Raw genomic sequence first — 72,089 nt, 5'->3', positions numbered from 1 at the left:
AGAGTTTGTTTTTTTAATAAATGCTCCAAACTTCCAAACTTCAGACATGTCACTCTGATACATGCAGGTATAACTGCTCTAAAATGCTAAAGATAGGCTGTGTTGATGTGCATTCAAACCAGAATTTGACATATATATAATTTATATTGCTCAGATAGTCAATTGCCAATGTTGTAAAAGTGTAATGATGCTGCTTTCTTCAGGCTGAGTGTCAAACCCCTGTATAACACACACAAACACAAATGCACAAATTCATGTTTGGTCTTTGTTTTCTCAAGAAGTACTTTTTGCCTTTGCAATTATTGATAAAGACAGTCATTGAAAGAATACAAATAACAGGACAGCTATAGTCAAAAATGTGGAGTCAGTTGTTTTAGGTTAGCATGCTCCAGGATGACAATTACTGGTATACTGTAAATACCTCTCAATCAAGAATGCATTAAAAATGACATTAAATGTGCAGCAGTCACAATATGGCAATATGGTTGATAGCCAATTACTATCCACACAGCGTGACAATTACAGAAAATTATTAAATATATTTGCATTTCCTGTACCAGTGCAACACTCCTGTAAATGTTTGAGCTGGTTATAAACTCAGGTGACTCTGCTATTCTTACACACATGAACTACTTTGAGACTTTTTTCCAACCAGGATAAAAAAAATAAGAACAAGAGAGAACCACAGCTACAGCCAGAACAAAGCAAACTCCTCATGCAGTACTGCATGTACCTGCTGAAAATGTCTACAATCTAAGAAAAAATATTTCATGCAAATGCAGAGCAAATGCAAAGAGCAAACCAGGCCAAAATACCTGACAAGTCCAGTTACAGTTCCACTATAAACATAAGAAACACTGAGCACTGCCATTCTGACCTTCACATTACACTGAAGACAGCAACACTGAGGAGAGAACACTTCCTGCTGCTGTCACTGAATCTTTCTTTGACCAAGCTGTCAATCCACCACATCATCTACAAAATGATTTACTTATGGGTAAAGGTAAATCTAAATAACAGCAACACTGTAAAGTCCAACCCACCACTGACTTATTGCATGGGTGTCTGCTGGGGGTTGCACATAACTGGCAGACACTAGCTCAGTGGGACAAGAGAAGTGATTGTAACATATAGAGGGCAGGTGGTGCCAGTCATGTGGAGTACATGTGCATCGTCCCAATCTGTAGTGTCTTAGCTCCATAATGAGTTTTTTTCTTTAGCAATCTCTAAAATTATGTCATCAGACCTTACAGAGTACTCATTATTGACTGCAACAAACAAGCTGGAAATAACACTCAATCCTATGGAGACATGAGACATGCATTCCAGGGAGGGACTTGAGTCGCCGTGTGAAACCAACAAGAACCAACATGACACCTGGCATTTTACAGCTAAAGTGGGTTGATGCACACTGCTGAGCACAGTAGCGAAATGGCGAGACATTCTTCTTAATTGAGCAGGTTTGAGTATACTGTTTAAAAAAAAAAAAAAAATCCCACATATGGTTGTCCACAGAAGGCTTTAAAACCCGAAGCCTTTTTTGGTTTTGCAGATACCTAAAGTTTAAAGAAGAAACTAAATCTTGATATTAGTGTTTACTTGCAGTCACTCGTATTACACATTATGAAAGAAAGAGAACAAAAAATTTTTTTTGGTTTGTTTTTGTGGATTTTTTTTTTTAACAGTATGAAATGTATCGACAAAGTAAAGAATTAAATTTAAGGAAAATTCATGCACTTAGTCCGCAGTGGGGGGGGGTTCCTACAATGTTTTTCACATCAGATACCATAAATTATAAAGTACAAGTAACAATGCAGTTTTGCTTTTAAAGGCAACAACTGTGATGTTGGAGGTGTGTAAGAAATCTAAAACATGTACAGACACTCCATGCAATCTGCAAGGTGAATAAAAGTACAAGGCAGGCAGAACTTAATGTTTAAATCGGACGTTCTGTGACTGAACAGAGCTTCAAAGTATTTTTAATAAAATTCTCATACACTAAACAGTAACATAAGTAAAGCTTTTGCAGAAATCTCATCAAATGTTCCTCAAAATCTCGCTGATCTTTACTCCATAGTTTTAACAACAAATACGCATCAAATTCCCCCTGAATGCCTGTTGTCAATCAAAGTGTATGTAAAACAACAGATTTTTGTGCAGCCAGTTTGTATAGATACAAGGGAATACAAATGATACAGTTCTGGAAAATATCTAATGTAATAATCAATTTCTCAAATGTACATACAGATGATTTTCTAATTTACAAACATGGACCATGACTTCTAGTTCCTATTGTGAATAAAGATAAACTATAACAAGCAATGCAAAAGATTATATTTGAAGTATTTTTAGAGTTGGAATAGGACAAATGGAATTTAAAAAACTGATGTTACTAGTATAGTATTATATAAGATTAAAGTCAGAGAAACAAACCCTGGGGAGCAGATAGCGCCTGCATTTCTGAAGTCTTGCAGTGTCTGTGCTTTCATAAAAGTGACACGTACCTTGACTTAAAGACTGCTCAAACATTTTAAAGAGGGTAATTAGTAAATAGTTAAAGGAAGCAATCACCTAGCGATGGAGATAAAAGGACTCAAAGGAAAACAAACTGGAAATGGGCTGGTACCATTCACATCACAGTCGGATTCCAGAGGTTATATGCTAAGTCCTGTTAAGAGCCTCAAAGGGCAAACACAGAACACTGAGGACTTCTGCATGAGTGTTCATAAAACCCAGCCTGACTTTAAGCACACAAACATGAAAAATATCAATTTCACATTTGGTTTAACGCTTTCACACTTTGTGTCACTGACACCCAGAGAGAAGGGCTGTGGAAGACAAAACACAGCTCCTGGATAAGGATCATGTTAATGCCTATCAATTAGGATCAAAAAGGGATTAACCGGCATGGTTGCAGCAGTGGGATGGGAGCCCATGCAAAGTCACTGAATACTGGGGGTCAAACCCCCAACTTCATTAGGCCTGACCTTTCCACACCATTGTGTGACAGAGAGATCCTGCAGTCTGTGGGTGCAGTCTTACCCGTCTTTTAAGGTTTGGGAGTCAGATATGAGACATGCAGAAAAGCTGTTGAAGATAAGTGAAATATGAAATATTCACTTTCAAAGTCCAGGGAGACTTATTAGGTTACTGCAACTTAGTGCAGGTGGGTATTTACTCATCAACCCCCACACTCTGCAAAGGAAATCAGTTTTTCACCTTAGAGAGAAGTGAGATTTACTAATTAGTCATGGTGCAGCCTTCCCTCAGTATGATGTACCGCAGGGTTGATGAGCTCCAACTCTGGCTTGCTGTCTTAATTCACAAAAGGTCAAATGGCAGAATGAAAGCAGGTATTCCAGGTGTGTTAAAATAAGCCCCAATTAGGGAAAAATGCAAGTACACCCTCAAGTCTTAGATATCCAGCTTTGGGAGAAAGTTTTACCAAAGCCACTGCACTTGTGAAATTTTAATGCTTTGTATGTTAACAGCACAGTATTTGTTAGATATGAAATAAATGACGATATAAAGAAATAACATAAACACAAATCTGTTGTAAATACTATTTACACCAAACTACTGACTACCTAAATTCTGTTTAGTAGGCCACAAGTGTATTTTCTGCTTAACATGTTGTAACAATATTATTATTTTGCAATATTATTCTTACACCGACGCTTAAGCCATTTGTCAGCTTAGATATCAGAGTTTGAGTTTATGCAACAAGTTAGACATTATCCCAAGTATCTTTCTGGTTAAAATAAGCAAAATATATTATAGATGAAGATGTTTACTATAGTACACAGAGGCAAGGATGGCTCTCAGACAGCCTTATTATAGTCTTACCAGATGTTTGTACTCACTCTGCTGAGAACTGCTTTATTGATCAACTACTATCAATTTTAGAGGATATATTAATTAAAAACATGCACAAAACAAACAAATATGTACTAATTCTTCACAATCAGAATGTCTTTTCCTAAACACGAACATTAGCCCTTTAAATAAGATACTAGTCAAGCTCTATAGTGACTACTGGATAGGGTTACACAGACATTATTTACTTTAAGTTCAAACCTTCATTAAAAAGCTGAACACTGTGCAGGACATATAAATCTGTGCCGTGTTAATACAAAGCATTGTGCAGTATGTTTAAATACTACTGTATAAGGGTATCTGTGTTTTGTAGTTTTGTCACAAAAAAATTAGACAGTATAACTAGGGTCATTTTCAAAGCCTCAGTGCAGGGAGTGATGTATTTGTTTTCTATGTGTTGAGATCTCAGTGAAAGAGTACATAAGCAGAAGTTCATCTCAACCCAAAAGTTTCTTCCCAGAAGGTAAGTACTTATTGAGGCTGCTGCTCTCTTTAAGCAAGCATACAGCCTTTCAGTTCAGTCAAACAGCGATCACCCAGCCCTATGGCCTTGTTTGTATCGTTTATGAAGGTGTTATAGATGAGCACACTCCATTTAAAAGTCAGTGGTGGATTTGCAGTCAAATGAAACCAGGAAGTACTGCTGAAGCTGTCAATGCTACGCAGCTGAGTGGGAACAGACGTGCTGCGTGTGCACATCTTAAGACTGGCTGGATCACTAGTTGTAACAAATGCAGGCAAACACACTCCAGTCAACAAAAACAGGTTATTTACTTACCTTCACAACACCCAGAAATAACTGTGACATTTACATTATAGTCAATGTGGAATTTCAGGCAGGCTTCTTCTAATGAGGATCTAATATTCATGTGATACTAATGTTGTGACTGCAGCTTACATTCGCAGCCTCAGCCAGCGTGCGCTGGCTGTGATTCTTTTAATGATTAAAAGAGATCTGCTATCTTCAAGCAAGGATCCCACTGTTGACCCAAGATCAATTTTATACTTCAAAAATTTTATTTTAGCGCAAAACAGGAAAATTCACCTGATAAACAAATGTTATTTTTCAATACACTATTAAAAACATTTAAAGAGTAACTGATCAACATAAATAAGATATTAGCTCAAAACAACAAAACAATTTAGGTTTATTAACAAAATCATCTGCGGTCAGATGAATTATAAATTGCATGCATAAGCTTAACTGAATCTCTTTTGTTGTTGTTTTTAAGTAAAGCCTACAGCTCTGGCATTAATCTATAGGTTTGGCAATTCTGACCTGCCTCCTGTCCTCATGACACTAAACACATGCATAAATCCAAAGGTGCCTTTCCTCTCTCTATTTTAATGGCAACAAAGCAGAGAACCAGCTTAATGTTACTGACAGCCACTGTTGTGTTACATGGCATCAGAATACAGTGTGACTTTATATAAGTGAAGGAAAACAAGAATTCAACGGGTGGGTAAAGGTCACTTAAACGGTTTTTGACAAACTAGCAATTCTACATCCCATTAGTCAGAACATTTAAAAAAAAAAATGTTGCAATAGATGGACTTTAAAGTGCAGTCATAGACCATGCAACTTCGTTAAAAAGATGCATCACTTTAAAGAGCCTGAATGAAAACTAACACACACACAAAATACAGCACTATAACCGCTCTAATATAATTTAATCTCAATAAGCATAATATACGTACAATATTTTATTACATTCATTACGTTTTAAAGATTTATAGAGTCTGCCTTATACAACAAAAATGAACTATGTTTAAACGATTCAAAAGCATTTCAAAATATACAAAAAAAAATGTGATCGCACAAATCAGAAATATATTTGCTATCAAACTGTTAACGCTGCTAAAACTTAACTGCATACAAAAATAAACGTTTAAGATGCATAACACGCTGAAAATAAAACAGCATTTATTTATCGTGTAAATGTATTATTTTAATGGGAGTTTTTAATAATGCTGAATGCCAATAATTTTTCTGCAATTTACAGAATAACTCAAATTAAAAATAAGACCAAACCAAACGAGACAAAAAGTGCAATTATTCCTTTAGAATCATCTGTCAAAAATCATTTACACTGCATGACTTACTGATCATCATTTATGTCAGATGGATTTGTAGCCTCGATTATTTTTGTAAAGAAATAAATAACGAAACGCATGCATCGCACATTCTATTTCAAAGCATATATTCCATGCCGTACTGTTAATAATACGTTATTATAATATATTATGTCTGCCTTTAATTAATACTTTTTATTCAAATATCCATTGATGAGCATTTTTCGTAAATCATCTTAAATGTCGCATCAAAGACATTTAAAAGTTTGTTTAAAAAAATATGAAAATAAAAAAGAAACCATTACGTTAATAAAAAAAAAAACACGCTGTACTAAACAAAAGTTAAAACTATAAATCACAAACTAAAATTTCCACTAAATCTCTGTCACTGCAAAGTTTTAGTCCACAAAAGTTGGGCCATTTTCTAACAGGATTTATGCCGAGAGTTCGGATTTCCTTCTCTACAAGCTGCAGTACACTTCTTCTCTTTTGCCAGAGCCTACACCTAAAATGGACGCTGATGGCTTTGAGATATCGATGGCTAAGACTGGCTGAGGGTCACAGCTGTGCAGCTGTGCTGTTAGAGGAGAAAAAGGGAAATGGATCCATGTTTTGGCAGACTGCCAGGAGACATCTTAAATACAGAGAAGGCCTTGATTTAAAATATGTCACACCATTGTCAAAGGAAACTGCGTCATTACGTAGCAAAGGCTGGTGAGTTAAACATCCCACCATTTACAGCAGACAATGGCAGATGCTGCTGCTGTACAGAGGAATGCTTTGAAACACGCTCAGGTTTTAGTCTGTATGTGTACAGAAATAACCCAAGAAAAGCCAGGTTTTTTTTTTTCCAGACATCATCATGATGTTAGACCTCGTGACTGCGCTGTGGGTGGAGACAATCATCCAATAGAAAAGCAGGATGAAGATTCAGAGCGCCTCTTGCATCAGCATTTTCCGGTCTAAGCCTCAAGTAAAACTTATAAGATCCATATCCATGATTATATTATGAAGAGATCAAAAAATATGTGTTGGTTAAAAAAAAACAAAAAAAAACATATGATTGCTGCTGAAGACTGAATGACAGCAGTGAATTTGATTAGCCAGTTCTCAGCATCATATCATGCAGAACTGGCATTGCAGGCAAGAGCTCAACCTCTGGAAATGCTGGTGTGCAGTGGACTGATATTTCCCTCAGGCAATCGCATTCACTCACTGCAGCTACCTTAAAGCATTCCTTGAATTGCTTTTCTCAACTTTAAACGTGCCCAAATGTGCTTTAATGAACAGGTCAACACAGATCTTACCATTTGGGCAGATACACTCCAGGGTCAAAGACATGAAGGCATGACAGGCTTCAAGAAGCCATAGGTCTCCTGTGAAAATGAAAGGAAAAAAAAAAAAGCATTACAGGACAACTGTGTGTCTCAGTCAACATTCACATTATATATCGTAGCAGACACAGAACACACAGTAGGAATTTGAAATGAAAAGGATTCGATTAAACACTTTGGTTTTTTTCTTTGTTTTGCACGACTGGCTCCAAACTGTTCCAATTAAGAAAATTAAAAAGTCACAGCACATAAATGCTACCTACGTTAGCTTGGCTGTCAAGCATCGGTGAAACTGTTTAAAAAAATGTTTACTGCTCTACAAAATGCTTAAGATGTAGCTGTTTACTTCTTTATTCACGCTACGGTAGCTGACATTATTTCAGATATAATATTTAGGAATGATTTTATTTGAAGTTAGGTTTAAATAAATCCTCATCTAATTATTACTGTGGTCACAGTCACAAATAAGAACAAGTAACACGTTACTAAAACTGATTTCATGCATTACTAAAAATAAAAATAAACTTGAAAATGAATCACTAATTTTCGTGTATAGTTTTGTGTAGCATACACCCCAAAAACAGTCTGTGCTATTCTGCCAATTACGTAAACTATGTATACAAAAGTTATCACAAGAGAAATATAAGACCGCAAAAATCTGCTTTGCATGTATTTCTTACCTTTCTAATTGCATTTCCAATCATTTTTTGTCAGACACTGGATCAGGTTTGGGACAGGCCTGCAAAAATACTGCATGTTTTATATGTGGCTGTGTATTCCAATGAAACATAATCAACAAGCTCACAAAAACCCTGAAAAGGACGAGACTAAAGAAGCCGTCAGACATCAGAAGAGTCTGCACTAAGTAGGTGTTAATGAAGTGATCTGTCCAGGCTAGTCGCTGATATGGCAAACAGATAAACATCACAGACTTAAAGAGTGGAAGTAACTTGTAATGTCAGAGCTTGGAGCGTTTTTACGAGCCAAAGTTAATACTGCCTGCCTCGTTCACTGAAAAACCACACTACAGCTGCTATGAGGTTTTTTCCAATAGCATAATGGCACTGTTACAAGTTAATATCCACTTTAAGTGACGTAATGTATCCTCCAGATACATCGCACAATATACTGTCATTTTTAAAAAATAGAGTTCCTCTGAAAAGAATCCATTTTTTTTCTATTATCTTTCATACCACATTACAACAGTACCTGTAGAATCAACACACTGGCTATTATTATGGGACTGATTCGAGTCTAAAGCAACAACTTTTTTTTTTAAGTCATAAAATCTAAAACATAATCTTTTACAGATTGCACTGCTATTCAAAGTTATGATTTCTCCTTGGTTATGTTACCGTTTAGTGACATAAAGTTATTAATCCAAAACCCACTGGATATTTTTTCACACAAAAATCTAAACTAAAACATACACATTTCAAATTTCATTTTAACAACACTGAAACATGGATGCATTTTGTACTTCATGTGTGCTCAGACTGCAGCCTTCTGAAGGTGCTGGGCCAAACGCTGAGAAATGCTGAGTAGTTACACGACAACTTTTGGAATACCCTGCAAGCCTTTGGCAGTGATGAATCAGACAAAATGGCTACCAAGCCTCTCTATAAAAGACAGACAAGCAGCAGAAGAGAAAGAAGTGGGGAGGAAATCTGCCAAATAGTCAAGAACTGCTCCAAACCATTGTAACTATCTAGTAACTGGATTGCGTTGATCCAAGGATGGAAGCTAGTAACAATCACTTATTGACCAAAGAAATAACTGAGCCAGCAAACACAAAAAATTTAGGCTTGAAAAAAATCAGTGAAAACAGTTAATATTCATTACCCCTTCTGTGCTGGTATCATTTTAATAAAGTGTGCTGTGTTTTTTTTTTTTTTCTCCTTTACATTAATTCATATACGTCACAGGTTGCAACAATACTTTAGCAGCCATCTTGCCCTAAAAGAGCAGACACTGGAAGGAGGGAGGAATTCTCCACAAGTCATATGACCGCACTGTCTGCAGACAACTGCAGTGAAGGAGGAAAAGCGTCTAGACGAGTCTGTGGCAGCAGCACATCAGGTACACAGGCACAGTCGCACACAGCTTACTTTGATCATGTTGTTAAAGCCTTGGAAATATTTTTATGTTTTCAGTAAAGCCTCGGCTTTCAGGGTAGGAAATTGCTTGACGAAGACATCTTGCACTGTTCAGACCAAATTCATTAACGTGTTACAAGTAGTCCAGGCTGGACTACAAAAGATGTATGAAAACATATGTAGGGATTTCCATTTGGTGCAGTGTTGCAGCCAGATTTGTTAAAATATTTGTGTTTTGTGTCCATTTTGAATATAGTGTAATATGCTACATGTTTTTTTTTAATTCACATAGAAAATGTTTTATTGTGCTTTGAAGCTATGAAAAGGGAGAAGCGTAAGAAGGACGCTGAAAACGTTTAGAATTCAAATGACACAAAAAAAAATATAAAAATTGTGTTTTGGGGGATATATTCGGTTAATTAATAAACCCCACAACATCCTGCATAACCTTAGCCCACACTAAAAAACCCTATCTTAGCCCGCAATGTGCACAGCAACCAACCTTTCTGTACTTTTGTAGGCTGCCTTCTGGATGGTGCACTCCTCTTGAACTCCAGGGCTGAAGGGTGATCCCCTGCAGAGCACAAGCAAAGACAGGAACAGAAAAAATATTTCATATAGGGTTCATTTTACATTACCGTGTGATCGCATGTGTGAGTTGCAAGCAGATTGAGCGTCTGCTTGCAAAAGATATGCTCTGTAATCAAAATAGTTTTTTTTGTTTACAAAGCAGTGTAGGTGAAAGGGTTAAACAGAGAATAGAGGAGTCCACCGAAGGCAGAATTTCCCCTCAGGCGTCTGCTGACTAACAGGTAACCTAAGCGCGCGTGGGGTTAATCAACAACCTCACGTCAGCAAAGGTGCACCACCTGCGCGTCTTCCTGAAGTAGTGAATGATGTGAAGCCCCCACAACAAAAGAAGCTACTGCTTGGAATTAATACAAGTAAATAAAATATCACACTGTGCGTTATTTCTTTACAGTTACTACGCAAAACAAACTCTCTTAAATTATAAGGTATGCAATTTAACAGTTTTTTTTTTCTTTTCCTTTTTTTCTTATTGGTCAAAAACACATAGCTAACATTCAGAAATAATCAGCCTTCCCAGGTTAAAAAATAAAAAAATAATAATAAATAAACAATGGTGTAATGCTGCAGTGCACAGGGCAACTCTCACTCTGACGCTTGCCTTACCTACCTGTGCATAAAGAGCTGTCTCCTGATAGACTGCAGAAGAAAAAACTTTCACAACGTTTATCTAGGAAAAAAAAATATTTTGCCTGAGCGTGGCGACTGGTGGGCGAAGGCGCTCGAGGAGGAGAGCAAAGATCCCATTTTCCAACAGGCGGCCTCCTTGTAAATGAACACAGATATCTAAAACTCCATTTTCAATTTTATCTATTTCAGACAGACTCCAGACAGTCTCCAAACGGTTACGTGCCTGGTCCTCATGCGCGTGCACGCCAAATGGCGCGGGAAGCGGCGATAACAGATCGAGAGCGACAGCGCGAGCGGCCAATGGCGAAGACGGGTCGAATCTATCGTCCTATAGTAATGGCCGATAACTGTAAGCCCCGCCCCTCATCCTCCTCCTCACCCGTCTGTTGACAGTGCACTGAATAAAACAACAGTCTGAGTTAAGCAGTTCATTGCGCTGAGATGTGGGTCACTGACTGCAGCCTATTCACTCTGGGAAAAGAGCAGAGATGCATGGTGTTGTGTATTAAAGAAAAATCAAATAACATAAAACAGGACATGCACTTAACTATACAGTGTTATGACACTTCTATTCGTTCACAGCCTTTTTAAAATATGTAACATATTCATAAAGATGGATAGATAGATGTTTAAATATATATAAAGGCTAGACAGATATTCACAGTGTGAATAATTTTAGAGTTATGGATTTTTTGCATGCTGATGAAAATGTGTTGGACCGCTCTCCCGGTGGAATATATTAATCTAATAGTTTCCATGTTGCCAAGGACTTTCCCCTCATTGAGAAAACTGTACCAATTCAAGCTTCCAAATCAGCATTGGTAAATCTTGGCTGATTTTTTTCTTTTTTTGAATCAAACTTTCTTTCATTCACAAAAATATTCCTACAGACCATTACACCCCACCCATCCCACAGCCTTAGCATCACTTTCTCCAGACAGCTGCTGATCCTTATGAACTGACATCTAAAACTTATTGTGTGACACAAAACAACTTCCAAGTTGCCATTTATATTCTGTCAAAGTCTACACAAGGCATACAGGCCAGTTTGTTGTAAAGAACCTCTGTCCTTTGGATGGAGAATAACAAGTCTTGTCTCCTTCGGCTTTGCACCCTGTAATTTGCATTGTTATGGAAAACCTCTGGATTTGGACAGAGCACAGAATCATTGAGGTCAGCATAATAGAGTGTGACAGGTCCCCTTTTCAAATCTATTTGGAAGTAAAATCAAAATTCCTGGGAAAGCAGATCCATGGAGCATAGAAATATCTTATACAGCTTTGGAAACAGATGTTCTGAGTGAACATGTAATGAGATGTGGAATATATATTGATATAGATTGCAACTGCAGAGGTTGTGAGGCTGAAACATCAGGCCTTTATAATGCTAGAAAGCATGTTGTAGGGTACAAAAGTACCTGCAACGGGTCTTGGTGTGTACATTTTTTGTTTCAACTTGTAAAATATTATAAATATTGGCTTGCCAAATTTCAGTGCAGTGCAGGGTATGTCTGCAAGTTTGCAATGCTGTGAATAAACAGCTTTTCATATTACTTCAAAAGAAAAAAGGAAACTCCACATTTTGTCTATCAGTAGTTGCAGTCTATTAGAATTCACAGACTGTATTTCACTAGCAAAGTCCCTTTACACTTACTCAAATTAAAAATCTCATGGCTGATCCCCTCCATCGCCCTGGCTTTCAGATATTGACCTTGTGGTGCTACAAAATAGCTTCTTCCTCACTGCGGGACCCCATAATGAGCCAATACAATGAGGCTTCAGTTCACTGCTCACCTCTCTTTGGTGTCTCTCGGGGTCTTTGTTGACGTTTGTCAGCCCAAGAGGAATTTGGGGGTTAGAATTCTGCTGTAGTCTAACAGCCAGACTCAGACGAAACTTTGACTCACAGACTTACAAAAGAGTAAAAAAATTGCTCAGAGATAAGCAGGCTTTGACCTTACAGGGAAGAAAAATCAAAGGAGTGAAATGAATAAAGATAAGGCCAGATTTTGAATTTCAGCTAAAGTGACCATTTGAAAAGGACAAGCATTTATATGCCAGCTGTACTCTCTTACACTAAAACTGAAAACCAAGCATTTTGTTTTTTTGTTTTGTTAAACTTTGACAGCTTTTCAGGAAATAATCGAGATGATGAGTCATGATACCTGTCTGCAGTGGGAAATAAAGGCAGGACTAATGGCTGTGAGAGAAGTTCTGCACATTCAGATGCCACCTCCAGATATCACAACATAAAATTTGACTGCAAAGCAAATCAGAGACCCCCAATGGATAAATTCAAGAAACATAACCATCTGTGAACCCTAACAGACTTTGGCACCACAGTCTTTAATTACAGCAGGGTTGTAATTAGAGGAGGTAGATGGTGGATAGTGGCATATACGTCCATAAGGGAAATGTAGTATTGGACCCCTCCACTATTTACAGTCTAAAAACTAATGTAATATTTAACAGCACAGGAGAAACAGCATGCACTAGGACCATGTGGAAGAAGTGCATTCAAATTCCCCTTCCCCATCCTTTCTCATTCATATCAATTGAAACAGCCAAGCAGCAGCTTTGCAGAAATGCCCAAACCCTAAATGTTAAAAAAAAAAAGGGGGGGGGGGGGGGGGGGGGCACCTTCAAATGCAATGTATTTACTTTGCTAATGTTAAAAATATTCACAATAAGAACATGCTGGAATATGAATATCAATGTAAACAGTTAATTTAGCAACTTATTAGCTATAGTCAATGGCATTGCTGAATTTCTGTGTTATTTTTTACGTTATCCCAAACAACCACAATCAATCCACCCTTGTTGTTCATAGATATGAATTCAACATGCCATTTTTTAAAATTTCCATCTTGCAGTCCTCATGTCCAGCTACCTAGCTGACCTCATGTAACAGTATTGTAACAGTACAGTCTTCCTGTAACAGGGCAGTTCATTTCAGGGCAGTTTTACTCATTTTCAGTAGTTTTAATCTGCACTTGATTGTTCATGAGACCAGTCAATATAGAGTCAAATGTCATTTTGCTACACTTTGCTTTAAAAAGGTTTTTGTTACAACTCCTGAAGACATATTTAAAAATATGTAATACATTTTCTTTTTTTTTACAAAGAGGTAAGGTTAACTGAAAGAAACTAAAGTGAGTTTGAGGGTTTATACCTGCGCCCCCCCCCCTTCCCCCATGATGCTCTATATAGGAATGTGAAGAATGCACAAAGAAGTTAGGTCATGATATTGCTTTAATAATATTTTAGTATCTGCAAGGTCTTTTATCCATATGACCTACCTTCTCAATTTCAGTCCCTTGTGATTCTGTAAAGCTTTTTGTATTTTTAAATGCAGTACATTATATGCACATTTTTAGAAATGATATTATCTATAACAATATAATCTGAAAATTTTACATGTGTTAGGTTCGGACCACTGTTAAATAAAGAAAGACGCAGAAACCCGTAGTTGATCTTTTAACCTGCAGGGAGAGTCTCAGTCAGCCAACACGCGTGTGTGTATGTCTGAGGGAGAGTCTGAACCTTCTTCCTGCTTGGCTCTTTTATTTTAGCATCATGTGAGTTTACACAAAGCTCAGGTAACATGATGTAATCATGTATGTGTATGTGGGGGTGTGTGTGTGTGTGTGTGTGTGTGTGTGTGTGTGTGTGTGTGTCCTCAGGAAACAGGCGTTACCTGCTTTCCATGTGCATGTTTATGATAAACACATTGTGATACATAGAAAAACAGTTAAGCGTTTATCTATTCTAACAACATGAATGTATTATTATCACTGTATAGTCTGTAGCTTTAATGACAGAATGCACATTTGTGTAAAATATGACAACCCACGTTATCCCAACATGAGCTTCTTGGTTTTCTCAGTTTTCAAGTGGCCCCATATACTAAATGCTCACTGGAGCAGGTGGTCAAATGGTTGTGGAGGAACATAAATGATATTCAGCCCTACCAGAAGGTTTTGCATAGATTTTTGGGTGCAAATCCTGCTTCTCCATAAAGACGCAAACCAGATGCTGTGGCATGTCTCTGAAGAATGAGGCACTTCTCTCTGGTTAAAGTGAGTCAGTAATTCATTGCAGGTGTCCAAGGCCAGAGAAGAAGAAACACCCACAGACTTGAATATTCCTACAGTGTTTCAGGCTGCTTTCTCTCTCTTGTTCGTCTCCTTACACCCTTCTGATACTGATATTCTAATCTCTAATGTAATTGATCGGTAAATAGAAATTTTTCAATTCATGCACTTTGAAATACTGTATTTTTGCCCACTCATTCATCTGGCCTTGTTTTCCCTTTTTGGTTTATAGACCACTACCGAGATAACCACAGCAAAAATAGTGACAGTGCCTTTTCTGACTGCAGTCTTGCATTCTTTATCAAATTCTCCATTGGAATAATTTTTTTCTTCTTTTTTTAATCTCAGCTTTCGTCAAGCTGATTTCACTTTGGATATGATAAATCCAGTTCTCACAAAGCATTTCTGTAAAATAGAGACATTTATATTTATAACAAGTGAATAACGGCTACTTAAACAAGCCTCTGATGAGCAGATGAAATCTGAGTGTCACTGAAATGCTTCAATGGAAAGGATACAATTCAAGGAACTCTGACCTTGTTTGTTGTTTGCTTGATCACTGGTATAGATACTTTACAGAATCTTAAATATGCCATAAGTTGAGGTTTTTTTTTTTTATGTTTTCAAATGAAAAGATGAAGAAGAAAAAATAGTACTTTGGTTAATCATTGCACATCCTCTTTCACTGACCAAACACACATATTCTGTGTTATAGCTTAACATGACCAAGCAGATTGACGTTCAGTAGTTTCCCCTTCCTGGTAAATAAAGGTTAATAGAAAAAAATGAGTGAGCCTTACAGAAGAGGTTGTAGAGAAGTCATGTGAAGAACCTTTAGGAACTCAAAGAGTAGTTTCCTGTCTATGTTCTGTAATATAAATTTAGCTTCCTATCACACATTTTGAAAAGTTCCTACCTGCTGCACCATGCAACCATGCAAAGCTGTTTGCCTTTAAGACTTTCTACAGATAGACACATAGTTAATGTTGTGGAGGTACTTTTGCTACCCACTGCACCAGGGTTAGTTTGAACTCAAATCACGATTTTTTTTCCTTTGTTGTTTAAACTCAAACGCATAGGCCAGTGCCCAGAAAATAGGAAGGATTTGTGGAGTGTTATCAATAACTTTTCTGACCATAAAGATGAAGTTCTGATGAGTGAGTAGTTTGTCTGGTTTTGTTTTTTTGTGTATAAAAGTGAGTACACCCCTAAGAGACTACACCCGTAAATGTCCAAATTGAGCACTGCTTGTCATTTCCCCTCCAAAATGTCATGTGACTCATTAGTGTTACAAGGTCTCAGTTGTGCATAGGGAGCAGGTGTGTTCAATTTTGTAGTACAGCTCTCACACTCTCTCATACTGGCCACTGAAAGTTCCAACATGGCACCTCATGGCAAGGAACTCTCTGAGGATCTTAAAAGATGAATTGTTGCGCTACATGAAGACTGTTATATAAGCTGCACACAGACTACTTTTCATTTTATCAGTGTCATTTTGTCAGTGTTGTCCCATGAAAAGATATACTTAAATATATGCAGACATGTGAGGGGTGCACTCACTTTTGTGATATACTGTATGAGATGTGGTGTGGCACTAAGGGTCCAAAAAAATATCTGCCCCGGGATCATCACAGAGTTTTTATGCCTCTGTTTAAACTAAACTATAACTGAAAACAAAGCCTAAAAATAAGTCAACACGGACTTTTTGCTTCACATGGGACACAAGCTGCTGGTGTCTCCTAGGAGAAAGTCTTGTGCTTTACCCATTCATCCACCCTAACCTCCTCCCTATACCAACACTTTTCCCTTTTTATACCACCTTATCTGACTTCATGAAGCCTTCTGCCTTGAGGCTTTCTGGCAGAAACCCTAAGGGCAAACTTCACCCACTAGCAGAAAGCTGACCAATGGAAAGACGTTTCTTTTTGTTTTCTGTTCTAGTGTTAGTGTATTTATGTGATGTTCAAACATATGGAATGCAATTATCAACCACAATATTTTGGATTATTCATGAGTTTCAAGTGCTGTGGGCCGGTCTGTGATCTCAAATGTGCTTTTCTCTGTATTGGAAGAAAAAGAAACCAGTCCCACACTGGGACAATAAATACAAGTCTTTGAATGCCTGAGGTTGTTTCCTATCAAAAGGTAGCAAGCATTTCCTCTGTTTTTTATGATTCACACATGATTTCATGTGTGTGAAACAGCACATTCAGTTGAACAGGGAACTGAATTAGTTTCCTTGTCCAATTTTTAGATTAAATCAGATTAAAAGGTTGCTGTTTTTGTTGTTTTTCATTGTTTGTTCTTGGTGTGGAAACTGTCTACTCTTCCTTTAGGGAGCAAAGTTTTCAGAGTTGATTGAGACTTGACAAAAGGAAAAGGAAGTACCTAGCACCACAGTCCCTTTCAGGGAACCATCTCCAATAAAACTTTGATATTGTGGCAGACTACATGTGTGCTTTTTATAGCAAAAAGGAAGATAAAAGTTTAGGGTTTAAAAAGGCTTTTTTTTGTAATAAGAAAAATAAAAGTGCTAAACTTAAATTAAAAAGGCTTTATTCATAACAGGATTAACATCGGTGTAAATGCTCTAAAAACCTCATCAGCCTTGCCAAAATAATGCATGATAAAAACCATTATGTTTCTATAACATTACCCTTCCATTAGTGTTAGTAGTTCCCCAATGCAGGTGGAAATCCTGACTTTTCATACCTTGAAAAAAAATTACAAGGAGAGGTTTGAGGGTAAGATTAATCCATTAAAAGCATGTTCATTCTTAAATGATTATAAAAAAAAATGAAATGAATACTATGAATATTTAAAGCTGTGGGGAAAGAAGCAGAAAGCATTTAAAGAACAGTGAGTGCATAAGAACATAGTGTGTTTCTCTCTGTGTGGATGGTGCAAACAGCAGAAAATTGTGATAGATTAAAGGTAATGTATTTTCTGAAAGCAAATCTTAATATGAACCTATAATTACCTAATACAAGTACCTTTCATTTTATACTTTTCACTAATGTTTTACCTAATACAGAATTTAGTAAATTTACTGGTACTTATACGGCACTTTTTTTACACTACGATAAGAAAGTAAGTGCTTTCTTACAACAAGCTTCATTCACCCATTCACACACATTCATACATGCGGTTTTTTCTATGCCTAAGCACTTTTAACCCAACATTCACACCTTCACACTCCGATGGACAACTCGGGGTTCAGTATCTTGCCCAAGGATACTTCAACATGCAGACTACAGGAGCTTGGAATCAAACCACCGACCTGATGGTAGACAACCCGCTCTACCTCCAGAGTCACATCGCCCCAACCTGAAAAAGAAAAGGCTAAAAAGGTCACTTTGAATTTAGAGGAAATGCAGTTACATGCCAAGATGTCACATATAACATTCCGATTAATTAATCCTGTTAATGATGTATGTTTTTTTTTTTTTTTATAGAACTAATATTGAATCAACTTCATACCTTATCCAGATGTGCAGCAAATATTTCCTCCCCTCAGAAACCATTGTAATGACCTGCATGTACCCTAGTAGTAGTAGAGGGCAGAAACATGCCTGATTTTTTAATAGCCTGCCAGTGTCTACCTGGCCCTAACAGAGAGGGCTCGCTTTCCTGCAGCAAACCGATCGCGGGAGCTGGAGTTTCCCCACCCACAATGCATCATCGCTGCAAGTCCATCTCTAGCATGTCTGTACCCTGGTCGTGAATGGAAGTCGTTGCCGCATAGAAGCTCTTGTAAATCTCATATTTTACACCGTGATAATGGTGAAGTACTGAAGGTTAAATGCACTCTGCATTATTGTAATCAGACTTTAAGCGGGACGGGCCTTGCACCATGTCATCCAACGATCAGGGTGAGTAATGTCAGTAGATTTTGTCGATAGTGCTAAGTTAGCTGTAGAGCTAAGTAAAGCTAACTTAGCTATTAACACACGGCTGTTCTGAGGGTAGGCCGCGTGCTCACTCCCAGCTAAACCAGCTTTGGAACGAAAACGAAAATAAGGAGACCAGAATACCTGACACAGAGTTGACTAAATAAGCTTAAGTGAGTAAGCCACTAGCTGTGAGGAATTTCCGCAACCCAAGTGAATAAATTGAGCGCAAAGTCGAGCACTGACGCTAGCGTTTAATTTTTTGGCCTGTATTTGCTAACATTATTAGCAAATACGCTCGCTACCAAGCTGGTACCTGGTGGGGTAAAAAAAAAAAAAAACAGAAAACGCTTTATTCCCGCATATCTAAGGTTAATGTGAAATAAAGCAGGTGTCTTGTTTGCTACAACGTTTTTCCTGAATTTTTAAAGTTGATATAATAGTTCTATAATGACTGGGGTTTTTTTGTTTTCGCCGCAGCAGCGCTTGCATCGACAGCTAATTTTGATGGCTCAAGGCAAGTGTCATGAAACAAAACAAGACGCTCTGTTATGGTTGATCAACTCTGTTAACGTACCTAACTACTCACAAGGTGCTGGTTATTATTTTCTGGCTTTATCGCCAGGATTGGCGCTAAACGCACAACTGCATATGTCTATAAGGGCACTATGACGCAGTTAACGGATGCGTATATCCCCACAGTGGTTCCTACATTGTGTTTGAATAGCATTGCTTTGTAGAGGCCATCTTAAGATACCACTTACAATAAGAGTCCATACATGTGATTACAAGACGTACAAGTTCATCCATCAGGTGAACACTGTGATCACTTTACCAAAAGTGGCGTCAGTTGGATGTTGGATGTGAACGTGACTGCAAGGCCAGACTTACCAATGGTTTTGTCTCCAAGTTAAGACCCTCTCAGCGATTACACAAAAAGAAAAATCTAATGTGTGTTTGGTAGCACAGATAAACCCGTACAGTTAAATATTTTACACAACAGTTGAGATCATATTTTTCTGCACATCATTTCACTCAGTGGCTTGAGACTACATTTAGCACAGGAGTCCATACTGACTTGGATAAAGTAAGTAAAGGGCTACACATAGAATAACTGAATTGCAGCCAGCAGTGAAAATATTACCAAGCAAATACTATAATAACATTTAAATTAGACTATGTCTTGCCAAACATCTGATAATGCACCAGAAACACATTACACTGGGATAGAGCAGTAAAGACCCATTTGACATGAGTTTTCTTAGCAAAATGCAGCTTTTGTATTTTGCCCGTATGTGATCTAGCAAGTAGTTATGCTTGTAAATCTTATTTTGATTGTCCTTTCTACCAGCAAGAACATACTGGAATGCTGTAACCTTTCTCTTGGTCAAGTCCATATGCTAAATTAAACAGTTCTTTCTCTGCACCTCGTGAATGCAGAAACTTGTTTGGGGGGGGAGGGGGGCATAACTTCAATGCCAAATTTAAGAGTTTTTGAGTCATGCCTGTAGGAGTCCATTAAACAACTGAATTGTGCATAATCAGTTGTGGCTGTCAACCGTACAACAGTTCTGCTTTTGAAATTCATAGAACTCAGGGCTGCTTTTCCAAGATGTTCTTTAAATATGGCACCTTTATCAGTCTGTTGCATCAGAGTAGAAAGCACAGAGACAGAATAATTAGACCAGAGAAGACTGACTTATTAGACAGACCAGATTCATGAGCCCATTTTAAAGCTGCTAATTTGCCCTTTCAGTAGAAGAACTTTTGCCGGAACAGGAAATGTGCAAATGTAAAAATTAAAATTGATGATGGATGAATTAAATTTTGCTGCATTATTTTCAGGGTCTTAAATGTAGTGCAGGCTAGCTCAAACAGTTATTCATCTCTTAGCACACTTCCTGTGGAAACCTGAATGTCATCACTTGTGTGTGTTTGTGTGATATATGCTGCCTGCAACAGTTGTTAGGTACTTTCTTAGACAAGCTCCTTTCACTGTTGCCATAGATTTTAGCACTGTAGTAGGTTCTGTGAATGGTAGAAATGGGGCAGTCTACCAGTGACAGTTCATTGTTAAACTTGTTTTTAATGGTTGGTTGTGTTTCTGTTGGCTGACATGCTTCCATTTGCTTTATCTTTATTAATTATTGGAATATTTTGGAGGGAAAGACATGATATGTTAGTTCATTCAGTTTGAATACTCTGAAAGTGCAAAGCATTCTCGCTACAGATACACTCTGCTTCCTACTGTCAGCAGTGACTCCACTATGCAGTGTAGTTTTAAACACTTCACTGATAAAACAGAAAATTATTCTGAATTACATCATATAATTTACCAGATAAAAGTTCACGCTCAGCTGTCTGTCAGGGAGCACGCAGTCTCAGTCATGAGGATGGTCGGCTCAAGATGGGTAAAGACATGAAAAGTTCATGGATGCAGAAGAACGCCTGTGTGCTAAACTCAATATTTAAATCGCAATTAAATTACCTGAGCCTGTCCCAGTTTTGTTGAAGTCAATAGAGCAGAGCACATCTTTATATCCACCCATCCTAGAATTAAACTAGATTGCAATTTTCTTGGCTGAGACATTTTTTTGGTTTATAAGTGTGACCTGCTAATACCAGTTTTTGCCAATCCTGATTTTCTTTTTAAGAACTGTAATTGACAGCATATACAAATAAAAATCTGCTTTTTCTTCAATGCAGAATTATTAAAGTACTTGAAAATTATTCAACTTTACCATTTCTCCCAAACTGCAATAGGTTAGAGGATCATCTTTCCCTTAAAAAACAAAAACCCCTCTCATAACATATTGCACTGTTACTGGAAGGAGGTACAAACAATTAACTGAATATAAGTTGCTATACACCCACCTTTACCTGACATATTCCATCATCTGAAGCAAAAGCAGGTGCAGCAGAGTTATATAAGAAAGCATATGCCAGCTACTTAGTTCATTTTCCATCTCCATAATTTTCCTTGTAACTGCATTGATCCTTTGCTCATACCAAGGCTGCTGGCTCATGGCTGGATCTGAGCTCTGAATAGCTTTAGCTTCAGTAGCTTATCTTTTGTTAGCTTCTTTAAAATGTCCATGTTCAGCTGGGTGAGGGTGATTTAAGTGTCTGATTTTGTTTATTGTTAATAAAGCTTTTTTGGCTGGTCCCCCATAGTTTACTTTGATGAACCTTGTGTTTTCACTCACGCTGAAGAGCTTTTATGCTAATGGTATGTTAGCATATGGCATATGACTATTTGCCTACACTGCTGTGTGTGTGTTGCGCCTGCATAAAACAGGCTGGCTGGTAATTGGACACGTGGGAGGCAGACCAGCCAGTTGCCAGTCAGGGCCACAAATGCTGAAAATCGTCTGATTCTGGTCCCTGGCCAGTCACTCATTGCATTTCTAATTTAAACAATTCCAGTTTGTCAGTATTGGGAGCATTCCTCCCTGTTTTGCTCATATAATGTCTGACTTTTAGGGAATCAGGGGTTGCCTTTTCCCTCATCTGCTGTGTAGTGATGTTCTCGTGAGAAGAATTAGCCTGACAGATACAATGTAGTGGCGAGTTTGGAAAGCCTGCTAAAATTGGGTGCATGTAATGACCTAAGGTTTGCTGTTGATCTACATTAATGTTCAAGCAAAAGGAGACAGGATGGCAGATGCAGAAAAGAAATGATTGCTCAGAGAATTAGAATTAACATTTTTGACAATTTTTAAATGATACCCAGCAGCTATGGGTAGGGGTTCAGTGATGTAGTCAAAAAATTCTATGATGATATTTTAAGATAAAAATCAAGATTCATGTTCTCAGTCGCAGTTCTCCCCCCAGACATAGGTGGAACCCACATAATCTAATGTCTGTGTCCTTTTACTGTCCTGATTTTATTCAAAAAGTTCTGATTGGATTGGTTACAGTTGTATCAAGGCCTGGAAAGTTTGGACAGCGCCGTTATTGATTTAATGGAGTTCAAATCTGTGCCAGCTCTAGCCATTTTTAAACAGAAGCTAAAACTGTGATATTGACCACTGCCTTTAACTAATCAGCTAACTGTGCCTTTTTGTTGGCACTGTACTCTGCACTCCTGTTTATCCTTTTTTAAAAATCTGTTCTTAATCCATATATTTTCTTTTAAATCTTTAAACCTGGTTTTGTCAGTATAATATCATATATGCCAAATTAAGATTGTCCATGACATAAGACTGACAGATTGACCAGTGTTTATCATGAAAAAGATTTTTTAGGAGTTTGTCTGAATGGAATGATGTTGGGGAAAGAGTACATGTAGCAGTGTGTGTGTGTGGTTCTCTAGTTTTGATCAGTATAGAGATCAGTTATTTGATCATTGATTTTTAGTGAGAAAACTGTTTTTATTGCACTTTATCATGAAAACATGACCCTTTCACAAAATAAAGTTGCTCCCCATTCACCTAAATTCATTGCAGTTCTTAGAAGAAAAATTTTAAAACTACCAAAACTTAACACAAAATGAAATCATTAGGGCACTGCCTTCACCTTTAAATTGGGCTACATTTCTGTTAATGAAAACATCTTTGCAGACAAATAAGGTGTTTATTTACCTGACATAAGTGTGTCACCCAGAAGCAAAATGTCAAGTCTTTCATTCCATTCTTTGTCCTTGGATGATGGAGCTGACTAAAACTTGGGAAAAAGTAATTGTGCAAGAGAATAACAGATCTTTTGTCCATGTGTACCATTTTCCTGAAGTCTTCATTATGCACAGTGTTTATTGGACACCTAAATTTAGCCAAATGTGATTGTGTTGGTGATTTCAGTGCGTCTTTGTGATGTGCTGCACAAGCTCACTTTCATGGAAGTTGATATTAGATGATTCATGTTAGCAACCATTGCATTGTTTTTCTTGGCCTAAGTTAGTTGTGTTGCTTTGCTGCACAGACGAAACTCTAGAGCACTCTTTGCATTTGATTTCTTCATGGATAACATCACTTGCCCTAAAAATATTTTCAAACAACACCTTCACTAATCCACTTTGAGGTGCAAGCTCTTCACCTCCTGCTGTGCCAGACATTTGAATTTTGTTGTATTTGTATCTTTTAATGTAATGATACTCATTCGGACTAGTCTAGGAAAATTCAAGCTTCGTGGTGCAGGGAACAGGTGTGATTGGCACGTGGTCAGGCACTGATTTAGAGTGTGCTTGATTTGCTTTTGCTTTGCGTTCCATTGGGGGAGCACGCGTTTTCAGTGTCGCTTGATCAATTTCATTTAATTGTGGGAAGCCAAAGGCTGATTGAGATTAAAATTCAATTAATTGTGCAGCCCTATTCTATAATGTTAGCAGGGCTTTACATATCAAAGGAATTTCCCAACTTTGGGATAAATAAAGTATAGCTTCTCAAAAGTACCAGCTTCCAGCCAAACATTTGAATACTAATTTAATTCCTGATGGCTACTTTAATATATATTGATTTACTTCAAATCAGCTTAAACATGATGTTGGAGAAACATGCCTGTCTGTATTAGTCCTGCCAAGATATAAATAAATGTGTGGCCTGACGCAAAACTGAGATGTGGTATCAGTAGAAAACAGACACTAGTCCTCAGTGTTTTTGACCAATATTATCAATGTTATGCGTGAACGAATGCATTAATTGCATTATTTGCACTGGCAGGGGGCCTCCTCCGTGTATACCAGATGCATATTTACACTAAAACAAGCAGTGTTGTCAGAATAAAAGGTCCATGATATATGAGGAAAATATGGATTATGCTTCATCTTAACACTGTAATTTTTGTATATATATGTTTTGGGGTTTTTTTTGTCATTAAGCAGTTATGCAAGCCAGTGCCAAATTCCCCAAATCATGTTGAAAATGGAAATATAATTCCTGAAACTTCCTGATCAAGTCTTTTTTGGTTATCTTTTCATGGAGTCATTTTATCCAGCTTAATGTGTAACAAAGTGATTGATTAAGGCTCACTGATGACATACATGATTTGATCTTAACAGATCTGTGCGAATGATGAAATAGTGGCCAGGGCCAGTATCCTGCTTGCTGCATATTCTTAAAATCCTTGAGGAAGCCTTCTGCCAGAATATTGAGTTGCTCTTGTGAGAGTTAATCTGTAAGCACAACTGTCGTTCTTTCGCAGATTTTGACTTTGATGAATATGACAAACCTGGTGCTGAGCGGTCACGCAGGCGGAGAGGTGAAAATGATGATCTTGAGAGGTAAATCATTGTATCGTGTTTCCATGTCTTTACAAGAATAGTTGTATGCTATATTAAATGGTACAACCTTCTGCTACCATTGAAATTTGTGTCATGGATTTTGGCCTATGTTTCAAAACTGTTACACCCCTTGTATTGGTGAAATGGCAACTGAAACTACTTATCTTTTATAGTAATCATATAGTTACTATTAAGTCTCTAAACACAAGGGGAAAAAACTAGAGCTACAGTTATAATTACCAATTAAGCAGTTCTAAATATGTTTTTAAAAGAGTTTAAAAGCTTTAACTTAATATTAGAATAGGGAGTTCACAGCATTATATAAGGCAGCACTAGTTAAGGTATTACTCTCATGTCTGACTCTGCTTACCTGTTATTGTTTGTCTTTTCTCTATAAAAGCGATTTGGAAGAGGATTTGTTGGAGGAGGATTGGCTGTCGGGTAAAAAGGTGAGAATAAGCAAAACATCTTTGAATGTCACGTTTTTTGGCTATGTTTTATTGGTTGACACCAAAAAAAACCCCCAAAGAACACTTGGTTTGTTGGGATGATTTCTCTGCTTACAAACCGGAAAACAACATCGGAAACATTAGGTGATGGTGTTTGTGGAACATATAGAAAATGACGCGAGCAGTGGACTTGGAGCAGGTGGCTCCTCCACAGGGGGAATTGTTGATGTGAACCAGGAGGAAGTACAGTGGACAAAAAAGCACTGTGTTGACCTGTCCAGATTGCCTTCACCACATGGGAATAGAGCATCCTTTGGGGTTGGAGGTGGTCCCCTGCCCCCACACCTTAAACAGACACACCAACTTGCATACACAACTGAGGGAGAGTATTTTTTAATTTTTTTAAATGGTAACACCATAATGGGCCTGTGTGTTTCTTTCAGAATCCATCAGAAGTGTCAGATGAAGAGCTGAATGATGATCTTCTCAGAAGTGATGATGAAGAAGTAGATCTGAGGTAATCTACTAACATCTGTGTTCTCATCTTTGCTTAAATTTCCATCATCCCACATTTCTGTTTTCTGGGATATTAAATGTTTGCACGCCTTCTTTTCAGTGGTCAGGATATCAGCCTTAATGCCACATACAGCACATCCTATGACCAGCAGGACAACTCACAGGAAGCAGACTACACAGATGACGTTGTGAACCTGGGTGCAGAGGGCTGTGAAGAAGGGGATGTGGAGGAGGCGGAGGAGTACCAGCAAGAGGAGGAAGAGACATATACAGAGGAATACAGCCAAGAAGATGGCACAGAGATGTCTGAAGAACAAATGGGTTACGCTGGAGAGCTAGCAGAGACTGACGATGACTATCAGGATGGAGTGCTAAACATCCAAATCAATGAGCCCATTGATGGTGAATTTCAAGTGAGTTCTCACATTTCCTCACTTGTTAAAATCTATACGTGTATACACACACACACACGCACACCCTCTTCCCCTTTCTGCCCAGCTCTATTGTATCCAAGAGATAATGTCAGTTTTCTTTTCTTGGTAAAGGGACAGTCAGGATTGAAAATCTATTCAGGAGAAGGAGATGTTGTTTGGTGTTTTTTGGCAGGGGAGGATTAGATTCATTATCACTTCCTGCCAGTTAATTTCTCCATCTTGCTGACAAAGTTTTGTTGACAGCTTGTTTGGCATGAGGTAATGCTCTGCTGTCGCCTCCAAATCCCTGTGCCATTGTGACCTTGGGCCTTGTATCTTTGGGGGAGTAAGAAGCTGCTTTGTGTCACAGAGATGTGCTGCCAATCGGCAGAGGTTAATGTGGGGGGCTTTTATCTCTGTCTTTAGACTGGATCTGATAAAGTCTCATGCAGGTGAAAAGATTATTGACCTTCCTGAGGACACTCCATACAGTTTTCTAATGATTGATGTGAGTTTCCCTTTTATTCGTTTTCCTTTCCTCTTAGCCCAGGCTAAGAGGATCAAAGATAAGACCAGATCCATGCGCAAATGTCTGTTATGGTCCATTTACCATGGTGTGATTGTGTTTGTCACCTGACAGAGATATATTAGCCTACCTCCTTTCTTTAAACAAAGATAAGATGCTGACCTTCTTAGCACAAGTGCCTGCCTATTTTGGATTTTGGGAGATGTCTGCAGGTGTGGATGTGTATTTCAGTTATGTACAATGACTGTTTACAAGGTCACTAAACTGCATGGCCTTGACATTTTGCTCAGCGTGGTATTCATTGAGCATTTTGTGGAACAGTTTAAAGGATTAAGCTGTTGTGCTCCCTTGGGGCTTACTGTCCATCCGCCTGGTTTGGTCGGAGTATTCCCCCCCCCCACCCTTCTTCTTTTATACGTGGTGCTACTGCTGGCAGGTTAATGGAGCACAACACCTAACAACATTGTGAGACCTACAGTCTGACCTTATTCAGCAATTGGTATTTGTTAGAGGGTGTTGTGCAGCTCGGATGCTGGAATCAGTGGCAGCTCATATTCCACCTATATGGCACCCTTTGTGTGTTGATATTTTTTTTTTTTTTTGGACTGAGTTGTGTATTTGGATCACAACTCAGTGTTTGCATCATGGGTTGAAGTGAAATCAGCGTGGACAGTAACAGAGTGATTTGTGAAGAGTCAGTCAATGATATTTTCACCATCATTGAAGCGGGGAGGAGTGTTTTTATCTGCGCCTGCATTTCTGTATATCATGTCAAACATTTACATCTCATTGAATTTCAAATGCTGTCAGGAATAGTAATGAAGCCTTGCTCCCACTGTTATGATAATTTGGGTTTGGAAGGGGTGGGGTTGTCTGGTGCCTCCCCAAAAACCTCACCATAACATTTTATTGTGCATGCTCTGTATGATTTTTTTTTGTTGTTGTTGTTGTACTTTTTATTTTCATGAGAAAAGTTCAAATTTTCTTCATCTAAACTGAGTATGTCATCATTGAGCCCTCTTGTATTTATTTTAGCTATTCTTCTCCTCTGTTTATTTAATTTTTTTTTGCCTTTCACTGAAACAGCATTTTAAATAGCTGTTTTCATTTTCATCAGAAACAGGGGGGAAAAAAACCTGTTTATCCAGCCATGTCTGAAAAGCAGTCACCAATTGCTTGCCCTAATCAAAGATCTGTTGCAGATTTATTGATACATATTAACTGCTTCATCTTTAAAGGATGAAGAATACGAAACCCCTTATGGTGATGGGCCTCTTGATGAAGATGGAGCCCAGCAGGAGGAGGGCCCAGAGGAGGACACAGAGGAGGTAGAGGGAGATCAGCAGAATGAAGAAGACACCGCTGAAGGGACTCAAGTCTATGACACAGAGGAGGTATTCTGAGACCGTCCACTTTAGATTGTGTTTTTCAGTGTTGAAACAGGAACAGCTGGTGCAGTTGAATAACTGCCATTTAGCTTGGGGTTTAGTGTTGTTAGCTGGGAGAATATAGAGGTTGATTGGAAGCGATGGGAGTATGTGCTTTAACCATTAGGCTACTGGCCCACAACTTTTGTATAGAGCTATAATCAGTAAATACCAACTTGAATTTTAGGATTTTCATGCAGTTAAAAACCATGATGAAATTAAACACAACAAGCCATGTTTTTGATCACTGAGCACAATTTTCAGACAGTTGATCCCTGAAAAAAGGTGAAGTAAATGTTAGGATAGTAGATAGTAGTTCTATTTTTAACATCAGAGCATCTCTCCAGGGGGAACGCGAGGCTATGCAAGAAGAAGAAGAAACAAGGGAAGAATCGGACGAAGAAGATGAGGAAGATGAAAAGTCTGACCGCATACGGTTCAAATCTGAAAGAAAGGAAGGTGTTGTTGTGCGGCTGGCGGATGCAGGCGGTAAAAGGAGGAACATTCCTGAAACACTAGGTACAAATGATTCCTGCTGGGAATAATGTCTTCTTCATCCACTGACAACCTGAATGAATCCTCAAAAATTTTTCTAACATTGAATCTCACATCTATACTGTTATAGGTTTACATTATATTGCTTAAACCTGCATTCATTTAAGTTTTTCAGGCAGTTAATGTTTGGGTGTATTTTTTCCTGTTCCACGTATAAACAGAACTGTCAGAGAAGGCCAAGCGAGATTTGATGGAATTCGAGGAACAAGAACGGCGGAAGAAAGAATATCGTCACGGAGGTGGAGGTGGAGGTGGAGGCAGAGGCAGAGGTGGGGGACGAGGAGGCAGAGGAAGAGGATGTTTCCCTGGGTTTGACGTCGGAGAATTTAGGGCAGGAAACAGAGGACGAATGAATGACCAGAGATTCCCCCCAATGGGAAACATGGGCATGCAGGTAAAGCATTGTCAGGTCATCCACGTGAATGAAGGGTTTAAAGGGTTAGTCTATTTGGCCGCAAAGAGTATTGCATCACCCAGTACTGTGTTACTTCTCTGTAAGGGAGCATAAGGGCTTCACTGAATAGGATGATTTGAAATGGCTCAACTTTTTACCTTCTTGTATTCGTCACAGTTACAAAGCAGCGTGTCTAAGTACTTGACATGTATTTATTTTGCTGTTGCTCTCTTTCCTATCTAAAAGCAGCACAGCAATGGTTGATTACACATGGAAAAAAGTCAAAATACTCTGCTCTCCTGTAGTCAGTGATATATGGGGATTATAGAAAATGATTTGGCAGTTGTTCATTTAGACAGTATTATAAAAAAAAAAAACATGTTTGCTCTTTACACAGGATTGAGCTCCAACCATTTAATCTTTTGATATACATTTGTTACTAGGGAAATAGTCACACTGAACACGTAACCATAATATGCCTGCGTGCATGTGTGTGCAAGTAACCAATAATTTTTCAGCACAACGTGGGCCATTTTATAAGCTGGTATATGATATAAATCGTTAAAATGTAAATCAATTTATCAAATGAAAATGTTATCTTTTTTTTAAATGTAAAAACCTGTGTAGGTATGTTGAGTTTCTTAACATTTTTAGCTCAAGGCCTCAGGTTACAAACAAAAGTATCAGTTGGGTGTTTGCCCTATTGTTCACACTGTGATTAAAGTGATTCTTTTCAGGGTTAGATGACATCCAACTCCAGCACTGCATTATTTTAGGTTGTATTAATTAGTGTTAATAGGCTGTAAAATTCAAAACCAAACGTAAACACTGGAAATGAAAATTTAATGGCACAAGGATGGCATGCCAACACCACAAACATCCTGCTGGCTGCTTTTAATGAGTGTGCGCTTTTTTATAAGGCACACTAGTTGTCAGGTTTAACCATTTGACTAATTTGGTCACTGGCATGTTTGTTTGCTTGGTAAACAGATTGACCAATTATCAAGGACCCATTTGAAACATCACTTAAATATATAATTGTTTTTTTGATGCATTGATGGTACAACGATTTCAATGGTAGTATGACTGTTTTTGGTTTTTATTCTTAGTTGCTGTAACATATTTCAAAGATTTTATATTTTGACTGAAGGTTTTCAGTTTTGTCAGTTTTACATAATCTAATGTTAGACTCAGACTGCAGAATACCTACGGTGTCTTGGTGCTAGATTAGGCAATCATAGCCATTAAAAAGTTGTTGTTTTTACTTTACTGATCATGCTTGCTGGCTTTCGTGATGTGTGATGTCCACTCAGCATCATCATTCCTCTTCCCCTTTGCCGTACTTAGTTTTACACACGTAGAGTTCTCTGTGCTCATAATGGTCAACGTCACAGAAACGATGAAATGTTCTCAGAAATGTTCTGACATGGCAGGTTGTTTATCAGGACATCATGAGTTGGTGCTAGATGCAGCATTGGTTGTCATCTGTTATGATTGTTCTCGGATTAACAGGGCAGCCGACTTCATCTGTGCCAGGCCGTAATTGGGCTGTTATCATGTGGTCTGAACCCAGCATAAAGAAAACACTTGTACATGTGATTTTTTTTTTTTCCACATTTTCACTCTTGCTGTTGAATTGACTTGTTGGTGTGTCTTCACATCATAACAGAATCCAAAAGAATGAAAGGTGTTTTGACAGGTCCCTCTTCACTTCTTTTCTTTCTCTTTCCAATTAAAAGCAGTCCTCCCGAATGCTTCCTCCTCATCAGCCTCATCAGCAGCAGCTGCATTCCCCGCAGCACCACCCATCACGCCCAAGCGGACATCCTCCCTACCAAGATCATGGGCGCCTACTTCCTCAGCAGCCCCTTCAGCCCCTCATCCCTCCACACATGGCTCATCGCTCCCCGCCGCTTCGACCTCAGATGGATCCGCCACCACGACTGATGAATTCCCCACCACCCAACTTCCCTCCACATCACCAGCAACAGCCTCCACAGCCCAAAAACATCCACATTAACCCCCACTTTAGAGGGCCTGCAACATCCTCTGTTCAAGGTAATTTTACTCAGTGTTTCACTTTTATTATTTAAATTAATATTGTTCTCTTATTCCCAGTGTTTCCCAGGCTTCACCAGAGTGCTGCACAGTATTAAAACTAATTTTTCTGTTTAACTTATAAATGCAGCAGTTCTGTGCATTAACGAGGAGATCAACCCAAGCTTTCCTAATTATATTGTTGCATCAAATGACAAAACCTTACAACAAATAGCGCAAAGTTTGAGAATGTGAGAGAAAGACATAAAGATCCACAGTGGTGTACAAAGAAGAGTCATATTTGTTGTGTGGAACTTTTTAGAGTGAAAAGTGATGCGCATGTAACATATGTAACACAACACACTAAAAGTCAGGAAAGACTGCTAATCCCAGCTGCGCACAGAAGCAGCCAAGCATTGACCCAGTCAAAGTTCCCAATGTTTATCGTAACTTCATTGTCTGTAAATACCTCTCAAAGCGAAAGATGTAGTTTATTGAACAGTTTCTGATGTACAAACTGCAAGTAAACACTATTTTGCCCCAGGTCCTCATCTGGCAAACCTTTAGGCTGCGAGGGAAAAACCCCACACAATGCAGCCACACACCTGGGGGTGTGACCTGGCCAGTCTGCCAGTCAGATTGTCCCCTTAGTGCTGATGGTGACTCTTCAATCTTTGGCCTGTGGCAGTGCTGTGTGGATTGTGGTTGACTGTCTCTTATAAAGCTAGTGAAGTTTTTATCAGAAGTTGAATGTGCTTCAAGTGGCTGTTTATCTGTTTTCTTTGTTATTAAACCACAGTAACTTTCAATGGACACAGTTGGACATCTTCAAGTTAAACATTCATAGAAAATAAGCACAGATATAATCTGTTTTTTTGCATGTTAATCTAGAAGTTGAAAATTTGGACTTGAGCCTGATTTCCATATGCTGCGAAAACCAGACTAAAGCCCGGATTAAGCAATGTTTCTTAATGTCTTTAACTGCTTTCTGAAGTAGGGGATTCACAAAGTTACCTCTGCACGACTCTATATTTAAATAGCTCATAATATATCTTTTCTTCTCATAACTGTGTTAGTGTTCAGAGTGAAAACACGTAAATGCTGTTAGTTTTAAAAATTATCTAAGAGATGCCATAATTCTCATTTTAGCCAAAATTGTGCAGCACTACCAAATTAGAAAGAAGTACAGTTGAGGTCCATGATAGCTGTTGGTTATCCTTACATTTTCCTGAAGGGTCTCTGGATTAGTTTAGGATGTCATTTTGTTGTTTTGTTGACAGATGAGATGATTTCTTAGCAGAAAATGGGATTTCCTTGATTTTATTTGTTTATTTATGTATTCATTTTTTTGTGGCACTTCACCATTTCATCCACTGAGATCGGTTATCTGGCCTGTCTGTCCGGTCCAAGATTGAAATTTTGTTAGCAAAGTGTGCGCAAAGCGTGTGCAGTGTGGGCGCTTGCTGGAAGCTCTGGGGGCGTTGTTGTTTATTCATGTATTTATTTAATTTATATATTCCAGTAGAATTTTGACATATGGTTTCACTAACCCTTATTAAGTAAATTCAGTTTAGTAAATTGTATTTGTTATAAATGTTGTCAAACAAAAAAAAAAATATCTTCATTTATATTTGTTGAATAAAGCAAGTTATTCTCATGTATTTAACATTTCCTTGATCTCCCTGGTCTGTACCTAAGTGGGGGGAGATTTGGGCAGCAACACTGAGCTAAAATTTAACATGTACCCCTGACTAAGAGCCTTTAGCATGGATATGTCTAATGGTCTCCTTCCTTTCTACAATCACCACCCTCTCTCTCTGCCTACTGCCTCTCATTTTCATGTTTCTCCCCCCTCCCCCCCTCCTTCTCTTGCTCTCTTTCTACCTCTCTCTCATTGCAGTGCCCTTGATGCCTCCTGCTCAGAGCCAGCCCAGACCTGCTGTGGGTCCTCAGAGGTTCCCTGTGAGTAGCAGCTGCTCCTCTACCTCTCTTTTGCCTCACTTTCTCTCCTTCTTCACACGGTTGGCGTCCCTTTTAGTGAGGGCAATATCATTACTTCAATTAGACTGTCTGCCCAGGCCAAATACTGTTAAAGCAAATCTGTAAACACTGATAGGAGTCAGGCTGCACAACTGGAAATGCGTGATAGGGGCTTTAGGCGGTAGACTTTTAGAGGTTGGGGCTGTAGTGGCGGGACTTACTTAGTAGCTCTTTATGGATGGGCTGGGGCTCAGACTAGCCAGCTTGGCACATAATGGAATTGTGAAACCAGGATATGCTGCCAGTTAAAATTCGCTTTCCACAAGTTTGTATCCCAAAGGCAAAGAGACCTTTTTCAAACGGTATCTAAATGAGTTAAACGTGGTGATTTGATGGAGCTTGGGTGTACCACATATTCCGAAGGCAGAATTTCACGTCAGACGGGTTGATCTTAAGTCAGTGATTTCCTGAAAGAAAAGGTCCTTTATTTCACTCACAAAGACCCCATCGAAGACATGACAGAAATGCCTTTAAAGTAATTACTGTATTGAAGGAAAAGGCTTGCTAAAAAAAAAAGTCAGTCAAAGTGGTTAAGTTACTCTATCCTTCTACTTAATGATGCTTAGGTGTCAGGTGGTGCTGGTACTGACTGACATCTTTCTGGAGAGTGCCTTTTATATGGATTTATGCAAATTAGCCATTGGAAATAGCTGCATCCAATTGTGCTCATGTGAATTTACAACCCTGCTGCCAGATGCCTGGCCTCTGCACAGGAGACAGTCTTTGTCAAATATGTATTTTTATTTACACATATTTCTAGTCTTTAGTGTCAGTATCGTGGCATTCCTGTTTCTCGAGGTCTGTGATTGTGCTGGATGTTGATGGCACCGTAGCAAAGAGCTATTTTGGCAGTACAAGGGTGGGTTGGAAGGGTATCCAGACAACTGGACTGATGAACAGCATAGTGTTGGATTCCCCAGCTGTCAATTGCATTTAGGCTGGTGTTGCCAAGGACACAATTTGAAATGCAGGTGACATACCAGCCGGCAACATTCCATTTATCGGTGGGCACCTGATTACTCATGATTATCATACATTATCATCCCATCAAATTTAATTGTTAATAGGCCAGGCGAATTGGGGGTCATAGCCTCCAGTATTACTGCATTAAATTTTTGCTGCTGGAGACAGGGTTTGAAATATTAATCTCAACACCAATTAAAGTCATTATTATGAATATTTTTAGTCTTCAGACATTTGGTTTCACCAAAGAATTATTTTGATGGTTATTTTGATTTGCAACCCATTCTCAATGAAATATTGATTAATGAAAAAAATCAGCAAATAGTGAAGCATGCACGTTATAATTGCTCAAAGCCAAATGTTAAAGCCATAACGCTTGCGTTGTCTGAACCCTAAACATAGTACATGCATTATAGAAGAAAACCATTTGTTATTAACATGTACATTATGTATCATTTATACAAAGTTGTGCAGATTGACCTTCTATTGGTCAGTGCATCATTTGCACTGACTACACTACTGAAAATCTGATGGTGAGCTTTTCTTTTGGATGCACCCAGTCAGATTTTTTTTTTCTGTATTTCTTCTACTGTATTGTAACAGATATGCCTGCTGTGCAGACACTTGGAAGCATTCTCTTCCCCTTAGCCATTATTAATTACAATAGTATCCACTGTCTTAAAAACAGTACAAAGTGTAAATGATATCAGTCTTATTGGTTGCTTAGAAGTTCATATGAAAACCAGAAACAAAACAGCTTGTTAAACTCAAAGTTCTTTGTTAAATAGTTTGACATTTGGTCCAGCGCCATTGTACTTGTCACGGCTATCCCATCACAACTAAGCACTGTCCTTGCATCAGTTACATACTGAGCTGACTGTTTATCAAGGATTAGAAGTGAGAGGATGAGCCGTGTTATTCGAAAGGTATTATATGGACACCGGAGTCCTCATTGTGCAGACCTGCCCGCCTGACCTTTCAGAATGGTATGATTGTGCCCCCATTGTGATCCTCCGTCTTTCTAAGCCTCTTTGATTAACTTTATGTTAAGCAAGTTTTTGGGACTCTGGCCTTCTAGCTTTCTAACACCTCTTCTCTCTAAATACCTACACACAGCAGTGGAATAAAGATGGATTAAGCCTTGATAGCATCTTAAGTAATTTACAATAGGCTTGGAGGAGGCAAGCAGCCCATTTGTGGAAGTGGCACGTGTTGAATAGCAGGTTAATTTTTCAACAGAGATGGATGTTTAAAAGAATAAAGGAGACAGTTATGAGGGGGATTCGAATTCCAAGGAGGGATTAAATGGTTATCTAGTTTTCCTTGGAAGATAGATTGGAAGTAGTGTGCATGCAATGAGTGGAAAGCTGTCTAACATACAAAGTGGTTGAAACAAAGGTGAGGGCACTTATCCCCTTCTGAAATACCCTTTCCCTGTTTTGTTTTTTTTAAAAAGCCTTTTAGAAGGTTTATCAACAAAGCCTCGAGTAGCATTAATGCAGGTTTGCTCACAAATTCATGCTGAAGGGTTTCTTTAATATTGGCATGCATATTGATGTTTACAACTCAAGATTCTGCGTCTTTTTAATGACCCTAGCACCTCAATTACAAGTGCTCTCTGCCCAATGCAATACCTCACAAATTCCAGTTTTTCATTGGTTTAATTTGTTTGTGATTATTGAGTTCCCAGAATGACCCATAATTCATGAGTTTTGTGTTTTCACAGGGACCGGGAGACTTCCAGCAGCACATGCCTGGTAATTTTGGTCAGCCCCAGCGGCCACCTCATCTCATGGAGCCCTTTAGGAACCAGCCACCTCAAGGCCCCCAGGACAGAGAACCCCTCTTTATGGGAGGTGAGTCTCACATCCAGCCTTGACGAGGATAACAAAGCTCTCAGCATATTTTAACCCTATTCATCATCACCTCTGGCACTATACCTACAGGGTATGCTGCTAGCTTTGTGGTGCAGCTGTATTAGCAGAACTCATGTTGAATTCATGTGTGTATATATTTATATACATCTGAATGAAATTCGGAAATGGCATTATACATATTTCAGATGCAGAATTAATAAACAACATGTTTGTTTATCCGTTCACCTTGAGAGAATTGGCTGTTTTCCATGCCATAATGCTATTCATCTGGAGTGTTAGTTACCGGTGTAAAAATCTCAAGGAAAGAATGGCAATAGCAAGAAAGCTGACATCTCTCTTATGTTGTTGTCATGTGGAAACAGAGCGCGCAGATTCAACACGGTTTCCAGGGCAGCACATGTTTGATCACCAGGGCCCCAGCCCTCTGATGAACAGCAGCAACAACCTCCACCAGCAGCAGCTGCCCGGTCAGGGCCACATGGGCTTCAGCCCACCAGGACCAGGCTTCAATCAGCCGAGCCAGGGCCCGCTTGGACTGTTTGCGAGAGAACCCCCGAGACCCAACATCCCTCCCCACCAAACTCACCCGGGAATGGTGAACTTAAATCAACAAGGTGGACCCCCCAACCAACCCAGACCTTTCATGGGCCCTCGTCAGCCGTTTGGCCAGCAGGGGAACCTTTTCCCTCCTCCACAAGTTCCATTTGGGATGCAGGTACGACTACGAGTAAGTCCTTTTTTTTTTTTTTTTTTTTAAATAATCACTAGATGTATTTGTATTTGTGTCTGTATGTTTATTAAATGTTTTTCTCTGCTTCTACCACAGTTAGACTTGCTTTCTAAATTTGATGATTTGGTCTGACTAGTTATCATATTCATTGGTGCTGTGGTGGAAAAGGAAAAAGCTCTGGTGTTTGGCACCTCTGCATTTTGACTTCAGACATAGACAAGAGTGCCCTCTAGTGATTAAAGCACAATTGTTGTACTAGTTAGCTGCATACATGAGGATACCAGTTAATTGTCCAGAAAATGGGAACAACTTTAAGAAAAACCAGTGCTGTTTCTGTTGTTTTAAAAATTTTAATAATTGCATGTTCATTTAGCTTTTTTTTCTCCCTTCCTAATATTTCAGGGCTTAATGCACGGCCCTCCTGTCTCCCAGCTTCCACATCACGACCCACTGCCATCCCATCAGCCCATGCACCAGCAGCAGCAACACCAACACCATAGGCAGGATTTACCCCACCATCAGCAGCCGCAAATAAATCTCAGCGAGTCTCGTTCCATGATGCACCATGGCCAGAATCTTTTTCATCATCAACAGGGGCATGGCAACCCCAGGCAGATGAATCCCCGCCCTCAGAACCTCCAACAGCGCAACATGTCCAGTAGGCAAAGAATGGTGAGTGATTAACACATTAGCTCATTTATTTTCTTCTTAAACTGGTAGCAGCTGTATGGGGTTTCTATTTTGTCGCTATCATTATTATTACTGAATGTTATACTGTCTCCCATCTCTCCTCAATAAATAAAAAGGGAACTAAATGCTTGTTGTGAACGCTACATTTGGTTGGCCTTTTCTTCAGAACACACCTGTCTCCAAGCAAATGCAGCAGCGCAACAGCAACCTACGTGAGCTCCCTGTAGCACCTGGCAACACAAACATGAACAGTGCCCGCCCTGCCGCCACCCCCGCCTCCCCCGCTGCCAACATCAAGCCTGTTGCCAGGACAACACAGGGGATGCGTCCCGGGCAGAACACTCAGCCGATGCCTGACGGTGGCAAAGGAAGAGGCCAAGCTGTTGCAAAGACTGAATCACAGCCTGAGGGAGCAGGCAGGACAGTTGTTCGCAAGGAAATTCCAAGCACACCATCCAGCGTGAAACCACAGGTCAGCATTCAAAGATCAGATTTTTTTTTTGTTTTTGTTTTCAGGGACAAGGAGAACAAAGTGAATAAAAAATTTTTTAGTTTGTTTGGATACACTTCCAAATATACTGGATACACTTCCAAATATACTACCAAAATTATCTGTAATGAGACGGACAGACAAACTAAGTACCAACCACATGAACGTGTGAACGATAATAACATGTTAATGAGGAAAATCCAATGTGTATGATAATCGCAGTTGGATTGATCATTTTAAGAATTATATTGTTTGATGATTTCACACATAGCTTAGCTGCTTGGCTCTAATGTTGGTTGTTGTAATACAGTGACAATTATTACCACTTACGCCTGTTTGAGGAAGCGTGGACTTGGACTGTGTATAATTTAAAGGTGATTTTGTATTTCTCTGGTATATAGCACAGTGTAAACAATGCTATTTACTGCCTTTTTTTTGGGCCACAGCAGCTTTAATGGCAGTGTAGAGGGACAGGAAATAGGGGAAGGATATAGGGGAAGACATTCGGGCAAATCGGCGACAGGCTGGGAGTCGAACCTGTGCCACCCCACACCGCATCACAGCATATACATGTGGTCCCCTGCTCCACCACTGAGCTACCCGGGTGCCTCTATTTACAGCTTTTTTTTTTTTTGCCTCAGTCCTGTAATTCAAACCATCTTCTGATGCTTCCCAAAATAGAAATGGTGAAAATAGAATTAGAGATGGGCATTTCAAGCAAAAGTGCTCAGTATTAACTGGGAATTTAGTATTCACTGGGAGCCATTTCACTTTTCAAAGATATCCCTCTTGCACCCACATGTGACTGTACATATTTCGGTATGTGTGCTAGCTTTCCCGGAAAAGCGGGCACTGGGCACTGTTTTCGTTCATTCTTTAGAACTTTACGATGGTCGTAGATGTCTTTGGCTTTGCCTGATTGTGCCAGAGCATCTAATCTCATGGTGCCCCACACATTTTATCTGTCCAGTGTTTTTAGTGAAGGTGGTGTTCTTCTGTTTTTTGTTGTCATTTACAATAGGCTTGAAGGAGGCTGACAAACAACTTATAATTTCATTATTGCCACCTTCTGGCAGTAGTATTGCATTACATATTGCTAGATGCCAGTAAAAACAAGGGAAATATATATTTTAAGGCAGGAAATGGTTGCCCAAACTATCAGATTTTTTTTTTTTTTTTAAATGATACGAAACGTGACAATGCCTAAGTATGACAAAACTACCAGCTAAGAAAATCTTTGTTTGGAATTTTACTTTGTGCTAAAATGCACCCAAGACCAAATTATAAAGTTGCTGATGACATTGGTCTCATTCAGTAGAAAAGAACAGATCAGTGCATTAAAATTTTTTTTCTTGGGTTTTCATATGCTTTAGATTGGAGGCCCAAGCCAAGCAGTATGATTAAAATAGGACACAGTGCTCCTTCCGGGAAGTGAATTGTAGCAGGCATATTTTCAGCTTGTGTTTTGTGTCACAGGATCCTGATGAGGATGAGGAGACGCGGCAGTATCGTCTGAAGATTGAGGAGCAGAAGCGTCTGAGAGAGGAGATTCTAAAGAAGAAGGAGATGCGGCGGCAGATGCAGGCTGGTGTCAGGAAGAAGGAGCTGCTGGAAAGACTTAATGCCCAGGCACCAAGCCAAGGCCCCACTACTACACAGGCTCAGCCTGAGCAGCCAAATAAGCAAATACCACACCCTGTACCTCCAGCACAGCAGCAACAGCAGCAGCAGCCACCAGAACAAAAACAGCAGCAGCAACTGCAACCACAACAGCAGAGACAGTTTGCTCAGAGAACACAACAATCAGTAAATCACACATTAAAGACTGTCATTCAAGATAACGTCATCCCTCCCAACAGTGCCGCTCAGACCCCTGTACCCCGTCCGAATGTCAAGACACGCCTGCAGATGGTAAAAGGCAGCACTCAACAGCAACAGACTGCTGTGCCTGTCAAAGACCAGCAATGGAAGCAGTCCCAACACAATCAACTGCAGCCAGTGCAGCAACGGAGGAACAGTGGTTTACAGAATGTAAACAGATCTGGTGCTCAGATCCAGTCTGTTCAAGTTCCCCAAAGGAACGTACCTGTTACTCCTTCAGCGAATCCGGCAATGGCTCAAACTCAAGGACCTAAACTCGGGGCTAAAAGAACTGTGATGCAGCGAGCAAAGAGTTTCGAAGGCCAGCAGGTACCGCAAAAAGTCAGAGTCGTCAAACTTTCAGGAGCGGTGAGCATACAGTTTCGTTTTTATCCTCCACCTTCTTGTGTGTTTTGGTCTGACATTTATTTGATCCTCTTCAGCAGATTTTATCCACAGGGGAAACTACATAGTTTTAAAAGGAAATGCCATTGATTGCCCTCGCTGTCTATGTTGTAATCCAGATGATATCTAACCTATGGGAATGACATAGTGATGTCTGTGTCATTTTGGAAAAATTGATCTGTTAAGAGTTTCCTCTCTTAAGCTTTGGGATCTGGTATTTAAGCCACAATGCCTTTACATACATTTTACCCTGAGAACACAGATAGGCTGGAGGCATTAAAAGAGAGCAATATGACATTTATCTGTAGAGTTGGGGACACCTCATCACTGCTCCTAAAGGTTGATATCCTCTTTTCAGGACATAAGAGTATTCTTTTAATGATAAAGGCCTTGGAGGGGGGTAAAATGAGAATGACGGTAACAGCAGTAAAGTCCAGAATTACCACTGCTGTCTGTTTTATACTTGCTTGATAAGTTACTGCTGTGGCCTTAATTGCACATTAATCTTTATTGAAAAACCACAAAAGCATGCTTGTTAAACATTCATACTTGTCACTGATGAGACGTGTTGGTGGGATATGATAGTATTTGAAATAAGCTGCTTTTCGACTTCATCCCAGAGGATCAAGCCGCCGAGCCAAAATCGCAGGCTGGCTGCAGATGAAGATAACTGGATGTCACTGCGTTAATGGAAACCTGCGCAGAGCTATCTGATGTACCGCATCTTGTAGAAAAAAGAGGAGTGGGATGTGAAGTGGAGAAAGAGAGGAATGGAAAGCGAAAGAAACAGCTAGAGCCCTATAGCTGCAGTGAAAAGCACGTTCTCCAGATGCTCTCTCTTCCACATTGTTCTGCTGTCATCAACGGGAGCTTGACAATGTTATCTGCTTTCCTTATTTTTCTCACTTTCTCTCTTCTTCTCTTGTCATCCCTCAGTTGCTCTTTTCCCTCAGCCCATCTCTCAGGTGCAAGGCAACAAAAGATGCCAATCCAAGACCCTTGTAATTAATCTTTTTTTGGTTGAAGGTGGGGGGAAAACATAATACCTGTGTAAGAAAGTTGCCACTTTTGAGGATTTGGATTTGTATGGCTTAGGCACACAGATAAGAGGCAAATTATATTTTCATCAGGGATAATACAAAGCAGTGCAAAACACAAAAGCTGGGGAGGAGGGGGAGTGTGCAAGGGAGATGGGGTACACATCGAGCTGCTGTCGTTTCAGTGTAATGCAGCTTAGCATTTGATGGGTGCAATCAGGAGCTGTGATTTCTATAGGAGGGATTAATCCATTTATTCTCAGCTGGGGACAGGTCAGAGATATCGCCTCTTTTCTTCCCTCGTATTGATCTGTCACATCTTTCTGCAGACTCGGAGAAGAGACGACCTTCAATTCCTCCCTGTATGTCAACAGAGTTGAGCTGTGACTTTATTTGATAATGAGACCATCACCTTGTTGGGTTGATCTTTATTCTCCACAGCCTGGCTGATACGAATCCAGCGTCCAATTGTGGCAGATTTGCACATTGTAGATATGTCCTTGCATTTTTTCCCAGTTGCCCATAAACACTTTCCCTAAATGCTTAATGTGAGCATGCAATTGTGGTGTCTGCAAATGGTGAAAAGCTGGCTTTTTTTTTTTTTTTTTTGAGATGCTAAATTAGTGTTGCCCTCCTATATTTCAATCCAGAGTGGAAAGGGGCCTGAGGTCACAAACGCCCCAATGCAGGAACAAGGCACCTGGCCAGCAACTCCACTCAACCAGGGCGTCCAAAGGAAAGTTACCATGACAGGACAGCAGCAACAGGGACCAGGTGGAACGTCGCAGGCTAGCCGCGGGGGCATGGGCAACCCACAGCAAAACAGGGTATGCTCAGAATGAGCTCACTTTCTTTTGTGGTGTAGACACCAGAGAAAATTTCACCTAAAATGTATTTATTAATGGAGCTGACTGCACATATGAAGGCAGTTCTGCTATAAAAGAAGCCAAAATGAGTCCTGAAAAGTTGTCCTGTGCCGGTGGCACTCCCGTGGCATTCAGTAGATATACCAATTGAGGAGTTGTAATAAGACAGGACAGTATGCCAGGTGCGGGAGTATTGACAGGCTAAAAATGGTGTAACACAGGGGCTACACAAGGTCCCCTGGCCTCTCTGCACGCCTGTCACCGGCAGGCTCCTGTCACTGTTACCATACTCACTGACGCTGACAGGGTAAGGCAGCCACCTAACGCTTGCATGGCTCCTTTCCCTTTATGCTCCCCCGCCCCCAACACATACAGACATATTCCCACTACCTCTCCTCTCTTCCTCCTCTCCCTCCTCTTACTCTTCTGCAGCTGAAGAAACATATCTCTCACTCACAAGCTCATATGAAGATATGCCACACCGCATGCATCGTGTTCAGACGTTGATGTTCAATGTAGAAATATGACGAGTCAATCATGTGAAAGCGTGACAAGGCTGAGAGGTGTGAGAGGGAAATGTGTAGAATTTAAAAAAAAAAAAAAAAAAAAAAAATTGCCTTTGTGCTCAGAAAACTCTCTACATGGTTGAATGCACCAGCATGCCCATTTTAAGCAGGAAAAGCTTCAGTCTGTATTTCTGTGGTCTTTCTCCCTAGTTTGCCCCTCATGTGAGTTTTTAAAATGACTCCTGTGATCGATATAGGTTGTTGTGTCAGGCCGGGGCCGAGGTAGAGGGAGTGGTCAGATGGGTCGTGGTCGTCCGATGTCCACCAGACAGAGCCAAAGGACTGCTGAGAGTGAACGCTGCACTGTGTCCATAGAGGGCCTCTCCTCATCGACAACTGATGAGCAGCTGAAGAACCTTCTGAGGTCCATCGGCCCCATAAAGGTGGGTACCAAATATATCACACTTCAATACACAGTACACTTACATTGTATTGTTGTACCTCATTGACATAACATGTTTGGAAAGCACTTGGCTGACGCTGAATTTATGTATTGTTTTCACATTATAGCCTTGTAACTTATACTGGGGTTGGGTCATCTGCTTCATAGTCAGATTGTCCGATCGTCCCCCTTTGAGATTGGCAGTGACTGATAGCATTGCTGCTGGGGTGGGTTGGCAGAAGAGGTTAAAGTGCATCGTTTAGAGTGTACATGTATGCATGGGAATATACCACCTCCAAAGATCACAATGTGTGGCCTAAATGCACAAACCTCAATAGCGCACAGATGAGAGAAAAACGCAGACCAGGAGTTGATTTCTCACTGACAGCATGAAGAGACTTTTAGGTTCATCATATAGTGATACCTTAGCTTTACTGCAATAACATTAAAATAGTGTTATGTCATAACTCCCGTGGCTCTTTACTTGTTTTTTTTTTAGCTATAGTTCTAACTTGTGTGTTTTTTATGTATTTAAAATGACTTGCATGTCTCTCCACTCTTCATCGCGCCCTCCCCAAACACAGTGGAATTTTTCATGGCCAAAAACGCCCGGTGGTGGGGGAGGCAGGAATTGTTAGGGAGATGGGATCAGTGAATGTCTCATTAAACTCCAATTTATTTGTTGATGCTCCATACACACACATTAATTTCCAAGTGTGCAGAAGTCTGGGCATGCGTTAGTGTGCACACCCAGACCCGTCTGTGTTGCAAGTGTTGGTTATTTGTGGAGATGCGACATTAAACTGTAGAGATGTTAATTTAAAGCGTAAATGAGGAAATTAGGTAAAAATTGACGATGTTTTGCCAATCACTGTGGTCAGCGTTGATCCCGGCATCGTTGTGCATCTGCACAACCCTGCTTCACACTGAAAACTTAAAAAACCTAATATTTAGTGGCACCCACTAGAGTGGCAGTAATGACATATTCTTATGCGTGATCCCACAGCGCCCTCTGTTGTAGTGATTTGGTAGGTTAGCTTGGAAGATTGAATTGATTATTCCCTTTCTCGTTACCACCCCCACTCCCTCTTGTGGATAAAAGGAGTATATATTTGTATTTAGTTTGGGCTTTTTCTGTTTTTAATCCACTGCAGACCTTCAAAATGATGCCCCAGCAGAGGAAAGCAATTGCTACGTTTTCCAACCCTCAGCATGCAGCAAGTTTCCAAATGAGCTTCCACAGGTAATCAGCACTCCTCCTTCATTTTATCTTTGTAAGCATGTAAGGCATGCTGTGGTAGACCTTTACATTTTGCCAGTTTAGCTGCTGTAATTTGTTGTTAAGCCCACAGTGGCTCAAACATTATCACAATTACCACACAGGCACATGATTGATTTGTCCCACATTGATGTGTCGCTGATTGATGGATGAGGAGCATTATAAAGCCAGCGAGTCCTGTTCACTTTCTCCCGACGCTGGAGCGTCTCATGCGCAGCTCCAACCTGGTCTACAGATATTTCTTCATCTCTCTGGGGTCACTAACGTTCATCATGTCTGCACGGAAGCATCATTCATCAGTCGTCTCCCGTCAAGCTGGGACAGTGAACACAAGGACATTAGCTGAGAGCATGCCTGTGTTTGACTTTTTCTACCAAGTGTCTGTAGTTGTAAAATGGCACTGGAGAGACACTGGACAGCTTCTCCAACTTTGATGTAGTTTGTGAAGAGTGTTTGTTTTGCATCTTACACGGACACTAAGTAGAGCTCATCATGAGATAATGGTTGCTCCCCTCCTTAGTAAGGTTCTTAATGACAAACAACACTTGGACTCTGATTCAAATGTAACCACTTCATAGTAATTTTTTATGTTATTTGTGGTTTGCTGTTCGTGGAGGAGATGCTTGTGCTAGAATGTGGTCAGCCTGTTCATTTGCAACCGCGGTGTTTCTCCCCCTCTGTAGATGGCAGCATTTCATCACAATTGGTGCTTCAGTCTTTCCCTCCCAGCCCTGCGTTCAGATAGTTGTAAAGTCTGTTTTTTGGTCTCTGGCACTACCTAGTGGGGATCCTGCATACAGGCAGAGAGGTGACATGGTTGTCACGATGCATTGATGCATAGCAGTGACCAAAGGCTGACTGGCATAGGCTGTGATTAATTTTTTTGCTAATTTTCCTGTGGTTTAAGGAATTATAAATGTGTGCACTGTTGAGTAGATTTCTGGTGCTTTTCAGTTTTAGTGTCGCTTAATGGATAAGAGTGAAAGTCCCCTCTCCGTGGCATTTAAGTTAGTTGATTATTACTCAGATTTTAACTGTTAACTAAATTGCTTTGTGGATGTACCTTTTCATTTTAGTTGGATGTCTGATTCTGAAGTAGCTGGATTTAGGTTTCGAGGCTGTGCCGAGTGTGCTGATGTAGTGCGGATGTAGAGATGGTTTTTTTTGTTGTTGTTTTTTGTTTTTTTAATGGTTCCAACTTAAATGAACATAATGGGGTATTTGATGTAGTTGGTAGATGGAAAATAATTAGTTTCGGTTGTCTTTAGGATAAACTGGCATTTCTGTGAAGTTCCTCGAGGATATATTCCTTACTTTTCTCTGACATTGGACCCAAGTTTGAGTGACTATCAGCTGGTGCCTTATTGATCAGTAAGCTGCATAGCTTATGTAGAATAGGATTTAAGCAATTTTTCTTCATACAAGAGCAGTCGGTCTGGATAAAGAAGGAAATCTAAACAAAATTCACCATAATACTTTGCCCTGGAAACTCAGATATATTTTCCTAAATATTCTTATATCTCTTCTGTCAATATGACACATCTTCAGCATTTTTTGAGTAATTCTGTGTGATCCACTCTTGCACAGTGTCTAATCAATCACATTAATTTTTACTAAGCATTTACCCTGGATAGGGAAGTGGTGCCACATTACTGAAAACCATAAATTCCCTAAAAGACTAAATCAGTTCTGTTTTCTGGCTCTTTGATTTTATAAAACATCAGACTTAAACAAAACGAAATTCATAAGTCAGGCCCATTTTTCGTTATTCAGATTTTTTTTTTCCCCCCTCTATAACACAAGTTTTTGTATATCTTAGGTGTAAAATGCGTTAAAAGTAATGCAGATGATTTTCCGCGGTAACTAATAACTGAAATTTGGAAGTGAATTTTTTTTGTACATTATCCAAAGAAATGTGACAGAGCAACGAGAGGGGGCAACCATTACCCGTGAACCTTTCATGTACATAAATCAGACGTTCACTTAATATTTATCTCATTAAATCCTTTTGCGTTTACTCTTGTTGTATCAGGATAAACAGCTTTTATATGTAAAGGATATGCTGATGTGTCCAGACATAAGTCATTTTACAAGCAATTTGTTAATATTTTCAAACGAGGAATGACTGGAACACATTTCTGTTAAACAATACATTTGACAAAAACTTTGAGGTTTAAAAAAAAAAAAAGTGTAAATAAAAATATGGCCAATATACCGTGAACACGCAGGTATGTGAAGCCACTTGAACTTTAGCCCAAAGATGTGTGGTTGTGTGTGATGTCCATGTGTCATGTGCCTTTATGATGACGTATTTTTTGTCATCTGTGCCACATTTCTACTCCTTTTGTACTTTATCATTCTGTAATTTGGGAGGGGGGGTTATGGTGTAAATGTGGTTAAAAACTATTTATTATCTTGGGATGGATCAGTTTTTTAAAATAACTTTTGATTTTGTAGGTTTTTTGGCCCCCAAAAAACCCCAAAACAAAACAGTATTATGGCAAGAAATACTACCTCAGAGTTTAAGGGGAATATCACTGAGTTTATTTTCTTAAAAAAGACATTTTGGCCTGCAAATTCAGCTGTGATGTCATCCTAGTGTCCAGCTCCATAAAATGAGAAAGATATAGTTACATAGCTTCACTGGGTTGGTAGAGCAAAGTACCATTTAATGCGCATAGTTGGGGGTTACATTTGAGCCTTGTTTTTTTTTTTTTTTTTTTTTTTAACTTTCTGAAAATCTGTTCCCGTCTGCGCCTCTAGGTGACACCACAGATAAACCTTCCTGGTTTTGTGGTTTGAAAAAGGTGCACTAATTGGCTTCTCTGTCCTGTCTGCATGTGTTGAATCACATCACAAATTTAGTGGTATTTCCCTTATGTTGCTTTTAGTTACTTATAATCCAGAAAGTTTTTAAATAACCCGTCAGTACATTATCAGCAAGTATCTGATCTCTGACGTTCCTCCTCTTCACATGAACAGTGAAGTTGTGCAGTTTAAATTCTTTCTTTTTTTGTGTGTATGATGCAGAAAACTGGTTTCTTTATGTTTTTATTCTTTTTTTTTTTTTTTTTTTTTTTTGAGTTTTGGAGCTGTTTCTGTGTATTGATGGTTATGTATTTATTGTCTTTGATGTTGTGGGTTACTCACTCGAGTTTTAGTGCTTTCCTAAATCCTTTGGATTTGAAAAAGTAATGGCGATGCCAGGCCATAGTGATATTATTATTATTATAAGACATGAGGTCTTGTAACGCTAAAACAGATTCATATTGAATCTATCTGTACCTTAATTTGAAGAATTACCTACAGATGTGTACTGTGAATTTTTAAAAGTGATTAATTTTCATAGAAAAAAAAAAGGCTACTTAAGTTGTAGCATGTTTTTCTAAACACACCACCTCATATGGTTGCAGCAGGTGTTTAATATAGAAGGGCCTGCTTGTCAGATGTGAATGCAGCTTTCTTATGCTTGCATAAGACCTTCATAAAGGCTGCTATTAATTATAGTGAGAATATTTATACATATTTGCATCAGAGGTTGAGTTCTGCACAACACTAACTTGACACTTTTTTTTTTAACAGGTTCATTTTAGGTGCTGAGATCTTTGGAGTGGCTGAAATAATCATTTGATTCTGTCTTTTTCTTCAGATCAAATCCCCGTACAGTGGAGCAGAGTGGCAGATATCTTCTTAAAAGCAAACTTAAGAGACCACACCAAAGGATTAGCATGTTTTAGTAAATCAACAAACTTCATTTGGGAGTGACCTGAAACTTAAATAGGCTTGTTTATATTAATGTGCCAAAGGTAGCCCCTGTTTATACTGCTAATGCAATCATCAGAGGCCTTTTCTGAAAAACTTAGCAGGTCATTTAACATCATATAACCTCAACCAGTTACTCAAAGCCTTGAGTTAAAAAAAATAATAATCTGCAGCGTTACACAACATTAAATGTTTTCTAAGCAGGGAATTCTTCAAGCTAAACAACCATCTTTTTCTTTCTATACAGTTAGTTGTTGCTCTTTGTTAGAATTTACTCTCTGATCCACCACATTAAAAATAAATAACATTGTTGTTAAATGACCTGTGACTTTTTCATTCATTAATACAGCAAGCTTAAAGTAGAAGTGTCAGACTAAGAGGCTGAGTTTAAAACAAAAAAAAAAAAAAAAGCATGAAAACCCCTCTGGTGTGGTCCAACGCTTGCTCTCGTGGTGCTCTTGGTTTAATCACACTTGGTGACCAGATGGTGCGGTTGAGATTTGTTTCACCTGAGGTGGCCACCAGTCATCTCAGGTGTGAGTACAACAGAATGACACCTGTGATTAACAGATATTTTTCTTAATTTTTTTTTTATTTATTATAACAGCGCGCTGCTAAGAGGAGCAGTTGACCAGCTTAAACCATGATACTGCCTTAACTCATTCGCTTAACACTTCACGTTCCTTCACAGCCTCGCCGTCTCCTGCTGTGGGCTGAAGATTTAATTTCACCAATTCAACAGTTGTTGCATTCAGGGTATCGGGCCTGTCACCATTTTCCTTACCGCTTCTCCTGCTATCACTGTTCTTTCAACTTGACCATATCTCATCGTTTCCTTCCTGCTGCTGTTCTTCAATGAACTTAAAATTTCTGTATCAAGCAGGGTGGCCTGCCCGGATTACCATTGTTTGTTAGCCCAGTGGATGGAGGTTTCCATCTGTGTGACGACAGCCGGGTTCACTGAGCAGACACATAAACTCTAAAGCAAGCTGCTTCATGGCTTTCACTGCACCAAAGGTCATTCCAGCTTCTTCACACTCACTGTTTGGTTGGATTTTTAACAAAAAAGACACTGCACTGGTTTCCTCATCTCGAACTGTATGGTGCACCAAATGACTGTAAATCCAGCCTGTTGCGTTTTGACAAAAACCTTTGAAGACACCTTTGTTTTTCACACTCTTGTATCATAAGAAGGAATCACATTGTGTTGTTGGATTATTCTGAAATGATTGTGCAATTTGTTCCGATGCTGTAAAATTGGATTTTTCTATAATGGCACGAAGATTTTTAAAGATCTTTGATATTTTTCTTTATGGAAATGGAAGTTTTTTTTAATATTTGATACCAGAAGCCGATGGAAAATAAAAAAGTTTGATGCACTTTAACATTTGTGTGTGATTTTATTGTGTCATTTTTGGTTCAAAACTTTATCAAATCAAAACAAATAAGGTCCTGTAGCCAGATGTAAATAGAAGGTAATTGAGACGGTTAATAAGACAAATAGATTTCAGTTTTCTGTTTTTAATATTATTTTAAATTGTCATTAATGTACTAAAAGTAGCTTCAGCTGGTAATTTCTAATGTAATCATCCTATCCCTGACCTTACCTGATAAAGAGTTAAAATATATTGGCTGCATATTTTATACTAAAGGTTTCTAGAACAGGTTTTTCTCAAGTCCTTCTATACAAGCTGCAAGTTGTTTTATTTCTAGTTTCTCTTTTTTTATTGTTTTTTAATTTGTACTTTAACTCACTTGGTTGAAATGCAGCAAATCCACATGCATCATAAACATTCATTCTTATGGGGAAAATGTATATATCATAAAGGGAAATATGGTTGACAGCATACTTTGACTTTTTTTAATATATGAATTTTTCTTTTGTCCAGTGCATAACATTTGATGTTTAAGATTTTACAAACTATTCTAAGGTTGAAATTGGATTGGAGTTCTTCATGCCCACCCCGTGTCTGATCGTGGGGGTTCTCTGTAATATGTGGGGTGTTTACAATGTAAAGCTCTCAGAGACTGGCTGTGGGTGTGAACATTTGTTTGTATGTGATAGACTGGTGACCTGTCCAGGGTGTACCCTGCCTTTTGCTCTGTGACAGCTGGGATAGACTTTAAATCACCAGCTGTCCCCTTAAAAATGGTTTTAATGCTTCTCACTTAATGCAGGCTGATGTTTGTGTTTGTAGCAATTTGTACTTAAAGTGCCATCTAGGGTGTTCTTTTACAAGTGTTACATCTTCATAAACTAAACATGGTGCACGATCTGAAATGGCAATGCTCTAATATCATCCGTGTATTTTAGAGTCTAATCCTGTAGATGCTGCAGTCTCCCACCATAGTCTCGGTGTGAGACAGTGTTTTGAATGTACCAGAGTAACATGAATAAGCGTTAGCAGGTTTTATTCCACATTTCCTTCAGATGCCTAACAAAAGCATTATTCTTAAGCAAAATATTGAGGAATCATCCTTGGATCCACTATGTCATTGATCATCCCCCAGTTGGATTCGGTGTGCACTTGAATCCTCCTGCTGGTAAATATTCCAGTCCAAAGAATGTAGAGAGAGTAAGAAATTAATGTGTTTTTAAAAATTAGTCATCTGCATTTGGACCATATGAATTTACTAAGTTCAGGTGTTTTCAGTACTTCGATATCTGCCCATACTATGCCTTAAAAGATGTTGAAAATCGACTGACTTATGACCGTCGTAGCTCCTCTGGCCTGCAATGAAAAGGAAGCTGTAAATATCCTGTTGATAATACTAATGGTAAATGGAGTGGTACTTATGTAGCGCTCTTCTTCTATGAGTGTTCAAAGCGCTTTTTACTACAACGTGCAGACTGGAGCAGCTGAGGAATCAATCCACAGACCTAATCGGTAGATCATCCGCTATACCTCCTGAGCCACAGCCACCCCCACGTTCTTTTACAGCAGTCTGCCATTGAGAGAAGATTTCACTTCTATTTCTGCTTTTCCTGTCATTGCCCTCCTTCCAACTTGCCGTACGTGCATTTGACCATATCTCATCTCTTCCTTGCTGCTGCTGTTCCCGAATGAACTTAAAACTTCTGTATCAAGCAGGGTCGCCTGCCCATTGCCATTGTTTGTTAGCCCAGCGGATGGAGGTTTCCATCTGTGTGACAACAGCCGGGTTCACTGAGCAGACACACAACTTTAAAGCAAGCTGCTTTTTTTTTTCTGTTTTCCTTAATCTCAAATAAGATGATGCTCCAAATAAATTCTTTCAATTCTGACCAAAACCTTTGACAAAGCAGTTTGTGGTGTCTTTTCAGCCCATCCCACTCATGAGCCAGCAGAAGAAAGCATGTCTGTTGGATTATTAGGAAAACACAGTGCAATTTGTCCTGTTGCTGTAAATGATGTTTTTTTTTTTTTTTTTATTTGTTTGTTTTTTTGGTGATATTTATAAAATGATTGAAGATATTGACTAATTTATATAAAATGAAAATGTCCCATTTGACACCAGAAACAGGTGTGAAATAAACTTCTGGATGTACTTAGTGACTTTTCTGTTTTCCTCAAATCAAAGCAGCATGGGCCTGTAGCCAGAAGTTTGGCATTGTGCTGACTTGTCTTCAGAGCCAAAAGCAACGGGTCAGGGTGCAGGAATTATGCAAACTTTAATAGTATATTAGGGCATTTTAAAAAAAGGTGCATGACTCTGTTGAGGACTTGTGGATTTCTGCTTCCCTCCAAATTACTGCTTCCTGCTGGCTGCTGCCACAAAGGAGTAAAAGCTGCCTGGAGAGGACGAGCGCTGCCATTTGCAGAACTCTCTTAGAAACGGGGAGTTTTGTTTTTGCAGAATGCCAGACTGTTCGTGTTTGCAAATGTCAACATTTGTAAAAGCCGTTGTTGAGCTCCAGCAGACTGAGGGCCCCCAGAGGGATTAGAGGAGGCTCTGTTTACCTGCTCTGAGGAATGCTGCCCTGCACGGACGCTTTTGTATCTGACAGGGACCCAAGGTCACAGTGCCGGGAGAGATGGGCCGCTTTGTCCCGCCCTGAAGTTTCCACCTCACAATATCAACAGCAAAACACAATGTGGGAGACGAAAATGGAATTCCTGCTCATGTTGCAACAGTGTTCAGAAACTCAGGTTCAGGAGGCCCCGTTTACCTTTGATGGGTCTGAGTGATTCACGAACATTTATCATTTTTAGGGTTATTGTGTAAAACTGTTTTGTGAATCACATTTTGAATGAATATTTTCTCATATTCCAGAACTGATTTTGTTATTCTGCTCCTCTGGCGACCTGTGTGATTCTGCACCTGACTTAACAAACAGAAGGACCAGAGTTTGTTCTATAATGATGAACAAATGTAACTCATATTTGGCATGTGTTGCTTCTTCCTTTTAGAAATTAAGTCAATCTTCATGTGAAGTATTTATGCAGCACCTTACTGCAGAATATTATTACGTTTCCAATTGGGAGTGCCTACATTTATCCACAAGGGGTCGCACTTTCACTGAAGATAACATCCAGAAACTGATGCTGTAATCAATTCGACAAAGATGTGCAGCCTGATACCAAAGCGCTCCACTAGAGGACAAAAAAATGCATCTCTGAGAGCTCACCATTAAGTGCTGCATGCACACTATAAGTCCATGAAAATACTAAAGGATTATAGTGATTTGTTAAGACTAACAAAGCTGTGATGTGGACTACTGGGACTGCAGTGTTTCTTTATATGAGCCCCGACTGTCAGTCACTTTCGGATGGAGCAATCTGACCTCAAACAGCAGACGCCGAGAAGTAGACCTGTGACCAACAAAGACGCTTCTGTTTAATTTGTCTGCGCGTTAGAAGTTATTTGCGGAGGGCAGACCTCGTTAAATTTGACACAGGCGCTCAACATTTCGCAAGCATGCAAAAGGTAGATCAAAGCGCAATCTTCTCCATTTTTGCATAAGCCGCCAAATAGGACCAATAGGCCTCCCTCCACAGTGAGCTCAGCTTTTCCATCAACCAAAAGTTGTCAGCCTATATGTGATTTTTGGGCACCCAAATCCTGTGTTTGTTATAAAAGGGGTGTGGAGGGAGGGGTATGAACAGCGGACCAGCTGGTTTATTTATTAACTAATTTAGGATTTTAATTTGCTCGTAAATGTCCTTATAATATGGCCAAATCGTCCCCCCGTGTGGCTCCTGTGGTATTTTCTTTTAGACAAAGACATGTAACAACTGCAAGTTTGAAAATGTTCTTTATCTCATTTTATAATAAACATATAAATAATAAATTCTAGACATTTTGACACATCGCCCTGTTATGAAAGTTAACTGGTAGGTCTGCCTATATATAGACTATCCAAACTGTGCATCAGCCTGCAGTTCATTTCTATAAAACTATTTCCCTATTACAAAATATGAAAAGAAAAATAAGATTTTAGTACATTTACAATGAGTTACTTATTAATTTATTTAACGAAACGGTTCCAGTACTACTTTAACTGTTACTGAATTGTCAGAATCTGCATTTGATATTTTTTCTTAGAAGAAAACAGAAAAGAAACACATACACAAAAAAAAAAAAAAAAAAAGAAAGAGAAAGCATAGAATGCAGACATGGGGCAGAATATCTGTCCCTCTCCGACAACTGAAACGAACAGTTTACAAAATAATAAAATTCTTAATAAACCAAGCAGTACAAGATTTTCCAACACTTTCCCAACTACTGTATTTAAATTAAAATATATTTTCATATCTTACACTATTTCAAATAACGAAATGTGATTCGGTAGCGATCTGTCAAAATCTAATTTACAATTCTGTGTATAAAAATATAATTTATGGAACCCCGCGAAGTTTTTTTTCTCCCCAAAATATAACAGTCAGTTGTATATATATATATATATATATATATATATATATATATATATATATATATATATATATATATATATATATATATATATATATATATATGGACATATGAACATTACAGCCTGTCAAAGTTAGCTCCGTTCTACATGATCTTCTTTCTCTGTGTGATTTTTTCCCGTTTTTTCTTTTTTTTCTTCATTTTTCTTTCTTTTTTTGCATTTAATATTTACAAAAATAGATTATGCACAATTTGCTGCTCACACTGTTTCAGAATCCATTTATGTGACAGCAGCAGAGTTCACATGAGAATAAATTATTCAAAGAGAAACTTTTTAAGGCTCCATTCATTCTTTGAAAGGGGACACATCATGAAAAAGTCACTGAAATAAATATCCCAACTCCGCTGGGGCCTTTGTCATGTCTGTCTGTTCGCTTTTTTAATTATTATTATTTTATTTTTAATCTACTGAATAGTTCGTGTGTCCTACATTTAAAGTCTCGTTCTGTTCCTGTTGTAGCTGTTTCAACTTGGATATACTGACATTCCAAGTGGATGGATCGAGTGGCTGTCCAAGAGCCATGTCCCTAATTGATAAAGGATTTTGGAGTACCAGTGCACGCCTTCGTTTTGTGCACTGCTTGGGGGCTGGGAGCTAAAAAGAAATGAGGACACCCAGTGGGCGAGCCTGACAGGTGCCAGGGCCCAGTGCGCCAGGTCGTGGTCTTCGATCACTGCGTAACAGGACGCAAGGACCTCGTCCACCACGATGGTCCCGTGCGCGGTCACGGGCGCAAAGGAGCCTTCATGACTCCGCGTGTAAATCCGTTTTACGGTCACAGGCTCAAGTCGACTTCGCTCGCCATGGAAGACGAACACTTTCTGTCCAGGCTGGACTTGGCTGGCGAAAATCGCAGACATCCCCCTCTCCGCCTCGGCGGAGCTGTTGTGGCTGACGAAAAGGAGGTGCGCGGCGGTGAGGGTTATTTTCTGGCCCGAGTCAGTTTCGATCACATAGAAGATCCTCCTCATCGTCGAATCTTGGTCTATAAACATGATGAAGTCCGTGTAAATTAGATTTCCGTCGTCATCTGCTGTCAGGACCCTGTCGCCGCTTCTGAGATCTTTGACTGCTTTCTCGGTGCCATCCTGAAGAGTGACCGTGGAGGATCCTGGGAAGCAGCCGCCTGACTTTGCTGCCACTGAGTTTTCTGTTAAAAGAAAATATTATATTGTTAAAAGCTCAAATTTTGATAAAACGTATAAATTTTTTTTCTAGCCCACCGTGGTACTGCAGGATTTGTCAAAATAATTTTAACGCGTAAAAACAAATGCCGCATGTGCTTTGAACCTTTGCAGCCCAGAACTCATTCAAAGGCCCATTCAAAAATACACCTTTTTTGCGCGTATTTGTATTTTTTCTGCCTCCACGCATCATGGTGGGCCATATGCATTTTGCATAATGATGCCTGTCGGCTCCTTCATGCCAGATGCGTATTGGCTTAGCTCACGTTGTCTGAGACGAGAAAACTGAAAGCCCTGGCTCATCTATTCTTAATTAAAAAACCCAATGAAGAGCAGGCATTGTTATTCTAAATCAACTTGTGGATCGAGCTACTCTCGGTAAAGAACACTTACGCCTTTCCCAGCTACTCTTCCCATATTTACTCAGGTGCAGAAACCTCTATGTGACAATTCACACAAATAGGCGACTCACAACTACTATTTACCCAGTGGAGCCACTTTTCCAAGCCTCTCGAGTTGTAGATTTGAATTTAAATGAGGGCCCGGACTCTTAAATGCTTTCTGTTGTGCAACATCAATGTCCCCCCCTGTCTACCACCTCTCCCTGCTTTGTTGTCAGTCTTGATGACAATAATTTTGGCCTTGGTGGAACTCTTCACATACCAGTCTCTAGGATCACACTGTCCTGCACACAGAAAAAGAGGGTTTCCTACTCAGAATTTGGGGCTTTTAATCTTCTTTTAAGATTCCCGAGCATGAAATAAGGTGACAACTGAAAACCAGATTTACCCCAACCAATTCAACATTGTTCAGCCAAATCCTTTTGGTAAAGTCGCATGACCTCCAATGACACGTCGGCCTAGCTCATACTGTGATCTCAAAACGTGTGTGCTGAATGATAAGTAAGGGATTTATCAATAAAGTCTGGGCAAAAAAAAGAAAGGGGGGGGGGGGGGGGGGGTTGTGGTTCATCAGTCAATGTGGAGAAATATTTTCTGGGCCTCGTAGGTGTCCAGTAGTGAAGGCCTGGGTAGATTATGAGTCTCAATAAAGCTAAAACAAATGATATGGGACGAAAATGAATGTTTGAAAGAAAAAACTCAAAACTTAAAAAAAAAAGTTACCAAATTCGAATGAAGCATGACACCTTGCAGCACTTAATTTACTGGAGAGCAGGAAAACTTGCTTTTCTAGGTCATGCCAAGCAGCCTTGTTAGATTATGGTCGTGGTTCCCACCAGGAGACAGTGTGGGGCGGTGTAAGATCAAGAAATAAGCTGCAACGAGAAACGCTTATAACGCCTTTGGCTGGGAATTGCCCATACATCATTCAGAGAAATGCCCATTTACAGCTTCATCAAACTGTCCAAATGCATGGCAAGATCTAAAACATCTGGTCTCTGTACTTTAATTACCTTACAGATAAACACTTTTTTGTGATTAATCCTAGAAATAATTAAATGGAGCTGTGGTCACGCTTGTCCACACTATATTGCAGCTGATTGGTCAGAGCAGTTAGCCGATGGTAAGTGTTACAGCAAATCTATTTTACTTTCCCTCACAGTCAGCTGATGCAATCTAGTCTTGGGTGAAACTTTCCCAGAAGATAAAGCAGAAGTGCAGCTTCCCTGAGCTGCACCTGTTGTTACAAACGATTACAATCACGCCTGATGGGAAACGCGCACTAACCCTACAGCTAGTAGTGCGAATGACAGATTATCGGTGCAGTACAACAAATTGGTTCTCCTCTCGCATTTTTTTTTTTTCTTGGAGCCATACCTGCTTTCACGGAGCAGTGGATGTGGGCCTTAGATTCATAATAGACCCAGTCAAATCCGGCTTCCACCGCCAGCCTGGACAGAGTGCCGTATTTGCTCTTGTCTCTGTCTGAAGTGGTGATGTCCACGGCCCTGCCCTCATAGTGAAGGGAGTCCTCTAAGTGGTGTCCGTCCTCGTCCCAGCCCTCAGTGACCCGCAGCTTCACTCCGGGCCACTGGTTCATCACTGAGATGGCCAACGAGTTCAGCTTGTCTTTACATCTCTGTGGGAACAAGAAATTGACCCGTGCATCACCTGAATTGTCATAAATAGGATCACAGCCCGCATATATAAGCTTGCATAAAGTGAAAGTCACTCAAACCACGTTTACCAAAAGAAAAATCATTATTTCAGTCTCAGATCACTTGCTTTTGGCTCATTTTCGGTGAAGAACACATAAAATAACACATTTTCAATGACTCAACACTGGACTCCAGCTTTCAGTACATGGGTCACCTGCTTTACCAGTTGAGTTATAGCAGCACCGCTAATTCAGAGTCTGACAGTGAGCTTGAAGACGAGGATGAGATTAACCATACGTCAGCTCCAAAACAAACTCTTCAGTAGCCAGCAAGGGATGTAAAAAAAAAATTGTGAAACTAAATGGCCATCTTGCCCAAGGTATGAGGGATCCCACGTGGCTGCCAATGTAGCCCAATCAGGGCCAACACACATCGCCCTGGTCGAACTCTTCATCACAAATGCCATCTAGAAATTCCTCCTGATTAGGAGATGCTCCCTGATCTGAATTCTGTTCTAGATCCATTAGCAACAAACAGAAGAGCTGTAATGTTTGTAGAACCGTGATGGACAGGAAGACACAGTATACAAGACACAGACATATGGAACGCACATAGAAAAACTCTGCCCCTCACGTGTTGTACAGTCTGGTGCAAACAGGCTTTTTGTTCAATGGGGCTGAGTTACATAGACTGACATGCTTCATATATATTTTATATTTATATTTTATTACATTGTAGCACTTTTGTTCATAAATATAATAACAAAATAATGAGACGGATCCACCAGACCCACCAACACTGCCTGAGCAACAAAAACAAGAACACCACACAAGGGTTAATAACAATTAAAGATTAAAATTGGACTAACTGGGGCCTCACACAACTCTCCACCCCCACCTGACTCCCAGCTGAGGCGAAACACTGGAACTGAACTGCGGCTCTGATCCTGAGCTTGCATTTCTCAGTGTTAGCAGCCGCGACAGAGGGCACATCTCGGGTAAGAAAGCTGCTGATGAAATATTGATAAGGCACTGCATTCGCTTCACTGGCCTATAACATATGGGTCTTTGGTCTTGGAGAGGTGCGAGCAGCGACCCTTTCTTTCCAAAAGTGTTGCATTAAAAACAACATTAATACATTATAAATTCATGAGTTTGTATTAGGCAACGGAATGAATGAGTCTTTTTGTTGGTTGTCTGTTTTCTTTAAATAAATAATTGATATGCAGATGATATAAAGATGATCTTCAAGAGCAGCTGCCTCCTTAAAATATCTGGAGTTTGTTGCACCCCAACCTCTCTGCGCTCTCAATGAAGATGCTTGGCCTTCTCCAAGACAACTATTCTGGACGCCGAACCAATATGTCAAATAAAACATCACAAAGAGTCTTTTCAGTCCAACGGCAGAGGGAAACTTTCATTACTCTTCTCCTGCAAAGTCTTGGAAACGTGACATGCCTTCTTAAGTCGAGGTGTTTTGGCTGCTGACTGACAGACTTGTGAAATATCCGAGGATTGTATGGTGGCAAAGAAAAACGCCTATGTGTGACCCACTGTCCTTTTCCTCGTAGGGACAGTCTGAGGTCTTTAATCAGAGGTTGTTCACATAGATCTACACGCTCGTATAGCAGAAAACAAAGTCCCACATATATCAGTCGCTGATTTATGAGGATATCACACTTGTAGAATGTGTTGAATTAAAAAAAAAATCTCTCCCCAAAACAGCCTTCTGCATACTGAGAGGGACTGTCGGAGTCAAGAGCCGTAAAGCTTAACCTATTTATTAATTCATTAGGTCGTGTGCCGCAAATCAAGCCAAATTCTGCTCAGCCACCATGAAGCCCAGCAGGGCGCCTTGGACCGGCGCTTTGTGCTCGGGGTAAAGTTGTTCAACAGCCTGCCTCTTAATCTTTTCACAAATGATTTGGTTAGAGGAAACACTTATCAGCTACCTGTCAGTGCAAACAAGCACCAGCTCATCTCTTTTCCAACTCGTTTGCACTGCAGGTTCTTAACGCTGGAGGGGGAAAAAAGATTTAAACGCCGTTTAATCTGGCACTAGATCTTAGATTTAATTTTGGAGGTGTAAAAAAGTAAGCTGTGACATTGCGGCTGACAGTCTAACTTGTTTAAAGACGGCAAATCTAGCCTTTTAAAAAGTGATTTTATTGTCAAACAAAACTTTAACGTCTTATTTCGTCTTACTTTTCCGTGTAGAATGTCGCTGAACACAAGTTGAATTCACTCGGGTCAGCGACAGATGAGCGCAACTCTAAAACCCTAAAACTAGCTCCTGATCAAGTCAGGCCTCGTCACGTCAGGAATCTATTTGTAAATGTCTCTAAAACGTATCTGCTGGCAGCTTTCCTGGAAGTGCGCTGTGTCAAACTAGTTAAGAGTGTTTGTTCAAGCGCTTCTTCGAGTATATATTCTTGGCAAGACCTCAGTGAGCTGATTGAGTATTTCATTTATTGCACATATCTAAGGGAGCTACTCCAGACACGTGCCTTTTTTCATGTATGGATGCAACACCTATTTTCTAAACCGCGAGATAACGGGAGAAGTTCAAGGCATTCATGCGTAAAACTCCGTGCGTAAAAACCCGCTGGATTCATGCATAAAGCCTTGGCACGGCGTAAATCCCCATGTGATAATGCTTATGGTGCTTGCAGCTACACTTACTCTCCTTTGGGCGCACACGCTTTAATCTGATGGCTTTACATTGTCATATATCAAAAGGGTAATCACACCTGTTTTAACTTACTATGGTCTCCCGCTGACCAAAGGTCCTAAGTTCAAACTGTGTTTCAAGCCCCAGTGAGGGGCGCCTAAAAGCTCTTTCATGTACATTTCACACTTAGAGTTGGTTGCCTTGTTTTCTGTAAACAGTCAAATGGGAAATGGATCACGAACAACCCAAATAAATCTGGTAAACAAAAAGAAACATTGCCCACAATAGGCCACGTTTGCCACATGCAATCTCAATTTATCAGAAGCTCTCCCACCTCCCACCTTTGTACGTTTGGATGCAGACCTGCAAAAGCAAATCTTTATAGGCAGGTGGATCTTTTTACTCAGGGCGAAAGCTTGGATTAAGACAGGTGCTTCTCTATTTCAGGAATTCTTAAAATAAGAGTTAAATTAAACCATGTTCCTTGTAGAGACTTGGAAACCCCCCACAGAACCCGTTTAGGTCTCTAAACCCCAGCCTTGGTAATCATATCCCCACACGACTGTAATTTCATGATCCCTGTGTATGAGAACCTATAGGTGTATAAAAGAGGAGATGTGGGGAGGGCTGAGCGACGCACGCACTGTGAATATTTTATCGGAGCTCGCCCTCATACATGTAAGAGGCACGGGTTCAGGGACACCGGCGCGCGCCTGGCTTCAACGCTACCAGCACCACCACCATCACCACCTTCATTTTATTATTACTGAGCCAATATCACCCAAGAGTTTTTAATAATTCACCAGCATCTAAGTGCTAAAAGTCATGCTGAAGAGACGCGACATCCTGCAGCCTGGAGAGAAATCAAGGCATCTCCGATGTATGTGAGCCTCGTCTTAGCTGCACCAAACGAGGTATAATGTTTTAAACTGACTGGCTGCGAGAGGATGAGATATTTAAAATAGATGTCATCCTTCATGCAGGTGTATTGTAAAAGACACCAACACTCCTGTGCGTTTTGCTCCTGTAATTGACCGAGTCCCACCCATTTATGAAGGCCTGATAGTGTTCAGAACACTCTCAAAGAAATGTCAGTTTTCATGCACAGATGCACACCACGCGAAAGGCTAAATTACAGCAGCCTGTGCAAGGAAATGTCTGAATGAGCTACGCCATGCCTCAGTAAGCCCGGCTGTTTAAAGCGATGCGCATCCCCAGGGCTGGGATAAAGAAAGGCGCTTAAACAAGCTGCAATGTAAAGCCTACATAGGCAACAAACACAGAAAGTCGTCATGAAATCTAACATGAATGTGCCCCTGTAAAGCAACAAAATGAGCCTCACATAGATACAAATATAGATATGAGGAGAGGGGTACATTAATATTTTAAATACACTGTCACAATCATGAAAGCCGAGTGTCCTGACTCTCCGCCTGCACATCACTTATCCAGCTGGATTTCTATATTCGCTTCAAGGCTGCAGCCTTTGAAAACTCCCATGCTGGTGTATAAAGCGCATCCGCTTTTGCAGTGAAGTTAAAAGGCTCAGTGTGAAGAGTTCAGCAGCGGGTAAAACAGACTTCACTTAAGGTGCGCAATCAGTCTGACAAGGAGGTTGTTGCAGTACGCAGTGATGGTGCGTTAGGAAATGGGCAGTGGGGGGGAAAGGTTATTCTGTCTCCTTACCTGAGTCATTAGCCTGTCAGCACCGGTGTTCTCCTCATCCTTGAATATGATGTCTGTGTTATAATTGGGAGTCAGTTCTTTAAATCGCTCGGAGTTTCTTGTGATCTTGCCTTCGTATTTGCCGCTTGCCCCGAGGGTCTTCTCCGCCACGTTGGGGATGAACTGCTTGTACGCAAGAGGTGTCAGCTTCTTCGGATGTCTTCTCCTGCCGTAGCCCCTGCCCGGTCCGCATCCCATCCCAGAGGATACCAAGGACAAGCAGATGAGACCGACCAAAACGATTTTGGTCCAGAGCAGCATTTTTGTCCTTTAAGATCTCAAACGGGTCACCGCTGCTATCTCTACCGTCTGCCTCTCCCGGCTCTCGCAATGTCCTTGTCTCCTCTTCTACTTCGCCTTAGCTTGGTCTCTACCGTGGCAGGTGCGGAAATGAACGCCTCAGATAAATGGTAATAACGGGGCAATTCGAAGGAGAGTTAAAAAAAAAAGTAGTGAGGGAATTAAAAGCCACGGGATCTCTAGTCGAGCTGCTGCCGCTTGTGTGTGCCTACCGCTTTTACTGCTTTGTATTATAGCACCGATCTATAGGGGAGGGACTTCATTGGCGTCGACTACCCCTCCTGATGTTATCCCACAAAAATCTTAAAAGATTTCTTCCACCTGAGGGTTAGCCTCTGTTTCGAGGAGGAGGGGCTGCTCCATGGGAAAACATCAATTATAAACCGTCTTTTTTTCACCCTCCCGTTTTCCAGCGTTTCACAGTAAGGGAATCAGAGACAGGGCAACTTGAACAGTGCTGGGCTCAAATCTGAAGCAGTGTAGTTAGGTGAAGTGATTTGTGTGGGACAACTTTCAGCGCAGAATGCGTTTCCCGGGAGAATAAAACTGCTTGTGGACGCGCAGTGCGCAAAGGCTGCAGGATTTGGCTGTGAACCCCATATCCACCAGAATAAACACACATATACTATGAAAGAGTTTGGTTACTGTGCAGTTTTATTAGATTTTATTGGATTATTAGATTAGATTAAATTCAAATTTGCCTCTAACCTAGAGCACCCTGCAACAACACCAACGTGAATGTTCCCACGAAATTCGCTTTGGAGCAAGTTCTTACCATATTGGTGATTCAAAGGCGCAAGAAATCTGAGCAAACATATCGCAATTCAATTTTTGGTGTAACACTATTAAGAGTTCACCAGATCAAAAATGTAGAGTTCAGTAACATCTTTAAACTGCGCCCTTTTGTTTCGCACTTAATTTTATGCGTAAAGCAGGCATTTTTGTTTCTGCAAAACGGCATTTCACGCAACTACTTTTATTATTATTTTTTTTTACACATTCATCTTATTATCTCACAGCAGGACAGATTTACGGCACAATAGCAGATGAAGCTTTAGCAAGTGTTCTTTTTTAAATGCCTGTCCAACCCATCCAAAGCCTGTTATTATGGGGAATTAACCTATTTAGCGTATAAAATATACCAATAGTGAGTGTTAATGAATAAGTATAAACAATATTTTTCCTATACAGAGTTAAAATCTACTTTATCTTACTTTATTTAACTGGTCCATGGTGTTGAAATACACCTTTTTGTCTTACTCTTTACCTTTAAAGGAGAGGTGCATTAGTGCCCTCCTGGTCATTAATTATCCACTGAAATTATAATTTTTCTTAAGCATTAAAATACATTACATTTCAATCACCAGCCTTTTTGAGTACTTTTACCTCAGCATGCTCACATAATCTCATTCCTATAATTAAAGGCCAATTAAGACATATTTTAGTGCTGCTGATTAAAACTGTATGGCACCATCAGACATCACTGTATTCACATTCAAGGTCCAGACAAAACAGATAACTAAAATGTTGCAGGGAAGACAATTATTTGTGTGATAACAATGAGTAATTACAGGAAGAAAGGCTGTTGTGAGGCAACTTTAGCTCTCATCACACAGACACTGTGGCACAGGTGCTCTGAAGTGAGGACAGATATGCCAGTCTTTGGTGTGGCTTCTCTCTCATTAGACCTCGCTCTGGCTGACCTCCAGTCTGGTGTTGTTCAGTCAGTGCCAGGCTAGCGGCAAAGCAACTAGGGCAGGTGAGACAACTGCTGCTCACTGAGACTATGAGCATCAACTCTTGGCCAAAAGATAGCTGGCACACTGCTGTATAATGCAGAGCAAGATACTCCACTATCAGCTATTGGCTTTTAGTCTACAAACCACTAACGTCCCTCTGTTTCTTGCTGTATGTCATAGAGATTCTTAAGATGTCTTCCTTAGACACATTTCAATGCCTGTATCTGCAGATGCACTATTGAAACACAGAACTGACAGCACTCATGATGCCCTGAGGGACCCCAGAGGCATTATTTAGCCCCGGGTCAAAGTGTTGGTTTAGGTGTCACAGCTCTGAGATAAAACTTGGCATGTCACACAAATGCCTCAAGCCCACAGGGAGGTGAAGAAGACATAGCACAAGTCCTCAGAGGTCTCAGCCCTCATGAAAGGCAGCAATAATATGACTATTAAAGACTTTAAAGTGGTGACTTGTAAATTAACAAATTATGCAGCCTAGAAACCAGGTTTCCTGGTGGGATTGAACTTGAGTTTCTACCACAAAGGAAACCAAGCATCTCTCAGCCAGACCTGGGGCACATAGCATTTGCAAACATTACACTTCATTGTTTGATTTTGGCCTAATTCAGTGCCAGATGGGTGGAGTTTGCAACTAAAGGCAATGTAAATCACTGCACACAGTTTAGACAATTAAAGTATCTGCATCTATTTGGTGTGTGAACTTTTATTTGAGCATTTGCCTTGATCAGACATCTTAAAACAAACACCTTCTAAGATCCCAGATTTGTGCCATTATGTCACATTATGTTATTCTTTTATTTACAATAGTATTGGTTTTGCATATGAAGGTGAGGCAGAAAAGCAAAGGCTAACTCTCTGAAATAATTCTGGAGGGATTGAGGGCATTACACAATTATTAAGAAGCCTGTTGCATGTGATGGCTAATCCAGTGTGAGGCGTGAAAAAATGGCCAGTGAGTCATCAGTTTCTGGCTCATTGTGTGTCCCATCAAATGCTTTACCCTCCAAAAATGTACAGACACACTTATGTAACCCTCTACCTGCTCCATCACATGTTCATCATCTGCTGTGTTGCTTTCTTTAAGATGCTCCCTCTTGAGCCTGACATTCAAAAGAATTAAAAAGATATGCTTAGAATCAGACTAAATCCACACCCATGTTTGATTTCTTGTGCCACTGTCTCAATCAAGCACAAGCGAGATGCAACTAGAAGTGGTTGAGTGGAGTTTAACCAGTGTAAGTCCCCACAATTACTGCTTTAAAGCCTCCTCCTGTCTGAATGTTTTGTAACATTGTTAGACGGATTAGAACTAGAGAATAATCACGCACAAACATATAAGTAGTGTCAGGCTTTCTGGGTTGTTTTCCTTTGCTGCACATAGGGTTTCCTTTCTCCCCAGGCCAACAGAAAGACAGCCCTACCACAACTCTTTGTGGTTTCCACTCACAGGTGGGGTCCGCATTCAAATCTTTATCCTGTTTTGAACTTTTGGCAAACAGTTTATAGCACGGACATGTTGCCATCTAGCCTATGAGCATGTGCACCCTTTTGTTAGAGTGACAAAGTTTGAATAATCTTCCTCTTAATGGTTTATCTAAGCCGCACGCATCAAGCATTATGCAGAGGTAAAGAGTCAGAATTCAGCTGAACAGAATCAGGTGTTCCGAAGCTAATCTGTCAAGTACAATGGAAATTTCACAATACAGTATCTAGAATCACAACCCTCAGCGTGCCCCAGAGTCTGTAAAGGCATTTTATTTGCACTCTTTAGCCGCTCCCAATACTTAAACATTAAACGCCAAGGCTAGACAGGCAAAACCTCTTTGAACTGCAGGGCAGGGTGAACTCAGTGGGAGGGGAAGGAGGTGAGTGAGTGGAGAACGGGGGGCTGGTATTTGTGTGTTATTCCACCAGGTGAGTCAGCGCTGGCCGCCGTATACTGCAACACCATCACGGTCTTAGCAGTGATGACAGAGGGAATGGCTCAGAGGGATTGACATGTGTCTGTTTACTTTAATACATAACTGCACTGAGAGTTTCTGACGAGGCATTGTTAAGAATTTACATTGAAACAAGCTGCTCTGTTTGTAGAAGCTTAGCTGTGTCTTTAACTTCCTAAAGAAAAGTGATACAAGGCCAATATTACTTCACTTCTTTCTCAAACCAGTTTCAATTTCATGACAGCACATGTGGCTGATTTTGTCCATTTCTTCAACTTTCAGCTGCTTCCTTGTCACAAGGGGTCGCCCGCATGTTTGCTTTCGCAGGGTCTTGTGCTAGATGCCTTTTCAGATGTAACCCCAAAGGGGATTTGTGTCTCTGAACCAGCAACCTTTTGCTTGCCAAGCAAATGTTAACCACTACACTATGGAGGCACAAGCAAGTATATGCATGTCTGCATGTTAAATATGAGCCCAGAGTCTAAGGCAGTTAGCTTAGCTCAATTGGAACAATGGGAAACAGCAAAGACTCCAGGAAGTCACTGCTTCGCCAGCCAGTCAACCAGCCAGTCAACCAGCCAGTCAACCAGCCAGTCAACCAGCCAGTCAACCAGCCAGTTAACCATTAACTTTTTTATACAGGTCAGGGTTCCGTGTGGCATATCACACCATATCACTTGTACTGGAAATGAATGCAATTAAGAGCTTGTTAATTGTCTTGATGTATAGATATGTATTACACTAAAATTAATAATGATAATCCACAGTGGAGCTGACCAAATTCAATTCAATTCAATTCAATTCAATTCAATCCATCCTCTTCTGCTTATCCTGTTCAGGGTCACTGGGGGGGCTGGAGTGTATCCCAGCTGTCATAGGGTGAGAGCTATACAGCGCCAAATCACAACAAACAGTTGCCTTAAGGTGCTTTATATTGTAAGATAAAGACCCTACAATAATTACAGAGAAAACCCAACACCCAAAATGACCCTCTATGAGCAAGCACTTGGTGACAGTGGGAAGGAAAAACTCCCTTTTAACAGGAGGAAATCTCCAGCAGAGCAAGGCTCAGGGAGGGATATTTATCTGCAGCATTTCAGATGAACTGGAGGCTTTTCAGGACAGCCTGATAATAATGAATTAAAACCTAGAAGTAATAAATGCATGAATTAGCTTTTCAGAATCACATTGAGACAGACTGTTCCTAATTTTAGAGATTTTGTGCAAATGCAAGAAAGCAGTCCTACATATTTGTTTAATATGTGCATTGAAGGACATATCCTGGTCAAAAAAGACTCCAAGATTTCTTACAGTGTTACTGGAGGCCAAAGTAATGCCATCCAGAGAACAGTGGCTTGCAAAAGTATTCATACCCCTTGAACTTTTTCATATTTTGTCACATTACAACCACAAACATAAATATATTTCACTGGATTTTAATGTGAAAGACCAACACAAAGTGGTATACAGTTGTGAAGTGGAAAGAAAATTATACATGATTCAAAACATTTTTTTACAAATAAAAAACTGAAAAGTGCAGTGTGCAAAAGTATTCAGCCCCTTTTCTCTGAGTGCAACCAATTGCATTCAGAAGTTGCCTGATGACTGCTAATGACTAAAAAGAGTCCACCTGTGTGTAATCTAATCTCAGTACAAATACAGCTGCTCCGTGATGGCCTCAGAGGTTGGTTAAGAGAATATTGGGGAGTAAACAGCATCATGAAGTCCAAAGAACACACCAGACAGGTCAGGAATAAGGTTGTGGAGGAGTTTAAAGCAGGCTTAAGCTATAAAAACATTTTCCAAGCTTTGAACATCTCACAGAGCACTGTTCAATCCATTATCCGGAAATGGAAAGAGTATGGCACAACTGTAAACCTACCAAGACAAGACGGTCCACCTAAAGTTACAGGCCGAACAAGGAGAGCACTGGTCAGAGATGCAGCCAAGAGGCCCGTGGTGACTCTGGACGAAATGCAGAGATCCACAGCTCAGGTGGGGGAATCTGTCCACAGGACAACTATTAGTCGTGCACTGCACAAATGTGGTCTTTATGGAAGAGTGGCAAAGAAGAAAGCCATTGTTAAAAGAAAACCATAAAAAGTCCCATTTGCAGTTTACCAGAAGCCATGTTGGGGACACAGCAAATATGTGAAACAAGGTGCTTTGGTCAGATGAGACCAAAATTGAACTTTTTGTCCAAAATGCAAAACGCTATGTATGGCGGAGAATTAACACTACACATCACTCTAAACACACCATCCCCATTGTCAAATATGGTGGTGGCAGCATCATGCTCTGGGGCTGCTTCTCTTCAGCAGGGACAGGGAAGTTGGTCAGAGTTGATGGGAAGATGGATGGAGCCAAATACAGGGCAATCTTGGAAGAAAACCTGCTGGAGTCTGCAAAAGACTTGAGACTGGGGTGGAGGTTCACCTTCCAGCAGGACAACAACCCTAAACATAAAGCCAGGGCTACAATGGAATGGTTTAAAACCAAACATATTCATGTGTTAGAATGGCCCAGTCAAAGTCCAGACCTAAACCCAATCGAGAATTTGTGGCAAGATCTGAAAACTCTTGTTCACAAATGCTCTCCATCTAATCTGACTGAGCCTGAGCTGTTTTGCAAAGAAGAATGGGCAAAAATTTCAGTCACTAGATGTGCAAAACTGGTGGAGACATACCCTAAAAGACTTGCAGCTGTAATTGCAGCAAAAGGTGCTTCCACAAAGTATTGACTCAGGGGGGGGGGGGGGGGGGGGGGGGGGCTGAATACTTTTTCACACTGCACTTTTCAGTTTTTTATTTGTAAAAAATGTTTTTTGAATCATGTATAATTTTCTTTCCACTTCACAATTGTATACCACTTTTGTTGGTCTTTCACATTAAATTCCAGTGAAATATATTTATGTTTATGGTTGTAATGTGACAAAATATGGAAACGTTCAAGGGGTATGAATACTTTTTGCAAGCCACTGTAAGTATCTGGTTAGACACCACGTTTCTAAGATTTGTGGGGCTGAGTACAATAACTTCATTTTTATCTGAATTTAGAAGCAGGAAATTAAAGGTCATCCAGGCCTTTGTGTCTTTAAGACATTCCTGCAGTTTAACTAATGGGTGTGTCTCATCTGGCTTTATGGATAGATGAAGCTGGGTATTATCTGCAAAGCAATGAAAATGTATGCAATGCTTTCTAATAATACTGCCTAAGGAAAGCATGTATAGTGTAAATAGAATTGAACCAAGCACAGAACCCTGTGGAACTCCATAATTAATCTTACTATGTGAAGAAGACTCCCCAATGACATGAAAAAATTGGAGTCTATGAGATAGATATGATTCAAAACACTGCAGCGCAGTACCTTTAATACCTATGGAATGCTCTAATCTGTGATAAAACATTGTGGTCAGCAGTATCAAAAGCTACACTGAGGTCTAGCAGGACAAGCACAGAGATGAGTCCACTGTCAGAGGCTGTAAGAAGATCATTTGTAACCTTCACTAATGCTGTTTCTGTACTGTGATGAATTCTGAAACCTGACTGAAACTCGTCAAATAAACCGTTCCTCTGCAGATGATCAGTTAGCTGTTTTACAACTACTCTGATTTTTGAGAGAAAAGGAAGGTTAGATATTGCCCTATAAAGATAGATTGATCATATTTAAGATCAAATCTTTAATTAATTATGGTAGTGCTTCTTTGACCAGTCTTGTAGGAATGGGGTCTAATAGACACATTGGCGGCTTGGAGGAAGTAACTATTGAAGTTAACTCAGAATGATCAATTGGAATGAAAGAGTAAATAAATATCAGTAGTATTGAAAGTAGTTGTACACAAAGATACATGTGTTATGAATAATTTTTTTCCGAATTTTTAAAATTTCATTAAGAAAGTCGTTATGGTTAAAGAAAACTCAGCTCAACAGAACTCTGACTCGTTGTCAGCCTGGGTACAGGGCTGAAAATAAACCTGGGGTTGTTCTTATTTTCTTTAGTCAGTGATGAATAGTAAGATGTCCCAGCTTTACGGAGGGCTTTTTTTTTATAGCAACAAAATATTCTACAAATGTGTTTGAAGCCTAACTTTGCTCTTTCTTGCTGGCTTTTGGTGGTGGAAAAGAGTATATAAATCCATTAAATTCAGGGCTATGACAAAAGAAAAATGTACAACAAAAGTCATTATCCACACAGTAAAAAATGTATGCGTTGCATTTCACTCGACATTTCTGCTTCAGCCATGGCAGAAATGGGAAAAAACAAAACAAACAACAGAAAAGTAGACTGTTTTCACTCACAATTTTAAGTCACTTCAACTTTCTGCACATACACTTTCTAGAGTGCGCCCCAGCTTGCTCACTATTAAACTTTGTTTTATTTATTTTATGCTTTGTGTTGCTAAAAATTTCTCTGAAGAAATCCTGAGCAGGATGAGATGGAGGGACAAAACAGTTACAGATTCACTGCTGAAGTTCCTGTATGAACTGAACAACTCCGAAAATTTAAGGGAAAGTTTAGCTTATGTTCTTCAAAGCTCAAACGGAATGTGATGGACTGAACATACAGACTGGAGGCTGCATTTAACACTTTGTCTCACTGGTACCTGAGAGGAGTACCAAGAACACAGGTGTGCACACATGTACACACGCACAACCTCTCACTTCATGCTTAGTCTTCCCCCAGCTTCCTGTATCACATGGTTTCCTTGTCTTTTTATTATCTTATTTGTTGTGATTTACGGTCTGGGTCCCCAGGCACAGGTTTTTGAACTGGAAGTGGCCGTGACTTCTTTTTCAGAGGTTTTCTACCATTTATTGGTCACAAAATATACCAAACTTTTCTTTCATTGCCATTATTTACAGTGGGGAAAAGGAGGCGCTCTGGGGGTGATTTTGACCCCCCACCCCCACTGACACAGACACTTATTCACACAGATGCTATTTAAAGTTTGCTGCCGCACTGTCAAATGCTGCTGATGTGTCAGATGTGTATAAGGTGTGCTTCAGTGTCAGAGCATTGGCATACCAGCTGTTGACATAAGACAGATGCAATACAGAGATATAACTAATTTTTGAATCTAGAAACTTCCATTGTTTCTAAGTAAAATACATTTTGACCACATTTCTGTGAAGCACCTTTTGTACTAGTATAAGGCTCTGTTTATTCACCATATGAGGGAAAGTCTGAGAGGACTTTTTTCCAGTAAACCCAAATTTCAGGAGCACCATTAGGAAACATCTTTACATCTATTCAGTTTTATTTGTATAGTTAAGAGTCAACAACTGTTGTCTCAAGGCACTTCCTATTGTAAAATAAAAATCCTCTCCTCTGTTCACTTGGACACATTGAAGTGATTGCAATATGATGGTCAAAGGTCAGTCTTTGGCCATAACTCACTACATATGTATACAGTATCATGAGTGGACAAACATGGCTGTAAACAACAATCACAAGGCAGAGATTCTACACTGTAAAAAAAAAAAAAATCTGTAAAAAATATGCAAAATGTCCTTGTAATTTTTTATTTTTTTACGGGAAGTTCCATAAATAGTAAAATGCACCCTACCGCACAATGCATTGCAGTAAAATACGGAATAAATAGAGGAAAACCCCTGTAAATAACTAATATGGAAAATTCCTTCATATTTATACACTTCATTGTCCTGTATTTTTTATGGCTTTTTTAAACAGTGTACCACAAAGGTGTTCTGTTAATTAATTAAATTAATTAAATGTACCTCAATGTTTTTCAGGTATCCTGTTTGAAGGACATTGATGCCACTTGAATGAATGTATATGAAGACGTTTGCATGAGGGTAAAGTGATTTCAGGAAAATAAAGGTGCTCAGATTGTAAAGACTGCAAGTTTTTTTCACGTATTAGCTGTTTAGACGTTTTATCACAAGAGACATTAAATTAGCCTAGAGATGGACACTGTCATATTTTAGTATATATTGAGAGCTGAAGAAAACAAACTGTAGTGTTTAGCACATTCACTTGGCAAGCAAAAGGTCAGTAGTTTGATTCCATTTGATTCTGATGAAGAGCAGGTTTGCTTGCAATATCACATACTACTAAATGCAATAAACAGGGAAACTGGAGTTCTGCAGTGTGCAAACCATTAATTCTTTTCTTCGATTCCATCTGGAGACACAAATTTCCCATGGGGATTACACCAGGAAGGGCATCTGCCAAATCAAACATGTGGCGCTACATGTTGTGGGACCCCTTGTGACAAGGGAGCAGCCAAAAGTAGCTTTTTTAACATTAAGTCCACCGGAGGTTTTGTGTACTAGGTACAGAATATAACAAAGATGTAGAATTTTTGACAAAATCCTCAATATTTTGTAATTGTATAGAATTTTATGTTTAATGATATAAAGAAATGCCATATACCTGTATAGAGAATAAACTGTATATTTAAAGAACTCTGTTTCACAGTGAAAGGACTTTTTCATTTTACTATTAAGTGTCC

The 72,089-nt window shown here is 39.8% G+C and overlaps 2 protein-coding genes across 4 annotated transcripts; one reads left to right on the top strand and one right to left on the bottom strand.

Annotated features, from left to right (window-relative positions):
- The first annotated feature begins 18,386 nt into the window (after positions 1-18,386).
- rbm33a (RNA binding motif protein 33a) lies at positions 18,387-49,446 on the top strand. 3 transcript variants are annotated; one of them, XM_030756163.1, is made up of 19 exons: positions 18,387-18,562; positions 24,719-24,797; positions 25,198-25,246; positions 25,690-25,763; positions 25,863-26,175; positions 27,940-28,095; positions 28,476-28,647; positions 28,845-29,077; positions 30,820-31,135; positions 33,015-33,076; positions 35,844-35,973; positions 36,357-36,721; positions 37,127-37,396; positions 37,581-37,886; positions 39,381-40,133; positions 41,857-42,033; positions 42,836-43,021; positions 44,175-44,263; positions 44,404-49,446. In XM_030756163.1, the coding sequence occupies exons 1-19, from the start codon at positions 18,544-18,546 to the stop codon at positions 44,450-44,452; spliced, it is 3,798 nt and encodes a 1,265-aa protein (XP_030612023.1). In that variant the 5' UTR covers positions 18,387-18,543; the 3' UTR covers positions 44,453-49,446. The 3 variants fall into 3 exon arrangements, with proteins under 3 accessions (XP_030612023.1, XP_030612024.1, XP_030612022.1); XM_030756164.1 differs by having other exon boundaries at positions 30,817-31,135; positions 36,357-36,709; XM_030756162.1 differs by having other exon boundaries at positions 30,817-31,135.
- Positions 49,447-54,059: 4,613 nt separating this feature from the next.
- Positions 54,060-62,099, bottom strand: shha (sonic hedgehog signaling molecule a). Its single transcript, XM_030756784.1, has 3 exons — positions 61,575-62,099; positions 56,938-57,199; positions 54,060-55,125 (listed from the first exon to the last, which is right to left on the bottom strand). The coding sequence occupies exons 1-3, from the start codon at positions 61,872-61,874 to the stop codon at positions 54,440-54,442; spliced, it is 1,248 nt and encodes a 415-aa protein (XP_030612644.1). The 5' UTR covers positions 61,875-62,099; the 3' UTR covers positions 54,060-54,439.
- Positions 62,100-72,089: the final 9,990 nt, after the last annotated feature.

This window comes from Archocentrus centrarchus, chromosome 20, assembly GCF_007364275.1.
Source record: "Archocentrus centrarchus isolate MPI-CPG fArcCen1 chromosome 20, fArcCen1, whole genome shotgun sequence".
Taxonomy (NCBI): Eukaryota; Metazoa; Chordata; class Actinopteri; order Cichliformes; family Cichlidae; genus Archocentrus; species Archocentrus centrarchus.
Note: the sequence above shows the minus strand (reverse complement) of the source record. Positions and strands in the feature narration are given on the sequence as shown.

Bases quoted from the DNA above. Each gene is read 5' to 3' on its own strand.
- rbm33a (XM_030756162.1), top strand. The intron at 29,078-30,816 runs GTAAAGCATTGT...TCCAATTAAAAG, and splicing joins TGGGAAACATGGGCATGCAG to CAGTCCTCCCGAATGCTTCC. The intron at 36,722-37,126 runs GTAAGTCCTTTT...CTAATATTTCAG, and splicing joins GGATGCAGGTACGACTACGA to GGCTTAATGCACGGCCCTCC.
- shha (XM_030756784.1), bottom strand. From the start codon at position 61,874: ATGCTGCTCTGGACCAAAATCGTTTTGGTCGGTCTCATCTGCTTGTCC. The intron at 57,200-61,574 runs GTAAGGAGACAG...TTGTTCCCACAG, and splicing joins CTGACAGGCTAATGACTCAG to AGATGTAAAGACAAGCTGAA. The intron at 55,126-56,937 runs GTATGGCTCCAA...TTCTTTTAACAG, and splicing joins CCACTGCTCCGTGAAAGCAG to AAAACTCAGTGGCAGCAAAG.